The sequence below is a fragment of the Lepidochelys kempii genome, chromosome 7 (genome assembly GCF_965140265.1).
Source record: "Lepidochelys kempii isolate rLepKem1 chromosome 7, rLepKem1.hap2, whole genome shotgun sequence".
NCBI classification, from domain to species: domain Eukaryota; kingdom Metazoa; phylum Chordata; order Testudines; family Cheloniidae; genus Lepidochelys; species Lepidochelys kempii.
In genome coordinates, this window is record NC_133262.1 from 37,448,974 (window position 1) to 37,520,825 (window position 71,852).

Consider the following 71,852-nt stretch of genomic DNA (forward strand, 5'->3'; position numbering starts at 1 on the left):
ACGATCACTGACCTGCTGCTATCAAGGGTAGTGACTGGGAAATGTGCAGATCATAGTGGATAGCTTTGCTGCAATGGAATTCCCTAACAGTGGTGGGGCGATAGACGGAACGCATATCCCTATCTTGGGACCGGACCACCAAGGCAGCCAGTACATAAACTGAAAGGGGTACTTTTCAATGGTGCTGCAAGCACTGGTGGATCACAAGGGACATTTCACCAACATCAACGTGGGATGGCTGGGAAAGGTACATGACGCTCGCATCTTTAGGAACTCTGGTCTGTGGGAATGGCTGCAGCAAGGGACTTACTTTCCAGACCAGAAAATAATCGTTGGGGATGTTGAAATGCCTATAGTTATCCTTGAGGACCCAGCCTACCCCTTAATGCCATGGCTCATGAAGCCATACATAGGCACCCTGGACAGTAGTCAGGAGCTGTTCAACTATAGGCTGAGCAAGTGCAGAATGGTGGTAGAATGTGCATTTGGACGTTTAAAAGCACGCTGGCGCAGTTTACTGACTCAGATCTCAGCAAAACCAATATTCTCATCGTTATTACTACTTGCTGTGTGCTCCACAATATCTGTGAGAGTAAGGGGGAGATGTTTATAGTGGGGTGGGATGTGAGGCAAATCGCCTGACTGCTGATTACATGCTGCCAGACACCAGGGTGGTTAGAAGAGCACAGCAGGGCACGCTGCACATCAGAGAAGCTTTGAAAAACAGTTTCATGACTGACCAGGCTACAGTGTGAAAGTTCTGTTTGTTTCTCCTTGATGAAAATCCGCCTCCTTGGTTCACTGTACTTCCCTGTAAGCCAACCACCCTCCCCTCCCACCTTTGATCACCACTTGCAGAGGCAATAAAGTCATTGTTGTTTCAAATTCATGCATTCTTTATTAATTCATCACACAAATTGGGGGATAACTGCCAAGGTAACCCGGGAGGGGTGGGAGGAGGAGGGAAGCACCGGGTGGGGTGGTGGAGGAGGGAAGGATGGAAGGACAAGGCCACACTGCACTTCAAAACTTATTGAATGCCAGCTTTCTGTTGCTTGGGCAGTCCTCTGGCGTGGAGTAGTCGGGTGCCCAGAGGGCCCCCCCCACTGCATTCTTGGGCATCTGGGTAAGGAGGCTATGGAACTTGGGGAGGAGGGCGGTTGGTTACACAGGGGCTGCAGCGGCCATCTGTGCTCCTGCTGCCTTTCCGGCACCTCAACCATATGCTGGAGCATATCAGTTTGATCCTCCAGTAGCCCCAGCATTGCATCCTGCCTCCTCTCCTCGTGCTTATTTTATGCTTTCCTGGACTCTGACATGGTCTCCCTCCACACATTGTGCTGGGCTCTTTCAGTGTGGGAGGACTGCATGAGCTCAGAGAACATTTCATCATGAGTGCGTTTTTTTCGGCTTCTAATCTTTGATAGCCTCTGGGATGGAGATGATACATGGAGAGATGAAACATTTGCAGCTGTAGGAGGGGAAAAAAGGGAGATTAGTCTTTAAAAGGAGACATTTTCGAGAACAATGGGTAGACTCTTTCATGGTGAACCAAGCTGTTAACATTACATAGCATGTGTGCTTTCTTTACAAGGTCGCATTTTGCCTCTTATATCGAGGGCCTGCCAGTATGGTGTGAGAGATCACACACGCAGGGCCGGCAGGCAACAGAATTTGGCTTGCAGGTGGACATGGTAAGCTATAGTCTTTTGGTTTCTTTAACCTTCCTAACATGTGGGAATGGTTTCAAACAGCAGTGCCCTCATTTCACATACCAAGCACCCGTTGGGTTGGCCTTTTAAAATGGGTTGGCCATTTAAAAGGAGGGGCTGCGGTTTTCGGGTTAACGTGCAGCACAAACCCAACTAACCATCACCCTCTCCCCCCCCACACACCAAATTCTCTGGGATGATCGCTTCCCCCTTCCCCCCACCGCATGGCTAACAGCGGGGATGATTTCTGTTCAGCCTCAGACAAACAGCACAGCAGGAACAGACACCTCTGAATGTCCCCTTAATAAAATTCCCCTATTTCAACCAGGTGACCATAAATGATATCACTCTTCTGAGGATAACACAAAGAGATAAAGAACGGATGTTGCTTGAATGCCAGCAAACACTGGGACCATATGTTGCCATGCTTTGTTATGCAATGACTCCAGACTATGTGCTGCTGGCTTGCCATGGTAAAGTGTCCTAACATGGAGGACAGAATAAGGCTGCCCTCCTCAGAAACCTTTTGCAAAGGCTTTGGGAGTACATCCAGGAGAGCTTCACTGATGTCCCTGGAGGATTTCCGCTCCATCCCCATACACATTAACAGACTTTTCCAGTAACTGTACTGGCCGCGAATGCATCCCAAGTCTTCAGGGCAAATTAATCTTTAAACATGCTTGCTTTTAAACCGTGTAATACATTTACAAAGGTACACTCACCGGAGGTCCCTTCTCTACCTTCTAGGTCCAGGAGCCTGCCTTCCGTGGGTTGGGAGGGTACTAGATCCAGGGTGAAAAACAGTTCCTGGCTGTCGGGGAAAACAATTTCTCCGCTTGCTTGCTGTGCTTCAACCTCCTCCTCGTCCCCAAAATCCGCATCCCTGTTGCATGAGAGTCCATTGACGGAGTCCACGCACAGGACTTGGGTAGTTGTAGGGGCACCCCCTAGAATGGCATGCAGCTCATCATAGAAGCAGCATGTCTGGGGCTCTGACCCGGAGCAGCCATTTGCCTCTCTGGTAGGCTTGCCTGAGCTCCTTAAGTTTCACACGGCACTGCTGCGGGTCCCTGTTATAGCCTCTGTCCTTCATGCCCTTGGAGATTTTTTCAAATATTTTGGCATTTCGTCTTTTCGAACAGAGTTCTGATAGCATGGATTCGTCTTCCCATACAGCGACCAGATCCAGTACCTCCTGTTCGGTCCATGCTGGAGCTCTTTTGCAATTCTGAGACTCCATGTGCTGAAGAACTCTGCATGGTCACCTGTGCTGATCAGCTCGTCATGCTGGCCAAACAGGAAATGAAATTCAAAAGTTCGCGGGGCTTTTACTGTCTACCTGGCCAGTGCATCTGAGTTGAGAGTGCTGTCCAGAGCGGTCACAATGGAGCACTCTGGGATAGCTCCTGGAGGCCAATACTGTCTAATTGCATCCACAATACCCCAAATTGGGCTCAGCAAGGTCAATTTCAGTGCTAATCCACTCGTCGGGGCGGAGTACAGAAACTGGTTTTAAGAGCCCTTAAAGTCGGGAAAAATGGCTTCGTGTGTGGATGGGTGCAGGGTAAACCGAACTAACGCTGCTAAATCCAACCTAAACTCGTAGTGTAAACCAAGGCTCAGTCTACAAAGCCAGATGCTTAAAGGAACAAGTCCTATTAACAAATATGAATAATAAAAATGTAACAGTAAAACAAATTCTAGTTATGCAGGCTCCAAATTGATAAATAAAATGTTTTGCAATACAAAATAATTCTAACAATTACTCCAGGGTCCTTTCACTAGAATGCATGCACACACACACACAACTGTATATTTCCCAATCCTATATGGGTCATCAGCAAGTTTAAACTCACAGCCTTTACATCCACAACACAGACCTCTTCCATTTCAGCTATAGAAGTCAATGAGAGGGGTACAGGATGTGTTGGGAGAGAAAAATGCTGTTATTCTCAGTGTACCAGCCCACACATGAAGACAACACACATTGCCAGTGGCTCATGCAAATATTTGCAAGACATCAGTAAAACACTGGGTATCAAAATATTTGGTTTCTATTCTTGGCTCTAGGATAGGACTGTGGTCTACTACTACTAACAGCAGAGGGAAATGGTACGTTTGGGTCACCCGCAGGGACTGGACCAGAGCTTATAGATGGTTGTGAAGGGCACAGAAATATTAAAACAGCACTCTGCAGAAGATTTGAGGCTAGAACAAGTGACTTTGGATTGCACTTTTGTGCCCCTGCCTCCAGGAGCATTGTGTGTGGGAGTCTCTTCCTTTGCTTCCCAAAAATCATGCAACAGCAGGAGTTTCTGTTTTTTGTTTTTTTTTAAAAACACAATTATGAGACTGCCAAGAGGGGCCAACATCACATTCACTGCAATAAATTCATGAGTGCCAGCAACACTGCAATCAGGACTGAGATCCCCTCAGGCTGGGCACTGTACCAACTACGGTTGCCAGGTGTCCGGTTTTCGAACGGACTGGCCGGTCGAAAAGGGACCCTGGCAGCTCCGGTCAGCACTGCCAACCGGGCTGTTAAAAATCCAGTCAGCGGTGCTGCGGATCTAAGGCAGGCTAGTCCCTACCTGTCCTGGCAGTATGCTGCGCCCCAGAAGCAGCCAGCAGGTCTGACTCCTAGGCGGGGAGGCCATGGGGCTCTGTGTGCTGCCCCCTCCCTGAGCACTCCCATTGGCCAGGAACAAGTAGCACATGGAGCCTCCTGGCCCTCCTGCCTAAGAGTCGGACATGCTGGCCACTTCCAGGGTGCAGCACGGTGTGAGGACAGGTAGGGAGCCTGCCTTAGCCCCTCTGTGCTGCTGACCAGGAGCCACCCGAGGTAAGTCCATGCCCCAACCCCGCGCCCCAACCCCCTGCTCCAGCCCTGAGCCCTGCAAACCTGGAGCCCTGTTCTGCACCCTAAACTCCTCATCCCTGTCTCTAGCCCAGAGCCTGCACCTCCAGCAGGATCGCTCACCCCCCCACACACAAACCCCAAGCCCCTGTCCCAGTCTAGAACCCCCTCCAATACCCTGAACCCCTCATCCCTGGCCCCACCCCAGAGCCCACACCCCCTCTTGCACCTAACCCCCCCGCCTCAACCCACAGCCCCCTCCCACACTATGAATCCCTCAGTCCCACCCCCCAGCCTGGAGCCCCCTCCTGTACCCCAACCCCTCATCCCCAGCCCCACCCCAGAGCCTACAGCCCCAGCCAGAGCCCTCTCCCGTATTTCAGGCCCCACCGCATTTCTGGCCCCACCCCAGAGCCTGCACCCCCAGTTAGAGCCCTCAACCCCAGGCCCCAGCCCAGTGAAAGTGAGTGAGAGTGGGGGATAGTGAGCCACTGAGGGAGGGGAATGTAGCGAGCGAAGGGTGGGGCCTCAGGGAAGGGACGGAGCTAGGGTGTTCAGTTGTGTGCGATTAAAAAGTTGGCAACCCTAGTACAAACACACAGCACAGCATGGTCCCTGCTCCAGAAGAGTTTCTCTTCCTCCCTGCCATGGAGGAGGATGGGCGATTCCCACCACAGGAGATGTGGGGGGGCTCTGAATTCCTTCGTCTTATAGATTCAGTGCTCCCTGTGAGGCCGGATATGTATTCTGCCCCATCACCAACTCCCATCCTCTGCAGAGCAGAAGCATAATGTACTGGCCCAGTGTACAGGACTATGGTGCCCCCTAGTGATAAAACCACATAAAAAGAAAAGGAGTACTTGTGGCACCTTAGAGACTAACCAATTTATTTGAGCATAAGCTTTCGTGAGCATGCGATGAAGTGAGCTGTAGCTCACAAAAGCTTATGCTCTAATAAATTGGTTAGTCTCTAAGGTGCCACAAGTACTCCTTTTCTTTTTGCGAATACAGACTAACACGTCTGCTACTCTAAAACCACATAAGATAAGAACAGTGGTACTCGGGCATGCCATGGAACTACATACAGCCAGGACACGGAACCCTGCTCGGCACCTGCCTAAATTACTGGCTTTTGGCCAACAACAAGGGTGAAGAAGTGGCCAGTAAATGAGAATCCCTCCCACCCTCCCCTGCTTCTGCCAGCCAAATCAGTGACCTCCCTCCCTGTAACTCCCTCTTTCAGTGGGAGACACAGAGGGAGCTGCAGAAAGGAGGCCAGGGCAGGGAGTGGTGAATTGCTGGCAGGGGGAAGCAGCTGCACCACCCCAGGAGAACAGTCTGACTGCCATAAAAGGTACTGACTGGACAGGTACAGAGAGGCTGAGAAAGGAGTCATATGTGGAAGGAGAACTGAAGACGTGGGATGAAATGGGGACTCAAAGGACTGGAAGGAGGCAGTGGACTAAGATTGGTGTAGGATGTGAAAATGGGGGTGGTTGGGTTCCAGTGTATCTAAAGTGTACAATTTATGCATAGTTCATTGATAATTTCCATAGAGTTCTACATAAATTGAGTGTATTTTCCTTAAGCTTTTTGCTGCACCAGTATGGGCAGGCCTACTGATGACTGGAGTGTAAGGGTAGGTTTAGTGCCCTTGAATTTCTCCCACCTTAGTATTGGGCCAGGAATGTCAAGATACATCCCTGCTTCCAATAAAAAAACCCAAAGAACATGCATAAGTGCTAATGTCCTCTCCCCCACTAGACCCTGAATATTCACATTTTACCATACATGATTCGTAAGAAAACTCCAGGAAATCCAGAGTCAAAAGAAAGCAGAATACAGGCTAAAAAAAGTCAGAAATAATGGTTGTCTACATTTACATGGAACACAGAATCCACCAGTTAACTCATCCAATAAACAAGCCCCCATAAGTCCAAATCACACAATATTCTGAAAAGTATTACCCAATATTCAGACATGCTGAGCACCAGTGGCTCCCACTGACTTCGCTGCATGAGCTATGGGTGCTCCGTACATCTGGAAATACCAGGCCAGAAAAGAGTTTTCAGTTATTTTGACATGTTTGCTGAGTTTTATATAAAACATTTGGCAACCCAGGAACCAACTCATGATAACCCAGAACTCTAACAGGGACTAGAGAACTTATTTTTGCTTCATATCTAAAATTAGAACTAACACATAATAGAATCAAAGAAGTGTATGGCTTGAGAGAGCCATAGAAGAAGTCATCAAGTCAACCCCTTACACTATGGCAGGACCAAGTAAACCTAGACCACCCTGACAGGTATTTGTCCACCTGTTTTTAAAAGCTTCCAGTGATGGAGATTCCACAACTACCCAATGGAGTCTATTCCAGACTTTAACTACCCTTATAGTCAGAAAGGTTTTCCTAATATTTAACCTAGATTTCCCTTGTTGCAGATTAAGCCCCTTACTTCTTGACCCACCTTCAGTGGTTATGGAGAACATTTGACCACCATCCTCTTTATAGCAGCCCTTAACATAGTTGACAATTGCTCCCCTCAGCCTTCTCTTCTCAAAACAAAACATGTCCACCACCTCCCCCCCTTTTTTTTAAAAAAAAATCTTTCCTCAGGGGTCAGATTTTTCTAAATATTTTTTTCCAACCCCCTCTCCTTTGGACAGTCTCCAATTTGTCCACATCTTTCCTAAACTGCGATGCCCACAACTGGACACAGTAACTCCATCTGAGGCCTTACCAGTGATGAGTAGAACAGGATAATTTCCTCCTGCATCTTATAAAGGACACTCCTGTTAATGCACTCCAAAATGGTATTAGCCTTTTTTTGCAGCTGCATATTGTTGACTCATTCAATTTGTGATTCACTGTAACTCCCAGATCCTTTTCAGAAGTAATACCACCTAGCCAGCTATTCCCCATTTTGTAGTTAATGCATTTGATTTTTCCTTCCTAAGTGAAGTACCTGGAACTTGTCTTTATTCAGTTTCATCTTGGGGAATTCAGACCAATTCTCCAATTTATCAAAGTCGTTTTGAATTCTAATCCTGTCCTCCAAAATGCTTGCAACCCATTCCAGCTGGGTATCACCTGCAAATTTTATAAGCATACTCTCCACTCCAAGTCATTAATTAAAATATTGACTAGTAGCAGGACTGACCCATGTGGGACCCGAATAGATATGTCCTCTCTGTTTGACAGCAAACCACTGGTAACTACTTTTTTAGTACAGTCTTTCAGCCAGTTGTGCACCCACCTTATAGCAATTTCATCTAGACCACACTTCCCTAGTTTGCTTATGCAAATATCACGTGGGTCTATGTCAAAATCCTTACTAAAATCAAGATGTAATACCATACACCTGCCCCAAGCAGAAAATTACCCAGCAAGAAACAAACATGATGCCCTGACCACAGTATAGCTATTGCCCATCATCATCATTGTCCCTCAAATGAAGACACTCTCTCTCCCCCCATCATCAATATCCTTTTTTGGGGGGGAAGGCAGGTGGGGGATGCTCTCGGGCATGCTAGAACTATAATATTCTCTTTCTATGATGCTAGAAAGTGAGCCTCTCCCACTGTAATAGGGCAATGGTTCTCAACATTTTCCAGGACTCCCTTCCCATTTCACAATACAAAAAAGGCAGGCTAGTTATGATCCCCATGTTAAAGGTGTTGTATGGCTTGCCTACAGCATTTTGAAAACATATAGGAGTTATGTAAGAAAGAAGAATAGTTATAGCACTTCTAAGAACTGGAGAGAGCCTTTTCTGGGGAAAGGAGAATGGTGCATTTACAGGCATTCTGAACAAAACATATGGAGAAGGAAACAGTTGCAAGGGAGGATTCCTCTACAAACAAATTTGGAAAGAAAATGGTGACTTTGGAGAATGCATGTCTGGGTGGTGATGGAATTTTTCATTCTGCATTATTTCTAATGTAGGAGCCAGCCAAAGCAGAACTCATTACTCATTACCAAACAGAACTGCACAAAAATGGAGCAATCCATGTGAAAGTGATCCATGAAAAGTCAACTCTCCAGGCTCCTTTACCTGGATGTCCTTGTGCCACCTGGTAAGAGTTTGGCAGTTCCTCAAAACTGGCTGATGTCACAGTTTAACAAACAGTCATCTAGGTAAAATCCCAGCAGAGAGACAGGGCTTCCAAATGTACTACCCTTCCTTTAATTTAGGTAAATAGTAAAAAGTAAGTAATGTGGTCCACTGGATAAGCCACTTGTCTGAGAATTGGGAAACATACGTTCTATTCCCAACTCAGCTATTCATTTGTTGTATCACTTTGGGCATGCCTCGTTTCCCCATCAGTAAAATGAGGAACCATCACATTGTGCCACAGTTAATCCATGGAATCACTATCTTCTCTGTTACTTTTGTCATTCTTCCTCCTGTTTGTCATACTAACTTGTTGCATCTTGATTTAAATTAGACTGTAAGCTCTTAGGAATGGGGACCATATCTACCAGTGTGTTTGCACAATGACCTCCAGCCTTTAGTTACACAGCAGGGGTACGTGCACCTTTATCATTGTAACCTACATTCATTAACCCACAAAAGAGGCTAAGGGCTAAACACAGAATCTAGACAGAATTTTATATTCGGTCACAGGAGATTAAGCATTAACCAAGTCATTTATAAATTAACCAATTAAGACTCTTACTTTTCAACAATTCAATTTGTGCAGTTTCATGCATTAGACTCAAGAGCAAAGGGACAGGCGTTGCAGAGTTCTTCCAGCAATACGTTTGTAGCTACAAAATAGACACGGTCTCTCTACACCCTCATGAGTTCTCTCAACAGCTTCAGTAACATCTGGAGCAGTACTTACCCAGAATATCCCACAAACCGTTGGTACAGCTACAGGCATTGTGGGAGGATCAAACAACCGATGTTGTAGAACTCAGTCCCTTGCAGCTGGCCATAGCTGTCCTCTTCAACACTTCAATCTCTGCAACAGTCAAGTGTTTCCATAGAAAATGCATTCACTTCCCAATTAGCTTACTTACAAAAATCCATTTTAGAGTAAGCAATTCTTGGTCTCCTTTTGTAAATCACAATTCACTGTAAAACCCTTCTACCAGTTCTTCCTGACTCTCAGAAGATTTGCCATACCAGATCATAACAATGGTCCATTAAAACTGGGGTCCCTGCTCCAGTAGTGCCCTTTGCTGGATTCTCCAAAAATAGGCAAACCTCTTATAGTGCACAAAGATGTAGGAGAATCTCTTGATGCTTTACATATACTGTTTCATTACCCCATCTTAGCTTGGCATATCCACAAAATACTGGGCATAAAATTATAGTCTCATTTTTAGAATAATGTCCTCATCTTTGACTCTACAACCTGAATTCCATGAGTTGTCTACATGCTGTGCAAAGAATTTTTTCCTTTTTTAAATTTGCCCTTGAATTAGTGACCCATTCTCTTAATACAGAAAAGCATAAATAGGGACGGATTCATTTTCACCAAATCCTTCATACTCTTAAAAATACCTCTATCTTCTCTGTAAGAGTTTTCCTGAAAGGCTTGGACATTGAATTAAGCAGTCTTGACAAGTGGGGGATAGCAATTGGGAGGAGACTGTTCAAGCATGATGGAGATTAACAAAATGGTAAGCAGAGAAGGGGATAGTGAGATGAGAAAGAGGAGTGGTGGTTTGGAGTAGGGGAATCGAGGAAAGATGGCGAGGTTTGATAACAGAGTAATAGATGAGGGAATGATAAGGGATTGGGTAGAAACGTGAAGAGCAAAGGCAACAAGTGGTGATAGCAATAGTAAAGTTGACTGAGCAGCACAACTAGTCAGAATTTGAAGAGCCTGGAGACAGGAAAGAAAATTGACCATTTCAAGGAGGGCGTAGGAGGTAAGTGCGGATAGTTGGTCAGCGGTCAAGAACCAGTTAATAGCGAGTACTACTAAAGACTCTACACTATGGCCTGCAGCCATACTGCAAAGCACTCCACAGCATTCCCAGGCAGAGGTTATGGCAGAGCCAAAAGGAAAAAGCTGGAGTGACACTAAAAGGTTATTTGTGGGGTTTAGATTGAAAAATGTACAATAGCTCAGGTCATAAGCAGGGCCGGCTCCAGGCACCAGCTTTCTAAGTAGGTGCTTGGGGTGGCATTGAGCATGGGGCAGCAGTCTGTGTCCTGAAGCAGCAATTTGGCAGCAGCTCCTCCCACCGCGGTGGCTTTTGGGCGGTCTTCCGGGCACGGCGGCTATTCGGCAACGACTGCTTGGGGTGGCAAAACTGGTCATAAGACTAATGATATCAAACAGAAGTGGAGCAGTCAGGATAAGATTAATATGGTCATACTGCTAACGGATGGGAGGAAAGTGTTAATGCAGATGAAGGACGTCACACCAGTACCCAGCTGGCAAGCAGAACAGGAACAAACCAACCATGGTGCAGTAATCCTATTGTGGACTTCTAGCTCTCATCTTTTGATATAGTAATGAAGGTGAGAAAAGGTCAAAGATAAAGCTTCTTAGTGGAGACCCAGAAGTATGCTAAACAAATTTGTAAAGCAAAGTCTCTAGAAAGAGGGAAGCAAAAAATACGAGAACAATTTTAAGTTGTCATGGACTTTAAAGTCCAACTGAGTTAAGGAGGGATATAGAGTTTAAGGCATTCTACACACAGGAACAGGCAAAAGAATCTGAGCAGTGTAGGAGGACAAATAGTAAGTGTGCAAGATGGTAGGGTCTCTCAGAATGTCATTTGTCTCCTGAATCTGCATTTCAGAAAGGAAAATGTTACAGTAATTTTTTGTTCAACAAAAAATGGGACAGGCCTGACTTTTAATCTTATACTTTGTCATGTGAGATACAGCCACGAGGTAGAATGATTAGATAAAATTACATTAGTGTTGGTCAATTAAGAAGTCAGCAGATATCTTAATGAAAGTCATTCACCATGCATGCAGTACAATAACTATAGAACACAAGGCTAGGACCAGACTATTTGCAGGCTTTTGTGAGCCAAGACATAACCAGAAAGTGCCCTAGACCAGTGGTTTTCAAAATGCGGGTCGTGAGGCAGTACCGGGTCACAGAATGTAAGGCACTGGGTCGCAGCAGCTCTGGTCAGCACCCCCAGCCAGGCCGTTAAAAGTCCCAGCAGCAGTGCTACCCGGCTAAGGCAGGCCAATTTCTACCTGTTCTGACACCATGCTGTACCCCAGAAGTGGCCAGCAGCAGGTCTGGCTCCTAGGCAGGGGGAGCAGGGGGCACGCCACTGGACTCCATGTGCTGCCCCTGCACCAAGCACCAGCTCCACACTCCCATTGGCTGGAGGGGTGGGGGGAGCAGCGCATTCAGGAGAGAGCCGTGCAGAGCCAGGAACCAGACCTGCTGCTGCCGGCTTCCGGGGCGCAGCGTGGTCCACAGTGCCAGGACAGGCAGGAAGCATGCCTCTGAACCCCCGCTGCGCTGCTGATCAGGAGCCGCCCAAGGTAAGCCTGCGCCCCGACCCCACACCCCAATCCCCTGCCCCAGCCCTAAGCACCCCCCCAAACCCGGAGCCCCTTCCTGCACCCAAAACCCCTCATGACCGGCCCCAGCCCAGAACCTGCACCCCAGCCCAGAGCCCTGACCCCCTCCTGCAGCCCAGCCCTGAACTGCCACCAAACCCAGAGCCCCCTCCTCCACCCCAAACCCCTCATTCCCAGCCCCACCCCAGAGCCTGCATCCCCAGCCCAGACCCCCTCCTGCACCCCAACCCCCTGCCCCAGCCCAGAGCCCCTCCCACACCCTGAACCCCTCATTCCCAGCCCCACCCCACAGCCCTCACCCCCAAGCTCCTCATCCCCAGCTCCGTTGGGTAGCGGGCATCAACAATTTTCTTCAACTGGGTTGCCAGAAAAAAAGTTTGGAAACCACTGCCCTAGACCAGGGGAGAGCAATCAGAGCGCCCAGTTTTGGAACACTTTTGTCAACAGTTCCATTTGCTTCAGTGGAACTACTCACACGAATAAGGATTGTGGGATAGGCTCAGAACTACTGTGAATGATCAGAAATACACCTGGGGAGGTAGGTGAATTTGCTGAAGGTTTTGAATCCTAAGTGTAGGAGTATGAAGGCTACAGGATTGCAGGATCTTTCCAGATACAATCTGGAATAATTGTAACAGTAAAATTATTTTGGCAAATCCTTCTGGTCACTCTTCTCTCTTCCCAAGATACTAGGATTTGGAGACTGGGACTGACAAGGCTACAGTAAGCTGCCTGCTGATTTACTAAACTCCAAGCCCCATTAATGGCTTCTTACCACTGGGGAGAAGAAGCTGGCTCTTCTAGGACCCTTCTCATGTTTCCTTGGCTCGGGTTCAGGTACTTTAGTTGAGCCAATGTTGCTGGTTCATAAATATGGGTCCTACAGGACCTCTCTACTCAGCATGCCCTCTTAAAGGGCCTATTTCTAAGCAGTATCCCGAGACTGATTCTTGCTAGCTAAGGAGGCTCCAGGCCAGGAGCCCTGGGGAAACATTATTGGCATCTGTCTTGTGTAGGAAAGGAGACTTGCTCACAAAGCAGTCAGCAGCTCTTATCTGCAAACCTAAAGAAAAAGGTAAAGAGCAAAAGCTGACAGCATCATACCTTTCTTAGTTATCTGCTCAAGCATATTTAAACATTAATGTAGGCCAGAAAGTAACTGAATAGCAATTGACATTTTTATGACCCACTCCCCAGGAGTCAAACAGCTACTGGGGGAGGGTCACAACCACCCTGCCCTTCCCATATTGCTAAGTGGAAGATGGATCCCAGCATGGAAGGGGTTGATAACCACAGCTTAAGAGCTGCATGTAGCTATATCCTTCATATGGCATAAGGATCAAACAATGTGCAATGGTTGCACAAACCTACTTAGGAGGTTCATTCCTCCAGAAGGTCTGCAGCTTTTCAAAGACTCCTAAATTGTGTCTTAGCACACCATCTCATGGCTATCCTCAGTGGGATGTTAATACTAGATTTTTTGCATAAGCCTACTGAAATTGAACTCTTAAGAGAAAAAACTGGCAAAGGCCTGAAAGCACTGTGACTGTCTTTAAATGAAGTGAAAGGGCCATAGTATTATAACACAAGTACTTATGGTGCTCATGTCTCCCATTCATTAACCCTCTTCTACAAACAATTACCATGACTTTCCCATCAATGTTCTTTACAGAGAAAAGAGGGGGAATTAAATTAAATAAGCTTGCTAAACAAACTGGTTGAGTCAAATCTTGGTCATGAGCCTACAGTCAGTCAAATTAACCCAATTAGGCAAGACATTAATGCAACAGTCAGCCTAAAATTATGTTCTATAATTACATACTATATCTGTTTTTCCACATTAAAACTAAATAAGCTTTCAGTTGCTAAGTGGAAACAACCCTTTTCGGCAGCTGGTATTCTTCTCATGACCCATTTTCAAATTTCTTCTGAAAAACCATCTTTTCCAGCTACCTCTTATTTGCTCTCATTTTACCTTAGCATACTGTAATTCCATGTGTATGGGGATAAAAATCATTGCATACAGCAATTTTCATAAAGTAGTTGAGTCATGTTGCTAAAACACACGGAAGCCCGTTACATAAACCACGTTATAGTGTAACAAACACTACTCTGAAAATATCTGAAGTCCTTATAGGCTTTGCTGACCCTACTCAATGCAGTTTTACCCCAGAGCATAGCATAGGGCATCGCACTGGGTCTTGGTGGTAGGTTTTTGTGGAAGTGGATAAAATGTTTTTTAAAAACTTCAAGTGTTCATGTTGCCTTTACTGTCACTTAGCACAAGATGGTGTTGAAAAGCTGCAGCCCCTGTTTGAAGAGCTCCATTTTCAGAGGATCCAGAGGACAGCATTGAGCAATTGCTCAGCTGCTCTAAGGGCTCTCTCAAGCAGTAGGTTTCTGGCAATCATCCCGTTCAACACATGAGATGCTACCAGAGAAGTTAGTGAAGTGGTACAGGCTGAGGGGCTTTCAATATGCAGGTCACACCCATCTTTACGTTTGTTTCAATGGACCTGTATGGTAACAGCTAATGGCCCTTACCACAGTGGCTGACCAAAATCAGAGCTCAGATTAGGGTAAAATGGCAAAAACTCAGCCCCAAAACAACTGATCTTATGCTGGCTAGCTAGGAAAAAGACTCAGTAAATTGTGGTAGTATTATCAACTCCTTTGATTGAGGGAGATGTGTATTTGTTACTCAGGTTTCCAATTTAGGTGTTGTCAGAGTCTCTGCTTCTACTCAGATTCTCTACTCTTCTTGTAGGTCTAGAAATAGCAGTAGTGGCCTTGAGTGCTTTTATTTTTTTTAAATATCTGTACTAGGCAAGATACAGACCTCATCACAGTAATCCATACCTTTGCCACCTTCAGACTGGATTACTGCAATGCAATACACAGGGGCTACATTTTAAGACTGCCTGGGAACTTTAGCTAGCACAGAATCTGCCTGTTTGTTGAATGCTACATTTCTCACAGACTATGCTCTGTGAACAGGAGTGACTTCCAGTTAGTCTCCATTCATGCCTGTACACTATAAGATGTTCAGGTTTCATAAGTTATTAAAACTACATAGCTTCGGTACCTCAGAGATTGCCTCATCATGTGCTACAGCACCCAAGAGCAGCTGGTGATGTGAGAGTTAACAGCCCTCTGGCTAAGGGATCTTATGACTTCCCTTCTCTAGTTATAGTAAGGAGAAAACACATTATTTTGAGTCAGATGGAAAACAATATAGAAAAAAATTAGTTTGTATAAAATGCTTTACTAAAAAGATCTGAGTAACTTATTACAAAGGTGAAAAAGTAATTACAATAATTGCTGAAATATCCAGCACTCTAGTAATCCATCCAGAAACAGTTATGAATCATAGCAGGAAAAGAAGTTTAGACTACAAGAAAACTGCACCACTTGGGCAGATAATTGAGAGGTTACTTCTTCAGAGTTTGAGTTATTTTTCCGAAATTTATGAAATAATCATGGAAACGGTCTTCAAACTCCATCTCAGACTAACAGGTTATAGGCTATCCTAATAGTTTAGAATTAGCAGACCTGCACCTAGAGGTCACCATAGGACGGCAGAATTAACAGTCAGAATGTGGAGGAATGAAAAGTATTTGCCAGCCATGTCACTCCTAGGGCATCTCCTCTGGCTTCAGAAGGAAACTCTTTGGTTTGCTTTTCCATTCAAGAGTGGTCGCTATGGAAGTGACCACTAGAGAAAAGGGAAAACAGGGAAGTAGGGGAAATAAATGGAAGCTAGAAAAAAAAAATAGTACTGAAAACATGAAGGAGGCCAACTTATTTTTGTTGGTCATTTTTTGAGACTGAGGGACAACAAATACATTCCTTAGGGTGGAGACAGATGAGAGGACAAACCTATATGGAGTAGACTACCTAAAACACTGGAATTTTTTAGGAAAATATGCAGGAGGATCATCTTTTATTCTTAGCATTAGCAAAGACTAACAGTTGCTGATGAGTCTATATTTAGGGGATCAAAGTAACTGCTGTCAGGATGGATTGTAAAAAAATTTTTAAAAAAATCATGCTACTAAGTGGTGAGACACTACAACCCTAGGAGTCTTTTAGCGTCTTCACTTTGTGCCATGAGAGTTTCACTGGCGTACTTCTGGAGGAGCTCCATCTTCTTTCTACGGACAAGAGCTTCCTCAATCTGCAAATACAAAACATAAAATCATTCAACCTTCAGTTCAATCACTAAAACCCAGAGATTCTAGATCAGGCAGAAAAGAAAACAGCCTGTGAAGGCTGGAAGAAGTTGACCTTTTATCAGAAAGCGGTACTGCACAGGACAGAAGCAGCAATAGTATTCATATTGCTCCCAACGTTCAGCTAAAAAATAATGCCGGTCAGCAAAGCCTATCACTGAAATGGAAGTAACTGATGACTTTACAGCTTTGCTACTGCACATTAGTATTTAAAAAGCTTCTGTGGACTGACTCATCTTCCATTATATTGAATATGACAATCTGCTCATAACTCTGATTGGATAAAATAATTCAAGTGAGTCATTTTCCCATTACAGGGCTTTGCAATGAGATTTGGATGCACAAACATGACAGCTCTAAAAGTAGGCCAAATCCATACCACAATAGGTTAATTTGTACTGTTTACTTTTCATTTCAAAGTTTATTGCTGTTTTTTAAATAAAAGAAACTGCCTGCATATGTTGCAGTCTTAATAAAATCACCACTAGGTTTCTGACAATTACAGGATTAAACATCTTCACTTGAACTCTATATCTATGCTCAAACACATACAACAGTTTTTTAAAGAGATAGCCCTTAGCCACAAAGTCTGGATCTGAACTTCCAAACACATGAGAAAGTTCAGATCCTGGGTTTTGGTCTAAACCAAGCTCTAGTATTTCAAAAGTTTTGTGCAGAAATTCCAATTGCATGTAAAAAATATGGATTTTTCATTTAAAAGGTTGCCAAGGAGAAAATGATCAACAAGTTCTACATTTGTCCTAAGGATATAAATCAGCAGATGCAATTCCACTTGTACAATCAGTGTTGTCATTTACTTTTCCCCATCTCTCTAATTGTTCCCTCTGAAAGTCAAATATCACCACAAGGAGTACAAAATAAGAAGTGGAATTGCACCTACACTGATTTATATCTTTAGGATAAGGCCTTATTATTGATCATACCTTTTTCAGGAACCTTTACATCAGAAGAGGTACAAAGCTTAGTTAATGTAAAACTGGCATTTCTATACAAACATCACAAGATAATTAAAATACACTCCTCATTCCTTTTGAAATCCACATAATTCTTATTCACAAGTACACTGCAAAATCAATGTTATTCCTATTAAAAACTATTACATATTTGTCTGAATGAGACTGTACCTAGTACATGACATTTAAAAAGTTCATTCGTTCAGAGAATGAACACCATTATAAATTATATCCACACTGATTTTGATTAAAAATAACTTCCTCTTCAGCTCTAGCTCTAGGCTGCAATAGGCAAACATTAAAATAAGAAATGGATGATTTAGTCATTAGAAACAGATTATTATATTCCAATGAGTAACACTTGCATATAAAAGGGTCTGGTCCATTAACACTTGCATATATTTACCCAAGAGACAACTTTTTTGCTTTACAACTGGAATCCCCCTATAATTCCCCTTGCCTACATCATTGAACAGTAGTTCAGCATCAGATACCCTGTTCTGACTGTTCCTCACAGGGCTGTGCTCACTAAATCAACAGTACTGCTATTCAGACTGCAGCATTTCTCTCTCCTATAATTTTGCCATCTCATTTTAGCATAGATTAACACTGTGCTTATCAACCATTTCATATGGATATATTACTGTTGTCCTCTCTTTCCTCTGAGGCTCTGGTGCCAAGCATTAGGGGGTATCTAGTGCTAGGTAAACATAAACTAGGTGAGAAGTGTCAAGAGTTGTTTCAGGTAAATTGATAAATTAAGCTAAGTATGTACCCTAAAACAATTTCAAAAGTGAACAGAAAAAGAGTGACTGATTTCAGGCTCATCTAACCAGGGCCATTTTTAAGAATGATCACTTGATTCCCTAAACAAACAAAAATAGAGGCATTAAAAGTTAACAAGAAAAAAAGCCAGATGCTAAAACTCCAAACTCAAAAACTTAGGAAGTTATTGGTAGCAAACCAGGATTATCTTTCGAGTAACCCATCATAAAGTATATTCTTATTTGCACACTACTTTACAAAATGTTTGAGACTCTCAGAGGAAAACATTCAAAACTACAAACATTATGTCCGATAATGCTCCTGGAAGGTAAACATCCCCATTTCAAAAGATGGGTAAATGGAGGTGAAGAGCTTTAATGATTTCCATAATGAGCCAATATTCAGGAAGAGAACCCAGGAGTTCTGCCCCTTAACCAGTAGGGAACTCCTTCTATAGGATGCGTGCCATTAATTAGGTCCTGCATTGTAACAACCTGCGAATGTCCATTTGTGCCTTTGTCTCCCAGTTATTTCTTACCTCTTGTTGTGATGGCACTGGAACATGGGCAATAAATTTCTGCTGGCCTTCTTCGCCTTCTTTTTCTTTGCTGCTTTCCTCATCAGACTACAAAATGAAAGAAGTTTAAACAAGCTTATTTTGCAGTTTCCATCAACAGGTTACTACAGCTAAACCTCACTGATCTGCAGTAGTAGAGGCAATCCCAAGGCAAATTATTGAAACTTGAGAACCACAAAGCGCTAAGGGCATGACCACTGTGGGAGACACTGCACTCCACGTAGCAATAGGGAAATATCACACCACCTTTACCCTGCTATTTAAAGTCCTAAAACAGAGTTGCTTACTTTCCTATGTACCAGGTGCCACCCCTTGTGCTGCTGATGTATGGAGCCATGTTCTTACTTTTCCCACATTTCTCCACATGGATGTGGAGCCATGTTCTTACTTTTCCCACATTTCTCAGCTGGGGCAGTGCAGAGAAACTAGTTAACTCAGGCAGGGGATTGGGGCCTTTACAGAGACAGCCATGCCATTTTTCCGTTGAGTGGTTGCTCAAGAGCTGTCACCTCACTCCGCACCGCTGGGCTCAATGTAGCCATGGGAGTTAACACAGATATAGACAGAGCAAGGTGGTGGGGGAACAGCAAGGCAAACTTTGTCAGCTAGACTAGTTCCTATGACAGGCCCAGCAGAGCTGCATGCAAGCGATCAGAACATGCTTCTGCAATGCTGCTGACCTCCCAGGAATAGGAGACAGAAGTAGCCCTATCTCAAGGTCTCAGTGAGTGTGGGATAGGGTTAGGAGTGACATGCACTCCCCCCACTGCCTTGCAGGAAGCGTGATGTCACAGCAGTACCCCTGCTCATTAACACCTGCAGAACCTTGCTAATCTGTGTTTCACAGAAGAGAAAAGCTGGAGGATAGTTTTGTAGTACATCAAAGTGTGAATAAGTGAAGTTCTACTGTACACAAAACAACTTAAGTTCAACTACAGACACTAAATATTCTACATATTGTATGTACACTGTCGTATCTGTACTGATAAGTAAAAACCTTTTGAGAGATTCAGAATCTCAAATGCCATCTATGCCATCCCCCACAAATAAAAACTCAAAATTAGTCTTCTTACTTGGTTTTCATTCCAATCACAGGAAAAAGCCTTCCCAACCTGCTGACTTTGGTCACACTCTAAGCATGCATTAGAATCAAAAGCCCCATTCTAGTGTTAATTTGTATCAACCAAAAACTCACGCATAGGGCCCTACCAAATTCACAGCCATGAAAAACGCACCACAGACTGTGAAATCTGGTCTTGTGTGTGCTTTTACCCTGTACTATACAGATTTCACAGGGGAGACCAGCATTTCTCAAATTGGGGGTCTTGACCCAAAAGGGAGCTGCAGGGGGATCATAAGGTTATTTTAGGCAGGTTGCGGTATTGCCACCCTTATTTCTGCACTGCCTTCAGAGCTGGGCATCCGGAGAGTGGCAGCTGTTGGCCAGGTGCCCAGCTCTGAAGGCAGCGCCCCGCCAGCAGCAGTGCAGAAGTAAGAGTGGCAATACCATACCATGCCACCCTTATTTCTGCACTGCCTTCAGAACTAGGTGGCTGAAGAGTGGCAGCTGCTGACTGAGGGCCCAGCTTTGCAGGAAACAGAGCAGAAGTAAGGGTGGCAATACCATACCATGCCACCCTTACTTCTGCGCTGCTGCTGGCAGTGGCTCTCCAGCTGCCCAGCCCTGAAGGCTGTGCCACCGCCGGTAGCAGCGCAAAAGTAAGGGGAGCAGTACCACAACCCGCCTACAATAACCGTGCGACACCCCTCCACCCCCAACTCCTTTTGGGTCAGAACCTCTACAATTACAACACACTGAAATTTCAGATTGAAATAGCTGAAATCATGAAAATTATGATTTTAAAAGTCTTATGACAGTGAAATTGACCGAAATGGACCATGAATTTGGTAGGGCCCGACTCATGCAAACAGTACAGAGGGTAGCAAAATTCTCCTCAGAACAAAGCAGCCATTCTGGTTCCAAGTAATTAATGCTGAAGACATCCAAAGGATACTCATGCTATCCAGCCTATTAATTGCTATCAAGACTTCAGTCTCTTATTCACTGTGGTACCTCATCATCAACGGCATATATGTTTATTTCCTCCTCTTCCTCCTCCTTGTCACCTCCTGCAAGTCGTGCCTCTCTCTCTACTTTCCATTTTTCCACTGCTTCTGCTATGACTGGGTAGAAAAACAAAGTGGAGATACTACATAACTAGGTTTAAAAGCAATGTCAGACAAAAAGTCAGTTCTAGAGCTGATGCTAATTCTTCTGAGTTCTTGTATACAGACTTTTATCATGCACTTGTAACAATGCTCCTGGTTAGATCCACAGGGATTGAACCTGGGACCTCCATCTAAAAACCATGAGCTTCTACTGATTGAGCAAAAGGACTAGGTCCATTAGTTCAAAGGCAGAGGAAGACCCAAAACAAGGAAAGGTAGTTATCTACCAAAGGGAGACAAAGTCACACTTAGTGTGAACTGCACTGTAACCAGGCTGAACCTTGAACGTGACCAAGTTGTTAGACTGGTTACAGAACATGGTTAATGGCCCAGACTCCACACTATAATTGTGTTGGAACCAGATCCAGGGAACACTGTTCTAAATGGATTCAATACCACAGCTATATTTGTAGTGCAAGCAGGCACACGAAAACAGGCTGCTTGATGGCAGTTAACGTACCATAAGGCTGTCAAATACAAAATTTCTCGAGTAATTACTACATGGTTAAACCACGTTCTGCTCGACTCATTTTTATTTTCTCCATTTTATAATCCATGCCAAATGAAATGTACTTCTATTTAAGGTAACTGGACTTGGTTGTAGGGACCTTATGTTGTGGATAACTACTGTTGGGCTACTATACCTGGGGTACTGCAAATGCTAATACACCCTTAACCATAACAGTAGCTGTGCTACTTCAAGTTATAAGTAGTGTGAACGTTGCTCCACTCCTCTTTTCTTCATGCCTTTACCTGATTTTGCAGCCTTCACGTTAGGGTCCACATCTATCTCAAATGAGCCTGCAAATATCCTGCAAGGACTACCAACGTATGCAATGACAGCCCATCTCAACCATTCAAGGTTAGTCAGTCTCCTAGCAAAGAAGACAGCAATGTCTCTAAAAAGCCCACAGAGATTTGCTAATAGCTTTCTTATCATGCAGTTAGAGTTACAATACCCAGAAAGCAGCAATTTTTCATCTTTGACAGCAACTAGGGAATTACTAGCCCTTCTTTACTCATGTAAAGAAACAAAACTACAGGAGAAAACAAACTGACCAGTGTCATATAGCTGTGCTGCTACGTGATAGCATAAGTGATGAAAAAGAAAGCTACTGCTAATTAGGAAAGTTCAAGTAGTGTTTAACCTTTTAATTCTATATCTCACATGAGCAGACCATAAAAGAGCCTGGATGATGTCTCACATAACTGGTGACCTTTATTTTTCTATTAAAAACATCTTAAAGATGTCATGTGCTACTACTTTGGGGCAGTCCTTCATATACTGGGAGGAAAAAAAAAAATATCTGAAGCACCCATCCCAACAATTCTAGGAGCTTACACAAGCTTTTGAAACACACACACGTTAAAAATCCAAAATATTATTTTCCCGAACTCCAATGAATTGCCCACCAAAATAACAACCTTCTTCATGAGACCTCATAACCCTGAACCCCCACCCAATCAAAAGAAGCTAGAGAAAACATATACTCCTTACAGCATGCTCCAGAGGCCAACAAATTCCACCTTACACGAACCAATTAAATTCCCTGCTTCCCCGCATTCAAACCAAGGGGCTTGAGCATCTCCATTTATTACAGATGGCACAGTGTCATTTGGGGAGAAAGTTTCTTAAGCAGTCACGTGAATCCAGTACACTACCCCTTCTGTCTGTAACCAAATGATGCCAAGATAAAACACTAGACGTTTTTAATGTTTGCACCAGCCCCTATATATGCTCAGATCTTATTTTCACTCTAATGCTTCACTCCTTTCTGCGTATTTGAGCTCCCAGCCCTTCCCTGTTCCCACCTTTTGCTACCTTCCACCCACTTTAGGCTCCATCCCACAACACTCCAACTGTTGCTACTCTCATATCCCTGCTACTCTCATATCCATTCCTTCCACTGTGCTTTCCCACTATTCTTTCCACAAAGGATCCAATCCCATTCCTGCCAAATGCTTCTATCCCAGTCAATGGCAGCCCAGTCCCACACTATTACTGCTGCCTTTACCAACCCTCCTTGTGCGCCAAGCACCCTCCTACTCTCACCAGTCCAACCATTGCTAGATCATCACCCACTCCCTTAGATCGGCTTGATCTATTCTTACCTACTTCTGTCCCTGCACATTCCATCCAGGAGGAAGCCAAATTATGCTCCAACCCTAGGTATGCAGCAAGACCCCGATTTGAGGCACTACCATTAGATCCTGTAGTAACTAGGATGCTAGGCAGCACCCTGCAGTCCTTAGAGGCTCTCTTTTAACATGTTTCAGAGTAGCAGCCGTATTAGTCTATATTCGCAAAAAGAAAAGGAGTACTTGTGGCACCTTAGAGACTAACAAATTTATTTGAGCATAAGCTTTCGTGACAAAAGCTTATGCTCAAATAAATTTGTTAGTCTCTAAGGTGCCACAAGTACTCCTTTTCTTTTAACATGGTTTCCTATATACCTCTCCCTACTGCACAGCTTTCAGCATTCCTGTGCTACTGAAATTGCAGGTAGTGAAAGGGGACCTGGCTTTGCAGCTCAATTCAAGTGCTGTGTATTGTGCAACACATGGGGCCTGCTCAAACATGTTACAACTGAATGTTTGCTCCTTCTAGCTGCAGCAGAACAGATGCAAGTTGATGACTACACAGCCTGGATTAGCATTTATGGTCAGATCAGGTCACAGAGTAGCTATCCGAAAAGAACAGCTCTGCAGGAAAAACAAGCCTGCAGTTAGAAATGAGGGGGGGAAGCCATGAAAGAAAAGGCTGTTATAAGGGACTTGAAAAAAGGTTGAGTGCATAACCTGTGGCTCTGACATCATTTGACTCAGCTGAAGTATATAATACAGGTTTGTCTCTATGTATTCAAAAGAGACTGAAGTAAACCAGAAAGGGACGAAGTCAATGGAATAATATCAAGTCTACAACGACACAGATATTCATTTCAAGAAGGTATAACCTGGGACTTTTACTGGCTATGCAGATGAGCTAACTCAAGTCAACCTAATGTTTTCTCCATAAATATTGAGGTCATAGTGGGAAGAAAAACCAGGTGAAAGGCAGTATTTCATAACTATTTATAGAGCTTCCCCCTGTAATCAATTACAGCAGCTCAGCTATTTCCTCTGTGGCTCATCTAATTTGCTTTAGGCTCATTCCTTCCATAATATAAGAATTACAATGATTAGTTTCCCCTGTATCCTTGTGATTACAGACATAACAGTTTAGCATATGCTTAGGCTAACTGGAGTCAGGTGGTCAATCACACACATGGTTTCTACTCCTTTATGCAGCAAGCCATTTAGGATCAATAAATAACTTAACCAGTCTTACCAATGCACATTTCTAAATGCTAAGTTTAGGTTACATTCCAATGGACTTTTTTTTGTAAGATGTTCTACTGAATTCATGTATGCCCCACCATAGTAATACTAGCAATCAGGGCTAGTATAGCCCTTTTCCAGTGGACCTTAAAGTTCTACACAAAAGCAGGGAAACTGGTATCTTCATTTTACAGACAGGGAACACGGGTACAGAGAGGCTAACGTGCCCAAAGCCTGTGTTAGTGGCAGTACCTGGTATAGTATCTAGATATCCAGGCTCTCCAGCACCCACTGGCTCCAGTGGAAAGGTGTAAGCCAGCTGGCTTCCAAAAAAAATTAGTCCTTGCAGCTGTATACTTTTGTTTGGAAGCAGATGGAGGAATGAGAGAAATTGCATCCCCTCTTTAAATGAAAATATGCTAGTTTTCCTGAGTTGGATTTTTATATAACTTACTCAAAGGTTGCTGAATAAAGTTTTACACTGAAATTTCAGCAAGAGACAGCCAGAAAGTGTGACAGGAAGATGCCTACCCTTTTATTTTAAATGGAAGCACAGTAGTTAAATGGGACAACAAAAATATTCCTATCAAAGAGCTTTCAGTACACTAAGTTAAACTATCAAAGGTAGGAGTACTGCTTATTCACTGTAGGTAGAACTACGTACAATGAAGATCTACAAACCACCGAAGAAAAGGCAGTGAAGCACCATTTTAAAAAGTAAAGGCAAAAAACAAAAAAAAACCCACCAACCCTTCTGCGCTAAGTAACATGCAACTTGGAGATGGTTACATGTAACAAGCTCGGGACACCAGAAACAGCCTTAAATGAAGCTGCACCCAGTTTATATAGGACTTTTTGATTTCACATACCTTTCTTTTCATGTTCCTGTTCCAATGGCTCCAAGACGCCATCATCTTCATCCCTGTAGCCATAATACTCCGCATCAATAGCCTTCATAAGCTCAGCTCGAGTCTTCCTTGGAGGAGGGAGAGCTGAAGGAACAAGAGACCATCACACTCTCAACGACCCGAAAAAAAGATGATTCTACCAATCCATGAGGGCTGGTCCTGTCCTCATGGATCACATCAACCCTGTACCATTTGTCTAACGAGGCAGATCTGACCATCATCCTAACCCCTCACGTTCCCATCAGCTTCCACTTTCTGGCAATTTTCTTTTAATTGATGCCAGCTTCATGCTGCCAACCAGTGCTCCTAGAAAGTAGTTTCTTTGAGTTCTACAAACCCTACTTCAGCCGTGGATGACAATATCTAAAAGTGGATAGGGAAATCCCATATGGCCCTCTGTGGCTATGTCTACACTGCAATGAAACTGCAGCTGGCCCATGTCGGCTGACTCAGACGCACAGGCTCAGGCTGTGAGGCTATACAATTGCAGCGTACAGGCTCAGGCTGCGGCTGGAGAGCAGGCTCTGGGACCCTGCATGGGGGAGGATCCCAGAGCCTGTGTTCCAGCCCAAGCTCAAACTTCTACACTATAGCTCTGCAGCTTAAATGCTGCAAGCCCAAGTCAGCTGAGACAGGCCGGCTGTGGGTGTTTTATTGCAGTGTAGACATACCCCGGGGGATTCTGGAGCAAGGCTTCCTGAGGAAAAAGTGTAAAATGGTTCCATTTGGGCTTTTAGGCCCAAGTGCCTCTTGACCAAATTATGCAATATTTATGCAGAAGATTGGCTAGGACCAGCCAAAGGGTCAATAGGTCCACTAGACACACATTACAGAGATATCCATTGATCACCTGCCTCTTAAAAAAAAAAAAAAATGACTGAGATAGAAGATTAGATAGGCCATTAATCAGAAACTATATGTAGACTGCTATACTGTTACTGATCAATGGCTTACCTAGTTCACAAGCTAGATTAAATCCAACTCATACAAATAAAGAAAAAATTTTCCATAGGATATTTACCTTTTCCTTTTACTACAAAGTTAGTTCACATTCTTAAGCATTATAGTGAATACAAGAAGCACCTTTTCATGAGATTTAGTCAATATGAAATCTGGAGTGGAGAGCTGAACACAGGTAGAGTCATTTTAACAGGACAGCATCAAATAATTTTAACCAAAGGTTAGTTTTATGAGCTTACAGGCATGCCATCCTGCCTTAGAAAAGTGTGTGGTCTCTACTTCATACTAGATACAGGAGTTGGAGCATGACTGTAAAATAAGGAAGGGAAGAGAAGACAATTTCCCCTTTTGCAAAAAGAAAAGGAGTACTTGTGGCACCTTAGAGACTAACCAATTTATTTGAGCATAAGCTTTCGTGAGCTACAGCTCACTTCATCGGATGCAGTGAGCTGTAGCTCACGAAAGCTTATGCTCAAGCTCACTGCATCCGATGAAGTGAGCTGTAGCTCACGAAAGCTTATGCTCAAATAAATTGGTTAGTCTCTAAGGTGCCACAAGTACTCCTTTTCTTTTTGCGAATACAGACTAACACAGCTGTTACTCTGAAATTTCCCCTTTTATCATCCTGCCCTTGTTTGGAACAGTCACTGAATGAATATAAAATATTTGAGCTTCGGGAGTGCAGAAAAACAATTTTATCTAATTCCAATCAAGTTAATCATGGCTGTGAAAGAATAGGTATGTAAATAAATGGGTTTCTTCTCAGTCAAGGAAAGAGCTTTTAATGGAGGACTTAAGTTATACTATGGTAAATGTCTGACTAGACCAGAGGTGGGCAAACTACGGCTCGCCGGCCACATCCAGCCCACAGGACCGTCCTGCCCGGCCCTTGAGCTCCTGGCCCAGGATGCTAGCCCCCAGCCCCTCCCCCCCCACAACCATGCTGCCATGCAGGCAGCGCAGCTTGCACCCGCCCACCCCCCAGGCTTTCCAGTAAGCCTGTCCTGCTGCTCTGAGCGGCATGGAAAGGGGGGGAGGGGGAGGCAGGAGGATGGGGCAGAGGTTCGGGTGGAGGGAGGGCGGTCAGGAGACAGAGCAGGGGGGGCTGGATAGGGGGTGGGGTTCTGCGCGGGCGGTCAGGGGTGGAGGGGGAGTTGGATGGGTCCGGGGTTCTGAGGGGGGCAGTCAGGGGACTGGGGGGGTGGTCAGGGGACAAGGAGTAGGGCGGGTTGGAGGGGTCAGGAGTTCTGAGGGGGGCAGTCAGGGGGTGGGAAGTGGGAGAGGGTAGGGGCCAGGCTGTTTGCAGAGGCTCAGACTTCCCTACCCAGCCCTCCATACCGTTTTGCAACCCCAATCTGGCCCTTGGACCAAAAAGTTTGCCCACCCCTGGACTAGACTGATCACTAGCCTAATATGTATGCCCACCTCCTTTTCCCTAGGATTCACCCTACATTCCAGATGACACATTTTGTATGACAGAGATGCTAGAGATCACTGATGTTATCCTGGCTGAAAAAGCCACAATTCTGAAGTGGGGGAAACTTCGCATCTGTGATAGTCACCCATCAATACAGAAACAACAAATAATTCTGAAAAGCAGCTAAAGTTACTTACGTTCCTTTTCAAAGAGCTCTCTGACACCCGGTAAATCTTTAGCAGCTCCAAAATATTTGTAACCCCTGTTTCCTGGAACTTCCTTGCCTTCATGATCTAGCATTTTAGGACCAACTCTCTTTAAAAATAAAGTACATAAAAATCATTGCTCCTGTCCATGGTCATTTTTCTTTCCCCATGTTAATTAGCATTACCCATTCTCTGGCTTACTAGGCTAAAAAACTGTTCTCTAGGTATGTTAGATGATTCAGGAGTAGCAGCCCACTCAGACAATCTTTTTATTTTTCAAAAGAGAAAATGTCCTCTCTTTTATTGAGTGCCAAGCAGTTAGAAGGACTGCGCAAAACATGGAGTACTCTGACCCACGACAGACCCACCTTGTCATCTCACGTGCTGGATTTTACAGTAGAGGGACAAGAGGGGATTAAAATGCCATACACAGAAGTTTACGATCCGACTCCCTATGTGATCCTTACCAGTCCAACTTTTAACAGAAGGGCCTGATAAATCAGCACAAATTATTAGGACTTTCAAGTGATTAAAAAAATTAATCGCAATTAACTGCACTGTTAAACAATAATAGAATATTATTTATGTTAATATTTTTGGATGTTTTCTATATTTCCAAATATACTGATTTCAATTACAACACAATACAAAGTGTACAGTGCTCCCTTTATATTTATTTTTGATTTTTTTTATTTTTTATTTTTTTTTTTTACAGTGCACAAACATTTGCACTGTAAAAAAAACTAATAGTATTTTTAATTAACCTAATGCAAGTACTGTAATACAATCTCTTTATCATGAAAGTTGAACTTACAAACATAGAATTATGTACAAAAAAATAATTGCATTCAAAAACAAATCAAGGTAAAACTTTAGAGCCTACAAGTCCACTCAGTCCTATTTCTTGTTCAGCCACTTGCTCAGACAAACAAGTTTCTTTACATTTGCAGGAGATAATGCTGCTCGCTTCTTGTTTACAATGTCACCTGAAAGTGAGAACAGGTGTTCGCATGGCACTGTTGTAGCCAGCATTGCCAGATATTTAGCGACAGATGCACTAAAGTTTCGTTTGTCCCTTCATACTTCAACACCATTCCAGAGGATATGCATCCATGCTGATGGCGGTTCTGCTCGATAATGATCCAAAGCACTGCAGACTGACGCATGTTCGTTTTCATCATTTCAGTCAGATGCCACCTGCAGAAGGTTGATTTTTGTTTTTGGTGGGTCAGGTTCTGTAGTTTCTGCATTAGTTTTTGTCTTTTAAGACTTTTGGAAGCATGTTCCACACCTTGACCCTCTCAGATTTTGGAAGGCACTTAAACCTTGGTTTGAGTGCTGTAGCTATCTTTAGAAATCTCACATTGGTACCTTCTTTGTGTTTTGTCAAATCTGCTGTGAAAGTGTTCTTAAAACAAGTAATGTGTGCTGGATCATCATCAGAGACTGCTATAACATGAAATATGTGGTAGAATACGGGTAAAACAGAGCAAGAAACATACAATTCTCACCCAAGGAGTTCAGTCACTAATTTAATTAACACATTTTTTTAAAACGAGCATCAGCAGCATAGAAGCATGTCCTCTGGAAGGTGGCCGAAGCATGAATGGGCATACGAATATTTAGCAAATCTGGCACGTAAATACCTTGCAATGCCAGCTACAAAAGTGCCATGTGAATGCCTGTTCTCACTTTCTGGTGACATTGTAAATAAGAAATGGGCAGCATTATCTCCTGTAAATGTAAACAAATTTGTATCTCTTAGCGATTGGCTGAACCAGAAGTAGGACTGAGTGGGCCCTGTAGGCTGTAAAGTTTTACATGGTTTTGTTTTTTAGTTCAGTTATGTAACAAAAAAACCCTACATTTGTAAGTTGCACTTTCACAATAAAGAGAATGCACTACAGTACTTGTATGAGGTGAATTGAAAAATACTATTTCTTTTTTTTTTACAGTGTAAATATTTGTAATCAAAAATATAAAGTGAGCACTGTTCACTTTGTATTCTGTGTTGTAACTGAAATCAATATATTTAAAAAGGTAGAAAAACATCCAAAATATTTAATAAATTTCAACTGGTATTCTATTGTTAAACAGAACTAAACTGCTATTAATTTTTTTAATAGCATGAGTTAACTGCGATTAATTGACAGCCCTACAAATTACATTTTGATCTTTCATCATGAGATGTTTTGTGTCAGAGACCTGTATGTCAAAAGTCAAGTATTTAATTATTTCATGATCAGTCAGAGGATTTACTCTCTGATCACCTTTACACACTGACTGACATGTAATATAGGACAGTGGAGCCACAGAAAGTGGCAGATAGAGTTTGTGTATCTCTTCGGATTCTGAACAAAAAATACTAATAGCCTAATCTTAACAAGACCCTAAGGCTGAAAGAAAGCCATCAAATAGTCATTTTCAGAACCTGGAGAGGGAGAGAAAGATAGGACATCACTATTTGATCTAACATGCCATTCAGCGTGTTTAGAGGTTGAACAAGATGTGTTAATCATTGAAATACCAGCCACTAGGAAAAAAATAACCAAACGTGTTTAATACATCTCTGTTGTATACACTATGAAATGCTGGACATCCAATATTCAGTAGATTAAAGTTTCTAGTCTTGGGTTGATGGCCTTTCACTTTGCTAGCCATTCACAGTTAACTGCAGAGATGTTGTTTACCAACACAGTTGTTTTATACTTACTGCATAATCAGGACCTCCCAGCTCCTTTATCCGGACCTCCCAGTGCCCCTTCTCTCTTAGAAGTTTGTTAATTTCATCATTCAAGTCTCGAATTCTGAATTCACCTAAACCAGCTTCAAGATAAAACAAATGAAGAAGTTCTTACAGGCACTGTATACTAACCACTTCGGAAAGACTCATTTCTCTCTGTTCCCCTATGGGGAATACTCTCCAAACTCTTGTTGGAGGCCCAGCACTTTTCTTGCTTTAACCAGAGTTCTTGCCTCTGAACAAGCAGTTTGAGGGCTCGAAAGACTTAACTTGAGCACACTGCCCCTCCTTGGGGAGAAGGAGTTGGACTAGGTACTGACCCTCCTATAGGAAACTCATTTTTATCCACTCTGCCAGGAAGCAATATCTTAAATGGGGATGAAAAGTGACGGCTCACTGGTCCATGACCAGTACTTAGAGTACATTATTCCTAAAAGCACTGGCCTATCCATTTTTAGTCCTGGCATGTCATGAAATGTATAATGCCTGGGTGTCATTTAACTTAATTTTCTTCAATATTTGTAGTTGAATACTGACACTTAAACGTCAATCATTTCACAAAACTAAATTCATGAAACCTTAAGACAAGCTTCAACAGCACAGTTAGGTGGATAAAATATTAGACTTTTCTCCCCTATTTAATTGGACTATTGTAGCTCCTCATAAAAGCAGACACAAGAACTGTTCATAACAGCATTTGACATAGCCTCTCAGGTTTCTTAGTGCAGATAATCTCCGTGGCAATAAAGATTTTTAATTTGTGAATTTTTAAAAAAGTAAATATTTACCAACAAATACTGAAAAAAGTGTAAGAGTTAAGCAAACCAACACAACACTTTAAAAATGAGGTCTAGCCATAGATAGCCTTAAAAGCATCCACTAAAAGCAGGCCAGAATTGATGCGAAGGAAGGAGGTAAGATGGCAAATAGAATGATGCAGTTTTAACATCAAACCCATTATTGCTAGAAACAATTGCTATGCTCCACTGAAGAGGTGGAGTTCCTTCTAGCCCCAGTGTCAGATATCGAGCATTAAAATAGTCACCAGGACCACTGTCCAGCAGTGCTATTTTGAGACTGATCCACAACTTAAAAACAGCAGCCAATATGATTTTATAGCCAGGTAAATTAAAGCAGAGAGTTAACTGACATTGGTACCAAAGTTTCACACAAATCAACTGCAATTAAAAGATGCTCACCATTTTGAATCTGTGCCACTTTCTTGGAAATTTCTCCAATAATCTATTTAAATAAAAACAATTACGAAGAAATTAGTTTTTCTTGATGAATCAGAAGTCAAGGTAGTTTCAACTGTTAAACCATTCTACATGCTTAAGAGAACTTATATTTGAAATATCAATAAGATGTTAATAAAAGTTTAATTTGGGCACAAACACTATTTAGAATGACTATCTAAAGAACTATCCATACTAGGAAATGCATCATCCATGACTCCTTTTTGTACAGACATTTGCACCTTTGTGCTAACAATAACCTGCAGTCTATCCTTTAACTTTCTGGTTATTATGGTTAAAATATGACACGCTCTATTTTAGCTCAGGCCTCAGTCAATCCCTAATTTAACTGTTTACACATGAGTAAGGAGAACAATTCTAGCAGCAAAAAAATTAGATTTAGTTCAGTGTTCAGTACAATTATCTCATTAATTTTGACTGTATAAATATTTTGCTAAAATTATGCATATTTTGATTATTTATCAGTCCATCCTCTACAGAATTAGAAAAGCCTGACGTTCACTGCCTAGATATGCGATGCATACCTGACGTCTCCATTTCTCAGCTTTCGGCAACTCATTACATTCTGATGCAAGAAAAGGTCTTCGCTCCTGTTTGGGAGAAAGACATGTACATTGTAAAGCTTCAAACCACCTAATATTGAAGCTTCACATGTTTCCAAAACAACTGATATTTCATGCTCTGAGTGTAACATGGCCTAGTTGTTCCTGGATTAGTCCCAGGCAAATCAGCCACTCGTGCCTCCTTACTTGAGTTTCCTGTGTTCCCATCCCATCTTTAAAGATTTAATATAACAGCCCTGATTAAATAAATTCCATTTAACCACTGAACACAGCCACCAATTCAAGCCCAGCATGTACAAGTAGAGCCTGTCGTCTTTCCATTCAAATCCTTTTCCCTCCATTCTCCAAACCCTATTCTCTCCATTCTTCATCACCAGCAATGCTCTAGTCAGTGTGACTCAAGCGTAGCATCACTTTTGACTCCTCTGCCCACACCTAGTCCATTCCATTGCTTCTCTACATCTATAAAATTTATCCCTTCCTTTCTATTGCTGTTGCTAATATTCCAGTCCATGTCCTAGTTTTCTGCATTAACAACGACAGCTTCCAACTCCATGGCCTCTTACCCTTCCAGTTCATTCAAAAAACTGCTACAAAAATCATTTTCCTTTCCTGCCACTAGCCACTTCACTACCTTTGTTTGCATCCTTCCATTAACATCTGTTATTCCATACATACATTCATAGTATTCCTCACCTTCAAGTCTCCCTACTTACATATTTGCCCCTACAGCTCCTCTTACTCCCACTTCTTACACTCCTTCCAGGCCTTACTTTCACATAATTTATGTCTCCCCTTATGTTTGGAACAGACTCCCAATTAGTGTGTGTCCCCCAACCCCCAAAACACATCATCCCTTCCTCTAGGAAACTCCTGAAAAGCCACCTGTTCAAAGTTTATCTGCAATAGCCATGGTTTCCTACTGCATTACTCTATATCAGGGGTTCTCAAACTTCATTGCACCACAACCCTCTTCTGACAACAAAAATTACTACAGGACCCAGGGGTGGGGGCCATAGTCAAAGCACTACTGCCCTAGGCCAGAGAGCCAAAGCCGAAGCTCAAGTGGTTCAGCCCCAGGCCGGGGACCTGTAACCTTAGCCCCAACACCCAGGGCTGATGCCCTCAGGCTTGGGCTTTGGCCCTGGGCCCCAGCAAGTCTAAGACAGCCCTGACGACCCCATTAAAATGGGGTCGCGACTCACAGTTTGAGAACCACTGCTCTATCTTGTCCTCCTCGGAGTTTATAAATGTATCAGTACTCGGGGAAAAGATGCAAAATTGTAACTCAGAACAAAGCCCTTTAGTAGGTTGTGTGTTTCCTTCTGAAAAAACACTTACTCCAAACAAGAAACTTGTCCTCATTTTGAGAAATAAACATTGATCCAAATCCTTCCATTGACCTGATCTTGCAATTCACCTGAAGAGAGTGGACTCCTGCACCCACACAGAGCTCCAGTGGAGTCAATGCATGGCTGCACCTGGGGAGTCAGTTAAGAATCAGGGCCTAAGATAATGGGTCCTTTTTTAGTTTCAGAATCCAACCTTTTGACCAGTGTTTTACGCAAAGCCACTGACCAACAATTTTTCAAGTCATGTGCCAATCTAACTTGATTTGAGGGTTAAAAGTTTCTCCTACCATGCATGGTTAAATTTAAGCATAGATGTGATAGAAGACACCACATGGCTGAATAATGGCACAGCATGCTGTGTCATGTGCAAGCCCGGAGTTTGGATTAGCCCTTGAAGTGGAATGCTTAGGGGTCGCTACTTTGGTAGTACAATACTAGGGAAGTGAAAAGATTATAAAAGGGCTTTTCTAGCTCTCCTGAGCTAACTGGGAAAGAAGCCAAACAAAGCCCATGATCAAAACTAATGTCAATGAATGTACACTCAGTTAGCAGAAGGAAATCTCTATCACTACATTTTTAGAATTGCCTTCTGAATGACCTTGCTGGTATCTCTGTTATTCTTCCAATATCAAGGTATATTGCTTCTACTGTGAAATGCCAACTTGGCTTTGGCCATATGGACTATCTACAGTATTAGAAGTTGATTTAAGCATGGTCCACTGTATGCCTCTCCAGAACAGTTTTTCAGACCTTCCGCAGCAATAACTGTTACTTGTGGGTTTTGTTGCCATACTGCTTTCCAGAGCTTCTCCTAATTTAAGCCCCTTTCCTGGTGGCCACCTTAGCCCTTGTGCAGCAATTACATGGGTCACATTCCTTCTGCTCGCAGTTGTTGAAGCAGCACTGCATGTCGCTTTGCATTATGTGCTGATAGGTGAGGACTAATTTCTTGGTTATTCATTTAAAAACCAACATAGAAGACCTATTTTTCTCCAGCCTACCTTAACTTTTCCTTCCTCAAGCTGAGCTTGGCGAAATCTCGCCAAGGCTGTCCTGAAAGGAAGAAAGGAAATTAGTTTACTTTTAAAACCTCTTCATTCTAACAGCAGTGATTTTCTAAACCAAGGTTTTCAAAGGACTTAACTGGTTAAGTTCTGCATGGATACACCTATATTATATATAGGCTTTCAAAAAATAAAATGATAACTACTGTTTCCATTAAGAACATTCCAACATTGAAGAAGCCACCAGTCACCAGTGCAGTCACCCAGCCATGAATTTTGTGTTAGTATTAGAAGTACCAACAGCCTGCTGGGGAGGCAGAGGGAGACTACTACATCAAGCTTGTTCATTTTAAAGAAACATTTCAATAATATTTCTCAACAGCTCAGGAAGAGTCTCCGTACGTTCTGTGGCTGATTAATATACATAGCTTGTTTGTTTTTAAAAATAGGTATGTCTAAAAATTTCTTTAAGTATCTCTCCCACCACTACTACCAAGGGATTCTGCAAAAACCCATCCCTCCACTGTCCCCCATAACCAAAGTTATAGCACCCCTGACTCTAGCCAAGATGACTGCAGGTTACTTCAGATTGGTTCTCCTCTAGTGAGCTAAAGAGGACACAGTTGCTTGAGACAGAAGAAACAGCTCCTAAGGGTATGGGCATAAACATGATAATGCTGCAGTCCTCCCATCGTGGCAGCGAAGGACTGAACTAAGCCTTGGTTGCATGGCAGTGTAACTTCAGGCTACTCCTATGTTAGTTTCCTGTAAATTAAAAACCCAAGAACAAAACACTTTCCTCGCTTTGCAATGAGCTAAGTAACTCTCACAGGACAAAGTACTTTGTGCAACACTAACAGGCCATGCAAAGAATAAAGGGTGCTGCTCATCAAACTGACATACCACATTGATTCATAATATATTAGCATCTAAATTAGCACACATCTCCAATGGGGGGTTGCAATTCTGTAATCAATTCACATTTACAATGCTGAAGACAATTTGACAGAAAAAGAGGCACAAGTGCCATGATAATGCAAGCAGATACTTCAAACCATTCACCTCCTGAATGTTCACCTCTGCCCAGCCAAAAAGACAACACAGCTGTTCCAGTAAGGACCACTAAAAGTGCTACCACACCTGCATCTGACATCTAACTTTAGTAACACTTCTAGAACCCAGAGGCTAAACAGTAACACTGGTTTATGATTTTTCATCTTGTAATGTCCATAACTGCCATAAAAAACAGCTGATTAAGTAGGGGGGAAGTATTACAAAAGTCCTGATACTTTGAGTATCATCACAAATTATACTTTACAGGTATGTTTAACATGGAATATTACTGTGTATTAACCAAGGTTCCTTGAATTTAAGTCAGTGTGGATGAAATACCAATGCCTTTCAAGCATGGAGCAGATCATCAGTCCTGTTCATACATCAAAATACACATATGAAAGATGCATTTGCATATCTATATACACACACACACTACTACTCTGAAATAAAAACAAGTACTTCATTTAGACGGTAAGACATGCGGACAGAACTTAATAGCTAAAGAACGCATCTAAGTGTTCAGTTACCAAGGTGATGAGCAACATATACCAATAGGCAGTGCACTGTGACAGACACTTTGAATGACAAACATAACCAAGTTCACAGCTGTACTTACATAGCCTTTTCTGCATTTCGAGCCTAAAAAAAAAAAAGACAGAGAAACAGATTAACAGGTTAACTAATACTTAAAAGTTCAGCCTCAGTCTAGCACAAAAATGACTAGCACTAGTAAATGCTTGCAAATAATAAAAATAAGAACGAAGTGCCCACCTTTGTTCAAAATCTCCCCAGTCCCCCATCCCAGGCCTTAAATCTTATGTATACTATTTTTGCACCTAGGATGGACCAAGACCTCACTGTGCACTGTACAAACTCAGAAAACACAGTCCCTCTCCAAAAGATGTTATAATCTAAATACAACACCAGAGAACAGATGGCCAGACTGGCAAAGGAGCACAGGGAAATAATGTGACGCTGCTTCAAGGAGAGGGTGAACAAACTGGATTTCCCAGGGAGGCCCACGCATGTGTCCTGGGAGCTGTTGGCAAAGGGCACACAATGAACACAGTGGGACCCCGAGAAAATGCACAGAGCCTGTATGAACTCCACGCTGCCAGGGAAGAACGTTTGTACAGCGCCTAGCACAAGGATCTGGGGCCCAGGGTCCAAGGCTCCACCACAACACAAATCACAGCAGCAGCCCCCTTGCGAGCCGGAGCTAGTCACTGTGCGAACGCCATGGCCCCAGACGCAGCTGAGAGGAACGTGGGCGCGCGGGTCCCGGCACAACACAGCCGGGGAAGCGGGGCGGAGCCGCCTCTAGAGAAGGCCCAGGCTGGCCGGTGGAGGGGGCCGCGGGGAGCCGGGCGGGGGCGGCCTGTATGCAGAGGGGGCGTGGGGATCCCAAGGGTGCAGGGAAGAGGTCCCAGCAGGGCGCGCGGCGCGGACGCAGCCCGTCACTCACCATGATCCCCGCTGCCTCACGGGCCCCGCAAGTGGCACCTTCTTCTCCGGCCGCCTCCCACGCGCGGACAACAGGAAGCGCCGCCTCGGTGGAGCAGGGCGGAGGTCAGCGGTCAACGTCAGCCGCCAATGCCCCGGAAGAAGATTGAGGAGGCGGCAGAAGCAGGAAGTTGCTACGGAACGTAAGGTGAGCCAAACCGGAAACGGAACTTCCCCTCCAGCCTAGTCCCAGCCGCTCGCTGGACCGTGACGCAGCGACACTTCCGGCTTTGCACCCCGTGCTCGTACTTTGGCGCTTGCCTGAGCTGTCTTCGCGCAAGAGCAGTGTGTGGTTCTCTGTGGAGCATGCGCAGTGAAGCGCTCACCTCCCTTGCGACCTGCTTGAAGGCGCAGGCGCAGTAAATCTGCTGAGTGGGGTGGGCTCTATGGTGTGTTGAGGCTTTTCCCACGCAGGCAAAGGGTTAGACGGCGTCAGTCTGCAGCGCAGCCACCTGCTACCTTTCCCCAGCACTAAGGCCCAGGTCCTCAGAGGGATTTAGGTGCCTAATGCGGCTCTGGATCTAAATCCTGCCCTAGGCACAGGCAATTAAAAATATTATTTGTAAACCTTCTCTCCCCTGCACATTAACTTTGTTATCCAACCTTCTCAATAGTAGAGGAGTGCAAAACCCTTCGCACCAGTACAGTTCCTCAAAATCTAATGAGTACTTGCGGCACCTTAGAGCCATATGGTTCCCAGGTGGGTCATCAGCAGTGCTGGAAGCTTTAGATCCACAGCGCAGACCTCTCTGCCACTCGGGCTAAGTAATGATACCAGCCATAAAAGGGGAGATGAGGCACATTTTGACAGTGGGTGTAGCTCACGAAAGCTTATGCTCAAATAAATTTGTTAGTCTCTAAGGTGCCACAATTTTCTTTTTGCAGATACAGACTAACATGGCTGCTACTCTGAAACCTGTCATAATCTAATAAATACTTCAAGAGTTCTATTTTTTAAAATGACTATGAAACTAGTATTGTGGGTTTCTGCGTTCATTGACTGTCGGATTCCATAGCACATTTCCTTTATTTGCATGTAAACAGACCTTCGTTAATTGCCAGCCCCATGAACTCTGGTGGTCAAATAGGGTTCTATTCATCTTGCACATCTTCTTCCGTAATACTTGTCTGTAGGCCAAATTATGCCCTCATCTATAAAACCTCTATTATTATTATGCACCCACGTTAATTTACTATTACAGTAGTGCCCAGAGGCCCCAACCAAGATTGGTGTCCCACTGTATATTGGAGATTATGCCCAGTGACACCGCTGCAAATCTATTTAAAAGTAATGTCAGTGTGAGAATGATGGATGGAAATAATCTGGTTTGACGGTCAGAGCTTAGAGTGAGTTTGCAGGGACGGCAGTAAAAAAAAACCCCAAGATATCTTAATTCTTGCAAACCGAGCAAATGTAAATTAGTAAGAAATTAATATGGAGCCATAAGAACGGCCCTATTGGATCAGAACAATTGTCCATCTATCCTGGTATCCTGTCTTCTGACAGTGGCCAATACCAAATGCCTCTGAGGGAATGAACAGTACACGTCAAGTGATCCATCCCCTGTGATCCGCTCCCAGCACCTGGCAATCAGAGGCCTAGGAACACCCAGTGTGGGGGTTGCATCCCTGACCATCTTAGCTAATAGCCATTGATGGAACTATCCCCCATGAACTTATCTAATTCTTTTTTTAACAAAGTTATACTGACTATTATTAGCATACTTCAGTAGTGTCCAACCTGTGGTGCTCAAGGATGACAATATTAAGAAAATGCATTGTGCAGGAGGTCAGACTAGATGATCGTAATGGTCCCTTCTGACCTTAGTTTCTATGAATCTATGAAAATGTGCATTTGATATGAATGAAAATACATTTCCTGATCTGCCCCTGCAGTTTTTTAATGAACGTGTTTGAGAGTTAGCCCCATGGTCACCAGGAGGAAATAGGAATCTCACCTGCCATTGAGCCCCCAAAAGCAAAACAGGAGTTTGCCCAGAGGAGCACTTAGCAGAGGTTGGCTCCTTTCCCTTTCCCACATTGGTGCCATAGGGCACCCCAGGAGAAGTGAATAAACAAGAGAAGCTAGAAGAACCAACAGTCACTTCTATCTCCTTGATTCTCTTCCCCAGACCAGCTTAGAACAAGTAACCTGCGGGCTGCTCCAGCCAATCCCCTGTCTACCCTCAACATGCCTGCTACACCAATGGCTGCAGAGAGGGCACTGGGACAGCTGCCTATGATGGCTTTTTGCCACAGGTGACTCCACAGGAATTCTGGGGGAAATCCCAAGCAGGGGACTTGTGTGTGGTTTCTGCTCCCTTTCTGCCTGAAGGTGCAAAGGGAGCAGAGCAGGACACAGAACCTGCCCCCAGATATTGAGTGCAATCCCATTCCCTTTTTGTAATAAAGTGGTTGTCCCTCAAGCTGAAAGGTTTTGACAGCACCAGTATACCGCACCTATATCCATGACCTATAAAACAGCCATCCCTCCTTCCTAATAAACTCCTCCAATATCAAACCCTGGAGCTGCCACAGCCATTTTAAACTTTTATTTTTCACAGTGGTTGAGCTCCCTGCAGATGCAGACATCTGAAGCCTAGCAAATGCCTACAGTTAGGCTAAATATACCCTGCTAAGTAAACCATGTTGAGAATGATTTAAGATGTTCATAGGTAAAAGTCTGCAGTGCATGGAGTTAATATTCCCAGATGCTGGGACAAACCCAGTATCCAGATTTTAAGATGTCAGGGCAGATCCTCTGCTAAATCAGCAAAACTCCATTGACTTCAGCTAAAAATCGGTGGAGACCTGTGCCAACTTACACCAGCTGAAGATCTGGTCCATAATTTAGCTGAACTTTGATACCTGGTTTTAGACCAGCGGTTCTCAAACTGTGGGTCTCGACCCTGTTTTAATGGGGTCATCAGAATGGAAGGTAGACTTGCTGGGGCCCATGGCCAAAGCCCAAGCCACACAGCTAAAGCTGAAGCCCCAGGGCTTCAGCCCTGGGCAGTGAGGCTCAGGTTACAGGTCATCCGTCCAGGTCAGTGGGGCTCAGACTTTGACTTTGGCCCCTCCATCTGGGGCGGCGGGGCTCAGGCGAACTCAGGCTTTGGTCCTCCCTTGTGGGGTCCCGTAGTCATTTTTGTTGTCAGAATGGGATCATAGTACAATGAAATTTGAGAACCACTGTTTTAGACAGATAATTACCTTCCATGGAGTCAGGAAACTAAGGGTATGTCTACACTACGGAATTAGGTAGAATTTATAGAAGTCGATTTTTTAGAAATCGGTTTTATATATTCGAGTGTGTGTGTCCCCACAGAAAATGCTCTAAGTGCATTAAGTGCATTAACTCGGTGGAGTGCTTCCACAGTACCGAGGCAAGCGTCGACTTCTGGAGTGTTGCACTGTGGGTAGCTATCCCACAGTTCCCGCAGTCTCCGCTGCCCATTGGAATTCTGGGTTGAGATCCCAATGCCTGATGGGGCTAAAATATTGTCACGGGTGGTTCTGGATACATATCGTCAGGCCCCCGTTCCCTCCCTCCCTCCCTCCGTGAAAGCAAGGGCAGACAATCGTTTCGCGCCTTTTTTCCTGAGTTACCTGTGCAGACGCCATACCACGGCAAGCATGGAGCCCGCTCAGGTAACCGTCACCATATGTCTCCTGGGTGCTGGCAGACGCGGTACTGCATTGCTACACAGTAGCAGCAACCCATTGCCTTCTGGCAGCAGACGGTGCAATATGACTGGTAGCCATCATCTTCATGTCCGAGGTGCTACTGGCCACATCGGCCAGGATCGCCTGGGCAGACATGGGTGCAGGGACTAAATTTGGAGTGACTTGACCAGGTCATTCTCTTTAGTCCTGCAGTCAGTCCTTTTGAACCATCTTATGGTGAGCGGGCAGGCGATACGGATTGCTAGCAGTCGTACTGTACCATTTTCTGCCGGACAGGCAAGAGGTGAGGATGGATAGCAGTCATATTGCACCATCTTCTGCCGGGCAGGAAAGAGATGAGGATGGCTAGCAGTCGTATTGCACCATCTTCTGCCGAGCAGCCATGAGATGTGGATGGCATATAGTCCTTCTGCACCGTCTGCTGACAGCCAAAGATGTAAAAGATAGATGGAGTGGATCAAAACAAGAAATAGACCAGATTTGTTTTGTACTCATTTGCTTCCCCCCCTCCCCTGTCTAGGGGACTCATTCCTCTAGGTCACACTGCAGTCACTCACAGAGAAGGTGCAGCGATGTAAATCTAGCCATGTATCAATCAGAGGCCAGACTAACCTCCTTGTTCCAATAAGAACAATAACTTAGGTGCACCTTTTCTTATTGGAACCCTCCGTGAAGTCCTGCCTGAAATATTCCTGGATGTAAAGCCACCCCCTTTGTTGATTTTAACTCCCTGAGGCCAACCCTGTAAGCCGTGTCCTCAGTCGCCCCTCCCTGTGTCAGAGCAACGGCAAACAGTCGTGCATCTGAGTTGAGAGTGCTGTCCAGAGCAGTCACAATGGAGCACTCTGATGGGGCTAAAACATTGTCGCGGGTGGTTCTGGGTACATATCATCAGGCCCCTGTTCCCTCCCTCCCTCCGTGAAAGCAAGGGCAGAAAATCGTTTCGCGCCTTTTTTCCTGAGTTACCTGTGCAGACGCCATACCACGGCAAGCATGGAGCCCGCTCAGGTAACCGTCACCCTATGTCTCCTGGGTGCTGGCAGATGTGGTACTGCATTGCTACATAGCAGCATCAACCCCTTGCCTTGTGGCAACAGACAGTACAGTACGACTGGTAGCTGTCATCATCATGTCCGAGGTGCTCCTGGCCACGTCGGCCAGGAGCACCTGGGCAGACATGGGCGCAGGGACTAAATTTGGAGTGACTTGACCAGATCATTCTCTTTAGTCCTGCAATCAGTCCTATTGAACCGTCTTATGGTGAGCAGGCAGGCGATACGGATTGCTAGCAGTCGTACTGTACCATCTTCTGCCGGGCAGCCATGAGATGTGGATGGCATGCAGTCCTTCTGCACCGTCTGCTGACAGCCAAAGATGTAAAAGATAGATGGAATGGATCAAAACAAGAAATAGACCAGATTTGTTTTATACTCATTTGCTTCCCCCCCTCCCCCGTCTAGGGGACTCATTCCTCTAGGTCACACTGCAGTCACTCACAGAGAAGGTGCAGCGATGTAAATCTAGCCATGTATCAATCAGAGGCCAGGCTAACCTCCTTGTTCCAAAAAGAACAATAACTTAGGTGAACCATTTCTTTTTGGAACCCTCCGTGAAGTCCTGCCTGAAATACTCCTTGATGTAAAGCCACCCCCTTTGTTGATTTTAGCTCCCTGAAGCCAACCCTGTAAGCCGTGTCGTCAGTCGCCCCTCCCTCCGTCAGAGCAACGGCAGACAATTGTTCCACGCCTTTTTTCTGTGCGGACACCATACCAAGGCAAGCATGGAGGCCGCTCAGCTCACTTTGGCAATTAGGAGCACATTAAACACCACACGCATTATCCAGCAGTATATGCAGCACCAGAACCTGGCAAAGCGATACCGGGTGAGGAGGTGACGTCAGCGCGGTCACGTGAGTGATCAGGACATGGACACAGATTTCTCTGAAAGCATGGGCCCTGCCAATACATGCACCATGGTGCTAATGGGGCAGGTTCATGCTGTGGAACGCCAATTCTGGGCTCGGGAAACAAGCACAGACTAGTGGGACCGCATAGTGTTGCAGGTCTGGGACGATTCCCAGTGGCTGCGAAACTTTCGCATGCATAAGGGCACTTTCATGGAACTTTGTGACTTGCTTTCCCCTGCCCTGAGGTGCAAGAATACCAAGATGAGAGTAGCCCTCACAGTTGAGAAGTGAGTGGCGATATCCCTGTGGAAGCTTGCAACGCCAGACAGCTACCGGTCAGTTGGGAATCAATTTGGAGTGGGCAAATCTACTGTGGGGGCTGCTGTGATGCAAGTAGCCCACGCAATCAAAGATCTGCTGATATCAAGGGTAGTGACCCTGGGAAATGTGCAGGTCATAGTGGATGGCTTTGCTGCAATGGGATTCCCTAACTGTGGTGGGGCCATAGACAGAACCCATATCCCTATCTTGGCACCGGAGCACCAAGCCGGCGAGTACATAAACCGCAAGGGGTACTTTTCAATAGTGCTGCAAGCCCTGGTGGATCACAAGGGACGTTTCACCAACATCAACGTGGGATGGCTGGGAAAGGTACCTGACGCTTGCATCTTCAGGAACTCTGGTCTGTTTCAAAAGCTGCAGGAAGGGACTTTCTTCCCAGACCAAAATAACCGTTGGGGAGATTGAAATGCCTATAGTTATTCTTGGGGAGTAAGGGGGAGACGTTTATGGCAGGGTGGGAGGTTGAGGCAAATCGCTTGGCTGCTGGTTACGCGCTTGGCTGCTGGTTACGCGCAGCCAGACACCAGGGTGGGTAGAAGAGCACAGGAGGGCGCGGTACGCATCAGAGAAGCTTTGAAAACCAGTTTCATGACTGGCCAGGCTACAGTGTGAAAGTTCTGTTTGTTTCTCCTTGATGAAACCCCCCGCCCCTTGGTTCACTCTACTTCCCTGCAAGATAACCACCCTCCCCTCCTCCCTTTAATCATTGCTTGCAGAGGCAATAAAGTCATTGTTGCTTCACATTCATGCATTCTTTATTCATTCATCACACAAATAGGGGAATGACTACCAAGGTAGCCCAGGAGGGGTGGTGGAGGAGGGAAGGAAAATGCCACACAGCACTTTAAAAGTTTACAACTTTAAAATTTATTGAATGCCGGCCTTCTTTTTTTTGGGCAATCCTCTGTGGTGGAGTGGCTGGTTGGCCGGTGGCCCCCCACTGCGTTCTTGGGTGTCTGGGTGTGGAGGCTATGGAACTTGGGGAGGAGGGCGGTTGGTTACACAGGGGCTGTAGTGGCAGTCTGTGCTCCAGCTGCCTTTGCTGCAGCTCAACCATACACTGGAGCATACTGGTTTGGTCCTCCAGCAGCCTCAGCATTGAATCCTGCCTCCTCTCATCATGCTGCCACCACATTTGAGCTTCAGCCCTGTCTTCAGCCCGCCACTTACTCTCTTCAGCCCGCCACCTCTCCTCCCGGTCATTTTGTGCTTTCCTGCACTCTGACATTATTTGCCTCCACGCATTTGTCTGTGCTCTGTCAGTGTGGGAGGACAGCATGAGCTCAGAGAACATTTCATAACGAGTGCGTTTTTTTTTCTTTCTAAGCTTCACTAGCCTCTGGGAAGGAGAAGATCCTGTGATCATTGAAACACATGCAGCTGGTGGAGAAAAAAAAAGGGATACATTTTATAAAACAGTGGCTACAGTCTTTCAGGGTAAACCTTGCTGTTAACATTACATACATAGCACATGTGCTTTCGTTATAAGGTCGCATTTTGCCTCCCCCCACCGCGTGGCTACCCCCTCAACCCTCCTCCCTCCCCGTGGCTAACAGCGGGGAACATTTCTGTTCAGCCGCAGGCAAACAGCTCAGCAGGAACAGGCTCCTCTGAATGTCCCCTGAAGAAAAGCACCCTATTTCAACCAGGAGATCATGAATGATATCTCACTCTCCTGAGGATAACACAGAGAGGTAAAGACTGGATGTTGTTTGAACACTAGCAAACATACACTGCAATGCTTTGTTGTACAGTGATTCCCGAGTATGTGTTACTGGCCTGGAGTGGTAAAGTGTCCTACCATGAAGGATGCAATAAGGCTGCCCTCCCCAGAAACCTTTTGCAAAGGCTTTGGGAGTACATCCAGGAGAGCCGCGAATGCCAGGGCAAAGTAATCCTTTCACATGCTTGCTTTTAAACCATGTATAGTATTTTAAAAGGTACACTCACCGGAGGTCCCTTCTCCGCCTGCCGGGTCCAGGAGGCAGCCTTGGGTGGGTTCGGGGGGTACTGGCTCCAGGTCCAGGGTGAGAAACAGTTCCTGGCTGTCGGGAAAACCGGTTTCTCCGCTTGCTTGCTGTGAGCTATCTACAACCTCATCATCATCATCATCATCATCTTCTTCGTCCCCAAAACCTGCTTCCATGTTGCCTCCATCTCCATTGAAGGAGTCAAACAACACGGCTGGGGTAGTGGTGGCTGAACCCCCTAAAATGGCATGCAGCTCATCATAGAAGCAGCATGTTTGGGGCTCTGACCCGGAGCGGCCGTTCGCCCCTCTGGTTTTCTGGTAGGCTTGCCTCAGCTCCTTAAGTTTCACGCGGCACTGCTTCGGATCCCTGTTATGGCCTCTGTCCTTCATGCCCTGGGAGATTTTGACAAAGGTTTTGGCATTTCGAAAACTGGAACGGAGTTCTGATAGCACGGATTCCTCTCCCCATACAGCGATCAGATGCCGTACCTCCCGTTCAGTCCATGCTGGAGCTCTTTTGCGATTCTGGGACTCCATCATGGTCACCTCTGCTGATAAGCTCTGCATGGTCACCTGCAGCTTGCCACGCTGGCCAAACAGGAAATGAGATTCAAAGTTCGCAGTTCTTTTCCTGTCTACCTGGCCAGTGCATCTGAGTTGAGAGTGCTGTCCAGAGCGGTCACAATGGAGCACTCTGGGATAGCTCCCGGAGGCCAATAGTACCCCACAGTACCCCAAATTCGACCCGGCAAGGACGATTTAAGCACTAATCCACTTGTCAGGGGTGGAGTACGGAAATTGATTTTAAGAGCCCTTTAAGTCGAAATAAAGGGCTTCATCGTGTGGACGGGTGCAGGTTTACATCGATTTAACGCTGCTAAATTCGACCTAAAGTCCTCGTGTAGACCAGGGCTAAGACAAAGCTAATAGGGGGGTACTCAGAGTCTATGGTGGTGAGGACCACATACACACCTAGATAGATGGCTATATGTGTGGCGGGGTACTGTAACAATGCATTTGCATTTTTGTACTTAAATGTAATAATAACAATGAATTTCCCCTGGCTCTCAGATGCTCGTGTTTTTTCAGACTACAATTAGATTTCAAGCTCTTCAAACACAATCTTCAAAGCAAGGATTGTGTCTTCTTGTGTTTGTATATCACCTAGCACAAAGGGGGCCCAATCCTGACTGGAGACTTAGGTACTACCACAATACAAATAAAATAATAAATAATAATAATAATAATATAATTATTACACTGATGTTATTACACTGGTATTGTACACTGACAACCTTAACATTTTTTGCTCTAGGAATACTATTTTACACTTAAGCTTTCTTTGGAAGAGGTTTCCAAAGTGTTAAGTGTGGCTTGTACACAGTTCTGTACTGCTTCTGAATTCTGTTGTGAGTGTAACCCAAAACACATGCCCAGACACGTCAACATGCTAAATGAAGCACCTGAGTCAGCAGCAGTGGAAGCAAATTTTGAAAACAGTACCTAAGTGTACTAAGCATTGCAGGAATGGAAGAGAACACTCAGTTGAATCATGATTTATATACTTGTGCCACTGATGGATATTTGCTGTCACTACACTAAAAGCAACAATACACAATGCTGTAATAAACCCCCTGACATGCCGATCTCACGACTGGTTATATTTTCTTTCAGCATTATATCTAAGGCTCCAGTTCAGCAAAGTATGTGCTTATCCTTAAGCACATGCTTAAGTCCGTCCTTATTCAGCAAAGATACATCAGAGAGTCGGCACTGAACCAATTTCCCAGCATGGTGTCAGAGGCAATCTGTTGCTGAAGGTGCTGTCTTCAGATGAGATGGAAATCTGAGGTTCTGACCGTCTGTGGTCTTTACAGGTTCCTTAGTACTTTTTGAAACAGTTTAGCTTCTAGCAGAATTCCACCATAAGTGATGACATTGTGCTACTACCTCCATGTCTAATGAATTCAGCACAGGCTGAAAGAGGGACATTGTAGATTTTATCCTTCACTGGGTGACCTTGGACATGTCAGGTAACATTTCTGGGGGAAATTCTCAAAAGGTACAAATGGCAGGTAGGTGCCAAATTCTCACTGAAAGTCAATAGGAGTTAGGCAGCCTACCTGTCATCTGTGCTTTGAAAATCTCTCTCTCCCCATTTGTAAAGTAGAGATAATACTAGCTCATCTTTGCAAAGTGCTTTGATTAAAGGTGTTATAGGAGTTGTGACAAAGTTCCTCCCCTACCTTGGTGGGTCTTGCGCTTATTGGCAGATTTGCTCATCTTGGAGCTTCACAGCAGCCCTCAGCTTGGCTGTTTTTCTGAACCCAAGGTCCAGGTCGACGACTCCTGTGTCTGACCAGGACTTGGGAGGATTTGGGGGAACGCAGGCCTGCCCTCTACTCTGGGTTCCAGCCCAGGGCCCTGTGGAATGTAGCTGTCTAGAGTGCCTCCTGGAACAGCTGTGCGACAGCTACAACTCCCTGGGCTACTTTCCCATGGCCTCCTCCCAACACCTTCTTTATCCTCACCATAGGATCTTCCTGCTGGCGTCTGATAATGCTTGTACACCTCAGTCCTCCAACAGTCCGCGTTCTCACTCTCAGCTCCTAGTGCCTCTTGCTCCCAGCTCCTCACACGCACACCACAAACTGAAGTGAGCGCCTTTTTAAAACTCCAGGTGCCCTGATTAGCCTGCCTTAATTGGTTCCAGCAGCTTCATGATTGGCTGCAGGTGTTCTAATCAGCCTGTCTGTCTTAATTGTCTCCAGAAGGTTCCTGATTATTCTGGAACCTTCCCTGTTACCTTACCCAGGGAAAAGAGACCTACTTAGCCTGGGGCTAATATATCTGCCTTCTATTACTCTCCTGTAGCCATCTGGCCCGACCCTGTCACAGAGTGCAAAGTATTATCATCCTGTACAAAAAATCCCAACAGTTCTACTTTAAAAGAAAAAAATGCTTACTTACCTGTATAGTAACTGCTGTTCTTCGAAATCTGTTGTGCACATGTAAACGCCACTGCAGGTATATTGTGAGCCCAATGCACTCAAGTCGGAGACTTTTACCAGCAGAACCAAGGGATGGCACATTCACTCCTACTCTCCTTGTGCACTCATCCGAGGACATAAAAGGGGCATATCTACCACCTGCCTCTCCGTTCCTTCACACTTCTGTGTATCTAATGTCCGAAGTAGTGGGGAAGGTGGGAGGGTTGGGAATGTACACATGCACAACACATCTGGAAGAACAACAGACTGTAGAGGTAAGTAACTGTTTTTTCTCCTTCCAGTGATTATGCACATATACATCCCACTGCAAGTGACTCATCAGCAGTTCCCTTACAGGTAGAGGGAATTTGGATCATCTGAACAAATTGTTACCCCAATTTGCAGAAGTTTGCATCATTACAAGAGGCTTGAGTGGTGGCATAATGTCTGGAAAAAGTACATACAGATGACTACATGCTGTTTTGCACATATCTGATATTGGTATATTGCTCAGAAAGGCTGATGAAGCAGACTGAGCCCTGGTGGAGTGAGCTGTATCCTCAGGAGAGGAGAGACTTTAGCAAGTTTGTAGCAGAGCTTCATGCAGTCAGAAATCCAATGTGAGAGATGCTGAGTGGACACTGATAGACCCTTAATGCTCTCAGTGTAGGCAAGAAGAAAGCCTGGGAGAGGCTGTGAAGGTCCTAGTACAGTCCAGGTGGAATGCTAAAGCTCTGTGAATGTCTGATGTGTGAAGTTTTTCTTCAGCTTTAGAAGAATGGGGCTTTGGGGAAAACACCAGGAAATGAACGGTTTGGTTCAAATGCAGAGGTGACAGTACCTTTGACACAAACTTAGGGTGTGGCTTAATGGAAACCTTGTCTTTATGGAACACCATGAAAGGGGGGTCAGCCAGAGGAGCCTGAAGTTCTGAAACCCTCCTTGAGGAAGTGAATGCCACTGGAAACACCATCTTGTTAGACAATAGAAATAGGGAGATTGTTGCCCTAGATTCAAAGGGGGGATCCCATTAGTCTGGAGAGGGCTAGGCTGAGATCCCATGAAAGGAGAATAAATGTTGAGTAGAAATCTGGAAAGCGGAGGGTGAGAGAAAATGGAAAAGCCCTCTAGTCAGCATTGTGCAGATATGGAAGACAGATGGACTGGCAGGCCAGATGATTTCAAGTGCAAAAGATAGTCCAATACATGTCTAACTCCTGTATGATGGGGCAATAAGTTTTGAAATTGTGCCCAAGTTGAAAACAGCTTCCACTTTTCTGCGTACATGGTTCTAGTGGATTCTTTTCTTCTTACCAAGATGGTCTGCACATATTAGGAGCATGATGTCTCATAAATACTCAACCAAAGCTCATTCATGAGGTGGAGAGTTTGGAGGTTGGGATGCAATTGCCCTGGTTCTGAGACAGGAGATCCTCAACTAGAATTAAAATTATCTGTGGCCAGACAGAGAGTTGATGTAGGTCCATGAACCAATATTCCATTGGCCAAGCTGCTGTCACTAATATTCATCATCCTTTGTCTGTTTTCATTGTCCTGGCTACCCTTGGAATGAAAGGAACTGGAGCGATGCATATATGAGATGACTGGATCAAGGGAGAAGAAAGGCAACTGTGATGGAACAAAATCTCCTACATTTGTTGTTCAGATTGGTTGTGAACAAATCTATTACCGGGCAGTCCCACTAGTGGAAAATCTGGAGGAGAATGTCCTTGCTCATTAATCACTCATACAGGTGTATGAAATCCCTGCTGAGGGCATCTGCACTTGTTTTTCTTATTTCTGGAAGGTGGAATGTCTTCAGGGAGATTGTTTCTTATGCATAGATTCCACAGGTCGATAGCTTCCTGGCATTCCTGAGACAACCTTACACCTCCCCTGCATGTTCAGATAAAACATAGCAGCGTGTATAACCTGGTGCTTGATGATGGACATAAATGTCTCACAGGCCTAGTGAATAGCTTCACACTCCAACATACTTTTATAGAGCAAAACTTACTGGGGCAACCAAAGAGCTTGAGTCTGAAGTTGACCGAGGTAGGCACCCCAGCCTTTGGCAGATGCAGCCGTTACCAGAGTTCTAGTAGGTTCTGGGGACAGAATGGAACTCCTTTGCATGTGTTCCACAAATCCAACCACAAATCCAGAGACTGAAGCACTCATGCAGGTATGCAAATCCACAAGTCCAGAGAATGCCTGGTAGGACACTATACCAATTGGAGCCAGGCCTGCAGACAGTGAAGGTGAAGTCTGGCATGTGGAGTTATGTATGTGCATGAGACCTTGGGACCCAGGAGCTGTAGGCAGGAATGCACTGTTGTTGTTGGATTGGACATGGGGCTTCTGGACAGAAATCCTTCCATCAGAAGGAAAACCATGGCAGGTGAGGCATCAAGGTCCACCCTGATAAAGCGTATGCGTTGTGTTTGTTGTAACTCTCATTTCTCCAAATTTAGCATCCAGCCCAGATAATAACTGCCTGATCATATATATGCTGTTTTGGACTTGGTTGCTTGATGTTCTGTGAATTCATCAATCGTCCAGGTAAGGAAATATTTGAATGCGTAAACGGGTGCAGGGGGACCACTACGCCTGCCATGCAGTTCTTTAGGACCCGTAACCCTGCTATGAAGTCTATAAGATGATCTAAAACAGTGGCTTTCAATCATTCCTGACAACTGTACCCCTTTCAGGAGTCTGATTTATCTTGCATACCCCAAAGTTTCATCTCACTTAAAAACTATTTGCTTACAAAATCAGACATAAAAATACAAAAGTATCATTATTACTGAAAAATAGCTGACTTTCTTTTTTTTTACCATATAATGATAAAATAAATCAATTGGAATATAAATATCGTACTTACATTTCAGTGTATAGTATATAGAACAACATAAATATGTCATTGTCTGTATGAAATTTTAATTTGTACTGACTTCGCTAGTCCTTTTTATGTTGCCTTGTAAAATTAGGCAAATACCTAGACGAGTTGATGTACCCTCTGGAAGACCTCTGCATACCCCCAGGGGCACACATACTCCTAGTTGAGAACAACTGATCTAAAAGATCTTGAAGGTGATATCATAGAATAATATGACTGGAAAGGAGTTTGCAATTACATGTCTTAGATTGGGGTGGGCAAACTATGTCCTGCAGGCCGGATCTGGCCTGTCAGGGCTTTGGATCTGGCCCACGGGATTGCCAGCCCCATGGTGCAGTGGGGCTAAGGCAGGCTCCCTGCCTGCCCTGGCCCCACACCACTCCCAGAAGTGGCCGGCACCACATCCCTGCAGCCCCTGGAGGAGGGGAGGGCAGAGGGCTCTGCGCGCTGCCCTCGCCTGCAGGCACCACCCCCCTGCAGCTCCCATTGGCTGGGACCGGGAAACTGCAGCCAATGGGAGCTGTGGGGTAGGTACCCACAGGCGAGGGCAGTGCACGGAGCCCTCTGCCCCTCCACCTTTCCCCAGGGATGTGGTGCCAGCAGCTTCTAGGAGCAGCGTGGGGCCAGGGCAGGCAGGGAGCCTGCCTTAGCCCCGCTGCGTACTGCTGCCACCCCAGAGCCGCTCAAGGTAAGCAGCACCGGGCTGGAGCCCATACCCCTCCTGCACCCCAACCCCCTGCCCTGAGCCCCCTCCCACACTCCACACCCTTCCCTGCACCCCAACCCCTTACTCTGAGCCCCTTCCTGCACATACACCCTGCATTCCCTCCTGCACCTCAACCCCCTGCCACAGCCCTACATTGATGACTCTGCATGCAATTTCCTCACCCAGATGTGGCCCTTGGGCCAAAAAGTTTGCCTACCCCTGTCCTAGATAGATTGCCAGCAGCTTTCCTGCTAAACAGTTGGATTTACAGCTATTGTATTGTCCTCCCAAAACTAAGAGACTTCATATCTGAATCTCATTTACAGTTATGATGGCAGAGCTTTAAAATGGGGTGACAGTGGACTTAGCAAAAATGCATAAATTCTTCATCTGGTGCTGTTGGTAACAAGATGATCTGGAACCAATTTATGGAACATAATTCATTTCAGACCATTACTGGAATGATTTACATCCTGGAGTCTTCTTGGATATATAACTGAAATGGAGTTGTCTGGCTTCATGCATTTTAAAACATTTATCATCTAAATCAGAGACCAAAATGCAAATTCTAACTTCCAGGGACATCATTTTGAGGTCAATATACCAATGATTGAATTACACTGTGATCTACATCTTTTTTTATTTAGCTCTCACAGATAAAATGGAAAATATTCTTCATGTTAATATTTAGTAACCTTTTTGCTTTTTTAATGCTGAATACTCTGGATGCCAGACAACCTAAAGCTATATATACAGTATTGTATCAGTCTCTACAGTTGTGTGGCCTTGCCATTTTATTAGGTATGGTTTGTTATAAAACTGGAAAAATATTTTTCTGCTGTCTAAGTATTCTCTCTCAGCTCTTTTTCTCTTTGCTGAAAGACTTTGGCAACATCTTTGGAAGAAATGAATAATGAGGTCACAGTAGGGGAAGATGCAGCTGCAACTCATATTTGATCCTCCAAGTAATTTTCCAAATACCCCAAAAAGCAAGCGAGGACCTGATAGGCCAAATGAGGAGGAAGCAAAATTCCCTCCTCCTCCTCCTCCCCCTAAACCAGGGTGTCTTTATACATCATAAAGAAGCAGTAAAAGGCACTATTTTGTTTATCTTTGCATTGTACATTTAAACTGTGATCCTATATTCCTAATCAATCTTACCCAGTCTGTAGTTTCTCATATTATCTACAGACACACACACATCAGCATCTAAACTCTACGTAATGGTTTGTGAACCATCCAACCCCCACACAGCAGACCCTCCTACTGCCCAACCTCCTGCTATAGTCCACGGATCAAAACATTCTGCATCTTACCCTCCACATAGGGTCCACAGATTTCACTACGTGCTGAAGACTCCAATCCATCCCTTGTATATAGCTTAGAAACCACATTGGGGTAGATTCAGATGCAATGAGGAGAGGCCTTTGAATACCTGGTTATGACTCCCTGATCTCACATCCTCCAACCCCAGAGCAAGTGAGACTTGCACAGAAGCACCTCAGAACTCCACTCCACCATAACCCCTTTCCCTTCTACTCTGTAGCTAGATGAGAGGAGGCAGCTGGCACAGAAGGCAGAGGAGCTGCCACTGCAGCAGACTGGAGAATCCAGCCCACTGTATCTAGCTCACCCATCATACACATACAAGCCAGATATGCTCCATGAACTCTGTGACCAAAGAACTTGCAAATTCTAACTCCCAGGGACATCATTTTGAGGTCAATATACCAATGGTTAGATTACACTGTGATCTACATAAGTCTTTTTTTTTTTAAGCTCTTTCAGATAAAATGGAAAATATTCTTCATGGGGGGGGGATAGCTCAGTGGTTTGAGCATTGGCCTGCTAAACCCAGGGTTGTGAGTTCAATCCTTGAGAGGGCCATTTAGGGATCTGGGGCAAAAATTGGGGATTGGCCCTGCTTTGAGCAGGGGCTTGGACTAGATGATCTCCTGAGGTCCCTTCCAACCCTGATATTCTATTATTCTAATATTTAGTAGTAGCTTGGAATGCAAGCTTTTTTATGCTGAATACTTTTATGGTGTAGAATTGTGCCTCAGAATCTAAGCCTTTTATTTTTTCCTGAAGGAAAACCTTCCAAACATGAACAAAGTGCAAGCCAATGCAGTTGTCACCTGAGTTTACCGACACCTTGACACAATATCTGAGAGGGATATGAAATTCCCTCATTCCTCTAAATGGGGTGTATTAAAGCTGAAACATACATGATGAAATTTTAAATGTTATCATCGTTGACTATTTCACTTCTGATCATTCTATCAGAGGCGTCCAGTTACAGTACTGTCCTTATCCTTCAGTGGCAAATATTGAGGTTGGGACAGTGGAGCAGCTGAATGTGAGGTTGGGGGAAGTAGTTCTAGCCACTCTCCTTCCTCTCCTATCCCCAAAAAAACACTGAAGCCACAAGAGGGAGAGAAATAATAATCACCACATGTGGTCTCTTGCTGCAAGACTCCTTGGTTTCTGTGGCACTAGTGCAGCAGACTAGAAATTCTGCAGCAGACAGCAAATTCAAAACAGGAGGATTTACTGAATTAAATATGAAAACAATGATACAATCAACTTTGCAAAACTTCGGAAAAGCCTCATGCAAAAGTACCACATTCACTGAAACTAAGACCTTATTACTTCTATATGGAAAAGAGACATCGTTCTCCTAATGCATGTACAGAATCTATTACATTAGAAATTTACAGTCTATGATGTGAAGAGCTTCTAAAGCTATTATACTACTTTGGCGGCAAATAACACTGAGACAGTTCTATGTTTATGGAACCTTAATTGCAAAATCCTTGACTTGGAAATATTTTTTATGAACTACAAAATTCCAGTGAGATTTTCTGTAATTCCAGCCTTGACTCGCTCTTCCTAAAGTTTTTGGTCTAGAAATACATTTTGTTTACTTACTGGGATTTTTTTGTTTTGTTTTTGTTTTGTTTCTTCTTAAATAAAACCAAATTTCTTAGGTGTCTATTTCTTTCTTACACTGTTTACAGTGCTGATTTTCTTTTAAAATAATTTTCAGAAAAGAAAGTCGTATTAGTTTTCAGAACAGCTGGGCGACACCTAACTTTGAGAGGTCCAAAGATCAGCAGCAGCAACCTCTCTCTTCAAGCCAAGACACTCCTGTTCAGTCCAAGGGGAGCAGATTAGATTATTCCCCCATTACTACAATGGAATTTATTAGATTTTTGAGCACAGTGCGGTGATTTCTTGGGGAGGTGTTATTGAGGCTCCACCAAGTATGACTGCAAAACTTCGAAGTTCCTTAAGTCATAGCTATTGGTTTGGCAAAGCTATCAGAACCTACAAGTGTTGCCTAGGGAACTCACAAGGCCTGTAGGACAGCCCGGCCCTTACAGTCTTCACTGGCCTCATCTTGTAAGAAATATGAGGTGTCAATGGTCAAAATGAAGTTTACCACGTGCCAATCTTGTAAATTCCATAGCAGTAGGCTTATAGTTGCAGAACTGCACACTTTATAAGATACAGATGGTATCTGTGGATCACGTAAGACCTAGTAAATCCTGCTGACCTTCAGAGATTGGTAGCAGCAGCTTTCTAAGTTTCTTTAACAGAAGCTATTGCATTTTCAGTCCTAGAACATTTGCGTCCAAAGGCTCTAAATTCATTGATGCAGACCATTTGTTTTTTGAAGCTTTATTCTGCAAGGTGTGCTATGATTAGTCCTCTTATGCTATGAATGAGAAGACATTCACTTCAAGTGGCAATTTTTTGCCACCATCTTTTCAACTATACCACAATTTATTAATCATGTTCAAGTGGTTTGTTTTAAGCATCTGGCTTCCCAAAAGGGGCTCTTACCTGATCATCCTTTTTGGGGGGATGGCTGCACTGGTGCTAGTGCAGATGAGATGGGCTCTTTCTCAATGTGCAGCTCAGAGATGCAGTATCCATTAGGAAAAGAATTTTTCAGCATCCAAATAAGAACAAAAGGGCATATACATATACACAAGAGGAAAAAGGGCAAGTTATGACAGCTTCCTGGTGGCCTCCCTTTGCTGTAGAACCTTTATTTGTAATTTTCTTGTGTAGTATATATAAGTCTATGGCTGGATTGCCTAGAAAAATCCACCACTGTTTGGGAAGCGCACACTCAGATGGGTTTCCTTGTGGCTGAAGCAGTTTCACATCAGGTTTATTTCCCTGGAATATGAAGCACTCAAAAATAGACAGATGGTAGCTTTACTGCCTTGATTAGGGTTTTCAACTTGCTCCACCTTGATGACTTAAAGTCATTACAGCAGCTTTGCCTAACCTGCAAACAAACAATGTGCTGATTCTAGCAAAACTGTAGCTTAACAAGAGCTATTTAGGAATTTCCTGACCTCTAGAACATTTGTGTTGAGAAATGCCTCTGACAAAAGACTATTTTCTTTGAACCAGATGAAGTCTCATTAAGCTCCCCAAACGAGGAGATTGGAGTCTCTCATTACATGAAGCCTTTCACAGATAATGTGGCATCCCCTTCATTGTTTTCCAGTGTTTACCTAAGCAACACATCTGGATCTGATTTGATACTATCACTTCCAATTTGAAAAGTTAACTGGATGGCTCTTTCCTGAAGAGAAACCCGGCAGTCTGCTCCTTCAGTGAAGCTGAGCCAATGGCACTACTTTGATAGGAGACAATTCATCCTAATAGGCAGGTGGTTTAAAACCCAAAAATGAGCAGATGAGCTGATTGCATGCTGTGTTACTGTACTATAAAAGTACATTGAATAAGCTCTTATGAAAGTTCGTAATGTTCTGAACTTGATCATTAGGAAGTGTATACAGGCTGTGGTTATGAATTTATGTGTATAGAAAACTGTGCTCATGACCAATACTATGTCTTCAACTACACCTCCCAAGCCATGAAAACCAGTTGCAAATAACCACCCACTGTACAGTTCAAGAAAAGACAATAATGGACCACTACATTTAATGGGAAGACAGTGAGACATCTGGGCTATCAAGAGGGAATTGACCCACTCTAAATAACTGAGTCACTATGGAGAGAGATTAAGGGAGGCGGGGGGGGGGAAGAAGGGAAGGGAAAAAAACTTTTTACAACCAGGCTTGGGCTTGAGGGCTTTTATTCAGAAATTGAGGGACAGAGATTAGGCAGGAGGCTGGCTGAACATTGGATTCCCTCATACAACTAGCAGGGGGACAGGGGGAAACTAAAGATAAGTTAATTAGTAGAGGAATGCCCAATAGGCAAGTATAAAACCTGAGGTTACACCTTTGTTTATCCTCTGTGTAACCTGTGAAATATTAAGGGAAAGCAAATATCAATTTCAAGTTGTTTTTTCTCAGTAACAGCTCTCTAGCATGCAAGCTGTTTGGAGTGTGTATGGTTAATAAAAGTTGGCAGCTCAGAAGGCTGGTTTCACACCTTTAAACCTTTGAGGAGGGGTGATAAACCCCAGCTGAACAGTCTGAGAGGTCTTAAGAATTTGGGAAGGACAAGTCTGGGGAGTCTTGGGACTGGAAGGGCTGGTAGCATCTCCCTACAAAGGGCAACTAGACCAGTGGAAGCCAGGCTGAGACATTAGGGGCAGGCTACTGTGTCAGGCAATTGAACCACAGCAACCCTGTATAAAAACCCACCAGATTACACTGCTTATGGGTCTGTATACTCTTTTAGAGGTCACAGGGGCATTTACCTTCTTGATCAGTCCCAAGGGAAAGACATCAGCTTTGAGCTGGTCCCAAGCCCAGCTGCCCAAGATAAGTACCCTAAATTAGCTATTTGTCTAGCTACATGATCACAGTAATCCCTACCAAACAGGCAGCAGCCAGTACCACCATCATTTTCTTGAAGGGTTTTAGGGCTGTGGCCAAACTTGAAGGCTAGAGCTTTCTTCTACACATTTTTCAGATTTTCATAAATCTATAAAGTGGGAAATAGGGATGAAATACAATATAGGCACTTTTCAAAAGGTCAAATAAGTTTCCTAAAGGTGTCAGCTGCTGCTGTCAACTTGAAGGATTCTCTTTTAAGCAGCTAGAGAGACAGTGCAACCTTTTTTAAGTTCCACAGCAATGACACTCCTGTCCCAGTTTGTTCAAGAGGGGGAAGAATACACCAGAGAATCTGAGGAGGAGGAGAAACAGCCTACTCTTCAAGAAATTCTGTACAGCTGAGTTGAAAACTGCCTTTTCCCACCCCCAGGGAATTGGTCTGTGGGAGACCAAATGGGAAATACCCTCGAGGACAACATGGAATCAGAGTGAGTGCTGTTAAGTATGACCACGCTTCTTGGCGGAGAGTATCCTCACTCTTGTATTTAGGTAAGGAGCAAGAATATGAACAGAGCTTAAATCAGTTGCTTTAAAACAGCTTAGTGACCTAGCTGAGGGACCAGCTGTTGCTATTTCAAAGACCTATTCTAACCAATAAGTTAATCTTAGAGGATTTAGGTATCATGGTTTCTTGATGAGTTGTGGGAAAGTACTGCTATCTTGCAGTAAAGACCATGTAATGGGGTCTTAGTCTGTGATGAGGGCTCCTATGTGCTATGGTAATACAAAGATGTGACCTTGCCTCATGCTATAACAGCCCAACTCCCAAAACCTTAAATGCCATTAAGACTAGTTTTTTCTGTTCCAGTGAGGAGCCAGATAAAGGGTGCAAGCTTGAGTTTCTAGTTGTTACTTTATGTACAAAGGGTGAAAAACCAAACAGAAAATCTTTCCAATATTAGAAATTAAGCTCCAGTCTGTTAAAAAAGACAGACTTGATAACTATTGAAATGGTAATACTGACCCATGAGAGAGGTTGAGTGAGTTAAGAATTTTTAAGATATAAACTGTTGCTCTAGTCTATTTAGAAAAAAGCAGGTTAAAAATCATTTAGATTCAACATCCTCCCCCATTCAATCAAGATGAATGCTCAAAGGCATTGTATAAACGAACAGTTTACACAAGGGGGAGCAAGACTATGATCTGCATGTCTGGCTGCTGCCATATAAACATCCAAGAATGTAACTTCACCTTTAAGATGAATAAAAAGCAATTAACTGCTCAGACAATAGGCACTATCTATAAATTAGAAGACACTCAGATTGCTATAAACTAATTAGGAACTCAGCTGCTGCTTCAACTGAAGCCATTGGATTGCATGCCCAAAATGGAACATTGCGAAGTGAAAAAAATAAGTACACAAGAGCAGAAAGGATTATTTGCAGACTTGATTTAGTGATAACCATATTAAAGCTACCATAGAAATTTGGGTACTATCACAGGCTATTTAAGTGCCAGTTTTTAGTATTAGACTGTAATCAGCATGCCCTGAATTTTTGAAAGTGCTCCCCTCTCTGCAAAGGACCTTTGGTGGATTTTCACTTTGTTTGCCAATTTGCAGCTTTTAGTTTCTTATTGCTTGTAAGATGACACATTTACTGTTCCAATTGCATTTTAGCATGAAAATAAATACCACATTAAATACCACCCCCTGGCAACTTCTGAGGGGGGAGCTCCACAGCACTCACCTGTAAAATCACTAAGTAGACATAGTAAAGCTGGCATTAAAGAAATAACTTTGTCAGGCTTGTAATACAAAACAAAAACATTCTGTAATATCTCAGTTGAAGTAATGATTTTAATGAGTTATTCTGGCTAACGTCTAATGGAAAAAATGAAGCATATTTGTATAAAGTTTCTTCACTTAAAATGGAAAGTATGTATTTCCTGTGAGATTAGAATTAAGAAACTAGATTTCAGTAAATTTGAGTTACTTTGATTACAATCATCAGATATCAAGGCCTTGTCTACACTGAAGTTTTGTTGGCAAAAACCACGGCAATGTGACTTTCTGGGGGCAAAAATGCCATTTTGGTGACAAAATACAACCACCCCAATGAGAGGTAAGTCTTTTTCCTTTAAATTTTTCAGAGTAACAGCCGTGTTAGTCTTTATTCGCAAAAAGAAAAGGAGCACTTGTGGCACCTTAGAGACTCAAATAAATTGGTTAGTCTCTAAGGTGCCACAAGTACTCCTTTTCTTTAAATTTTTGTCAACCAAGTGCCAGCGTAGACACCACACTTAATTTTAAATTGCTTTAATTGGCCTCCAAGTGTCCCACAATGCCCAGGGTGACAGCTCTGGTCAGCAGTTTGAACTCCCCTGCCCTGCAGCCAGGTAAACAACCAACCATTTGCCCCTCCTCCTTAGAAGCCCCAGGAATTTTTGAAATTCCGTTTCCTGTTCTCTCAGGGTGGAGAGGTCTCATTGCATCTTCCCAGGTGACCACAGAAAACACTGACCTGGCTTGGACCATTGTGAAACTGCTGTATCTACTCAGATAAACAAAGCACCCAAGATGGAGCAAAAATGACGTTCCAAGAGATACTGCACTGCTCCAATGCAGAGAAAAGGAAATGGAAGAAGTGCTGGGAAGCCGAAAGGCAGGATAGACCGGAAATAGCAGGAATTTAAGGACTCTATTGAGCAGATGATTAAAGTAATGGAGGAGCAAATACAGATGCTGAAGTCCTTAATAATACTGCAGATGGAACAGATCTGTGCCTGCCTTCCCCTGCAGCACGTTCAGAACTCTTTTCCATGCCCTCCCAAACTCTGCTTCTTGTCCTTTCCATGACTTCTGTTCCCCCTGCCCCCAGACTACTTTCATAATGATAGCGGGACCTACACACAACTCCGAAAGTCTGCCCTTCCCTGGTATCTCCTTTCCTATCATCTTTGTGTGTGCTGTTCCTTGTGCAATAAAAGCAAAGTTTCTGAATTGTAACTCACCTTTATTTGGTTCCTGCAAATTGAGATAGCAGGCACCACCAATACACACACAGGCAGTTTATTCGTGTGCTTGCTGGAATGTAAGGCCCCAAAACATCACCATTACTTCTTAAGAAAGCTACGTGTAATATGACATTGCAGCACCAATTAGAGATTTACATTACTGGTTCTTATTTTCAAAGTGTTGCCTCAAAGCCTCCCAGATTCAAAATTCCCCCCCTCTGGGCTCCTGCTAGCCCTGGTATCTGGCTGCTCAAAAATCAGCTGCCAAGCAGTCTACCTCAACGCTCTACTCCTCAGCGAGTCTTTCACCCTTAGCTTCACAAAGATTATGCAATGTTCAACATGTGGCTATGACCATGGGAATTCTCCTCATTAAGGTTTAACCTGCCAAAAAGGCATCACCAGCATGGCTTTAATCTGCCAAAAGCCCATTCCACTGTCATCCAGCACCTACTCAGCCTGTTGAACCACTCCTTACTGCTGTCCAGGTTTCCCCATGTAAGGTTTCATGAGCCACAGCTGTAGGAGGTATGCCAGGTCTCCCAGGTTCACTATGGGCATTTCAACATCCCCAACTGTAATCTTCTAGTTTGGAAAGCAACTCCCACTTGTAGCTTTCTATACAGGCTGGTGTTCTGAAGATGTGTGCGCATCATACACCTTCCTGGACCACCCTATGTGGATGTCAGTGACCCACTCATGGGTGTTTCATAAGTGCCTGCAACATCATGGAGAAGTAACCGTTCTTCTAGAAGTACTCTGTTGCAAGGTGGTCTGGTGCCAAAACTGGAATGTGTGCCATTTATCACCCCTCCACAGTTCAGAAATGGGTTTTCCTAACTATCTCATACACATTTCCCAGAGTCGCATCCTTTGTAGCAGGATGCAATTAACTGCCTTGCACATTCTCATTAATGCAGCCCCAACAGTTGGCTTCCCGACTCCAAATTGATTCACGAGTGATCATTAGCAGTCTAGTGACCAGCTTCCACACTTCTCTACTGAGAGCAGCTCTTATTCTGGTGTCCTTGCACTGCAGTACTGGGACAAGCTCTGCACACAGTTCCAGGAAGGTGGCTTTCTGCATCCAGAAGTTCTGTAGCCACTGCTTGTCATCCCACACCTACCAACTACACAAACCCACCATTGAATGCTTGTTTCACAAATCCAAAAGTGACCGTCTACCCTATGCAGCTGTTTTGTGAATGCCAAAAGCAATCCCACAGCATGTCAGGCAACTGGAAGTCTTCAGTTAGGAACGTCACGATTAACTGCACTGCCATGTCTTCATGACAGTTAAACATAGGAGAGCAGTGCAGGATCCATCTCTTCTCACAAAGATGCTGAGGTGCACAGCAAGGTTGACAGCCACTGAAAAAAATGCCACAAAAGAAAGCCAGAAGCCTATGGAGTGCTGGGACAGAAAGTAACGCATCATGGGACACTGATCTCCGTCCCAAGATGTGCTGTGATCTGGTCTGTCTTCCCACAACATCTAGTAACAAAAGGTATCAAGCTAGACTGGCATAGATACCCACAGTGCATTGCTCACCCTCTAGGCTAGTGCCCCAACTGTGGATGTGCTCTGCTGACAGAGGAAGTGAGTGGGAACATGCTCAAACCATTATAAAAATGGAATGTCATCACCACCACTTTTGTCAATAAAATTTTGTAGCGTAGACAAGGCCTAACAGTTCTACCTTTGTCATAAGCTTCTGTCATCTAAATGACAACCTAAAACTACATCTTAATGCACTGCCCTATATTCTGTGGGCACTTGATAGGTCAAAATACTAATTCTTTCTAAACATCTAGTAAGGACATGCTTGCCTTTGAAGAATTAGGCTGTCTGATACCAATATGGTTTATCAGGCTATTGACAGGAGTTAATATTATTACAGCATGATACATAAAGCTGGTCTCTTCACTGCCAGTTTATTCTGCCCAGTCATTAGGATTGTAAAAGACACATATGAACTGATGGTTTAATGGGTAGCCAGTGCAAAGGTTGCAGAGCATAGTGTAAGTAGGAACCAATGGTTTGCAAGTGTCACTGTATGCAAAGAAATTCAGGCCTGTAAATAGTGCTGTATTTTGTTATTTTATGTTATGGGACTCAACTTTATACCAGATAAATTTCATACAAAAGAAAAGTCCAAACTGTAAGCTTTTCAACACCTCCACATTCCCCTCTTTAATATGGTGTTTTGCACTATGTACATGAACAAAAGCTAAACAAAAAGGAACTTTAGCCAAACTCCCCTTCCTCCTCCAGCTTTATTGATAGTTTAAAATTACATTTCTGTGTTCTAGGACTTCAATTGCTTTTACCATTTTACTTTAAAAACTGATTACAAGCAAATGAAACTCAGTTGGTTTAAGTGATATAGTATACAAAAATAACATCTTGATTTCTGTGAAAATGCATTTCTTTGCAACTCCTGAATAGCTCCAAATTGTGTATGTTGTAACTGATGTTCTGGGTTTTAGATTTAGTTTGAAATACTTACTCAAAAGCTTCCCATTACCTTCTGTATTGCTAACATTAACATTCATTGACTGAATTATTGTTACTTTGTTTAATTATTCCTGATTTCCCTCTCTCTCTCTCTCGGCCACTAACAGGCACGTGCATCTGTTTGTTTTGTTTACTCCCACTCAGCTATATGCTCTAGGTAGGGCCTGATAAAGACATGACTTGATGTTATTAACAGCTACTGAGGTCAGACAATCCAAGGCCATCATTGTAATAAAATTAAAGTTAGTTACTTGTGGAAGTTCAGACACTTCCAGGATTTATTCTTCCTCCTGCAAAGGATCACTCTCATGGAACATGGAGAGCGTTTGCTGGTCTGACTCAACTCTTCCCACTCAATCCCTATTCACCAGTGGCATGGAAAGGGGGTTCTTTAACAAAGCATTATACATAACACCTCTACCAAACTAAACATAAACATTTTTGTAGTTAAATGCAGAAAGTTGATTTTTCCACCCCTTTCCTCCTTTTACACGGCAAGTAAAGCTCACTGGCCTGGGAGTAGCCTCTATCTGCCAACCTTTGGCCAGTGAAGAGGATTCAGAGAAAAATAATACAACCATCAATCAGAAAAAGGAGGGGCGATAAAGGAAATAATTAAGCTGTAGCTTCAATTGTGCATTCCCGTGCAAGGTGCCCTGACTCGCCACAGCGATAACAGTTGACTTCGCTTGTCTTGCTGCAGTTGATGGCTACATGCCCAGTTTCACCACACCTGAAGGAGAGAAATATTAATAGGTTATTGATCAACTAAAAGTGGATTTGTTAGCCTCCTCAAAAGCCAGAACAGGAACTACTTCAACACTGCCGTCAACAGTACAACCTGATGTACCACTAATGAACTCTGCATTTGAGGCTTCTGCTGTATAACTGTTCTAATCAGTTGGAACTACACCCTTCGATATTAGGCAAGCTCAATTCTATGCCAGAGAAATGTGTGCCATTTCTAATATCCTGACTGACCTCACTGAATGTGTTGCACTGCTATACATGCTGAATCCTGTTTAAGTCAAAAGCAACAAGTTGTATCAGACATTAGTCTAAACATTACAGGTGGTGAGTCAAAGTTGGTTTCTTTAGAAAGATCACAAGAAAATAGGCATATACCCAAAACGGATATACAAAGTTAGCTTGTATAAACTTCAAATTAGATTAAGGGTAAGATATCTTACAGCTATTTAAGGTATACTTTTATAGCTTTAGTGCTATAAAAAAAACTTTTAAGTGCTTACCTATAGCACTTAACTTTGGTGCAGTCTTTTTGAATGTGTCCAAATTCCCCACAAGAATAGCATTTCTGCTCATCTGCATGGTCACAGTCACGAGCCAGATGGCCAGGTTTGCCACAGTTGTAGCAGCACTGCTCTCGCTCTCTCTTTGGCTCCTTGCAGTCCTTAGCAATATGGCCACCTCTGCCGCAGTTATAGCAGGCTTCCACAATAAGAAAACAAGCCAAACAAGACTATAAAACCTTGATAAAGTTACAACACAACATGCATTTAACAGAAATAAACGATCAGTTTATTTTTAAATGAACTGACAAACGTGTCCCCCCCCCCCCTTCTACAACATTGAGTAAATAAAATATAGAAAAATTTAGTAATATTTACCATCCTCCTGAAGATCACAGTCCTTGGCAAGATGGCCAGACTCACCACAGCGGTAACAGATGTCTGGGAGAGATGAAGACATGAACTGGAAGCCTATTTTAGATAGGGAACATGAAAAGCATTTTTATTTAGGGATCAAAATATACATCAAACAACTTGACAGTGTAAACATAAGGGTTAGGACATTAGCAAAGTGACAATTTGCAGTTTACAATCCTTCCCACAGCAACTTCACTATTCTTAAAGATTTAGTAGCAGAGGGTTGCAGTAAGTCCTCATTAAGACTTAGCAAATATACTTTGGTGTACTGTAAGTACGAAAGATTACCAAATTAAAATTGGAACTACACTTGACAAAATAAGGTTACCAAAATAGATTTAGTGTACTATGCTTGATCTGTGTTTGCTCAGTCACTAAAGCAATACTTGCAAAGATGTCATTAGTATCACATTTGCAATTAGTGAGATTTTACTGTTTGTTCAGATACGTGTAAATTAGAAACCTCTTGCGGAGGTAAATCCACCTCTGCCACGGCTCCGCATCCCACGGCCACGGCCAATTCCAGTAGGGCATTCCCGAGCCCAATGACCAGTACGTCCACACTTGAAGCACTCGTTGCTGCTCATCACTGCGGTTTGATTTCCTACACATAAAAACATTTTAAATTTACAGCAGATATTTATGGGTTTTTTTAAAAGTGAGCCTATTGAAAATTAAATTTGAAGTTGACAGCTTCAGTGAATGTCTAAACTTAACAAATATTTTGTACATACAAAAAAACTTGACTTTTCAACTAGGTCAGTGATTTGACTCTTATTTTAAAGTCAGTGGCTAAGCACTGGGCACCAGTTTGTGGAGGTGTTTAATCAGTTTGACACTGCAGAAACCTCTTCTGCAATTGCAGAAAGAATATTTTCTTTGTTTCAGTTTATTTAGTTCACTCAAAGTTAAGCCAACTGGGAGCTGTATGAGCAGGAATGCTCATTTTCTTCCTGCGATTATATATCAAGACTAGGTGTGAGGATGAGATCTACTAGTTCTAAAATCTATTTTAATTCCAAAGCATGATTTGATGACAAGATTGTATCAGGACTTAAAAAAATTAAAATGCTTCTTGTGCATTTAATTAAGTTTCCATCCAAACAGAGCGTGACACAACTAAAAAAAATGCATTCTTTGCCATTTTCTATCAATCACTGTAAGAGATTGAAAACAGAATCTGAAGTGTGTATAGGTATAATGTATCCTCATTACACTAAATAGGAGGCTTGTTTGCTATAGGTAATATTTAGTTTCAAATCAATGTTTTAATAGCTACCAAAGAACGAGAAATCAACCTTGTAGAAAAGTGAACCAATTAAAACCAACCCACCCACGTTTAAGTAGCTATTTGAGAATCTTCCAGAACACAATAGGTGTTTAAGGACACCATCAATTAAGTTTTGACAAATTTAGATCTTAAGATTTTGTAAAGGTTTTTTGGCATTTTTTAGTTTAGTAAATAAAACAGTTTCACTTTCACATCTCATGCACTACAGTGCTGCATGATGTGATTGCAAACACGGTTGGGGAATTTTAAGTAACTCCTCAGAATTTAAAAATTCCTGGAAACACTTAGTCTGAAATTTGTAGAAGCTTGCTTAGGCCAAAAGTAAATTTTGAACCCTGTTTGAGTGTCCTTTAACTGTGGCACATTAATATCTAGGGCTGATAAGCTATGTAGAATAACTTTGCTTACACATGAATAACTTTCGCAGTAAAACAGCATATTTTCAGCTATGTTGAAGTTTTATACTGGGAAAATTTCCCTCAGTCACTGAAAGTTACATCTTTAGTAGCACCTGAACTACAGACAATTCAACACAAAGTCACACACACAAAGGCTCAAACAATGATCAACTAAATACACACAGCATAAGTCACTCCAGCTTTTATGAAGTCTGCTTGATTAGTATAACAGAAACTCAACAGAAAAGCTCAGTTGCTATCCACCTGTTTGTTATAAAATAGGCTTGCATGTAATGGCCAACATTAGCTATGCAGTTTCAAATGTTTAACTTCTAAATTATGTACTGTTTATTTCTGAAGACTCATCATTAGACTATTCAGGTATTAAATTCTTCAAATACTCAACCATAATGTAAGACTGCGCTTAACAGGAAATAAAGTACAAAAACTGAAAATTTAAACTTTGTTATGAAGATTAAACTTGCTGTAGAACTAGATAGAGATTAGAAAATTTCAAACTAGAAATTGCCATTTCTACTTATATTTAGCTGACCTTTGCATTAACTTAGTTTTTGCATAACTAAAGTTATACTGCTGATCTGACCAAGGAGAGAGACATGGATACAAAGGAAATTCTGCTGTTAACAAAAGTCACTGATTGCTACAATCATGCTAAGTAGTACAACAGCTGGATTTGTGCACTTGTTAACACTGTTACCTAGGTTTCTTTGACATTTTGTTGAGCAGCATCATGCTGCATGGGAAGATTAATGTAAACTGGTACAGTAGTGTATGCAAGACAGACACTAAGAACTACCACCCAACCAGCTGACCAGAAGTATTCTGTACTGAAACATCCAGAGGCCCCAATTTTAATCACTATGCAGACATATTATTAAGTCTCGAATTTAAAAAAAGGGGAGTACAACAAAAGTTAACATGCAAAAATTGGTGCAATAAAAAAGCAGAAAAAGGAGGGGAAAAGGATTGATAAGGGTCTTCTGCTTACAGTATTGCAACTTTGTGACAAGTAAAAAGGAAAGCTGAGAAAATCCTTATGGGCCACTTTTGTTAAGTATTAGCATGGCATCAATACTGATCAACTACTTGATATGAATTTTTTTTATTCCACCTGCTTTTATGTGGCAGGCGATTGAAACTTAGATACTGTGTAGTTGTTCCTATAGTCTTGAGGACCTCTATTTTTTCCCCTGTATCTTTCTGGTAAGGGGGGAGGGGTGCAAACGCAAAAGTTTGAGTACCACTGATTTAGACGCTGTTCTGTATGTTCAAAGGTACCTCTGATTGCAGCATCTACAGCTTATGTTAACCTACCTTGACAGTCACTTTAAACTACTGTATTTCTCTGCACCAAAATTCTAATGTCCACATGTAAGTTTGGGTCACTTTCAGGGCCTCCACTGTGATGCTGACACTTAGAACAATCTATAGCCTGTAACTAGAGACTTGATGAAGATGACAAGTGTATTATAAGACATAATAAAAAGAATGTTTCCACCTTTTAGGAGAAACTGCTTCAGAATTCAGAGAACTACACTGCTAGAAACAGAGGACTGAGTTCTAAAAATATATGCGAACAAGCCATCTAGGGACAGTAGTTCAAATATGGCTTATTGCTGTCCCTTGAAAAAGTATGCGCCATATCTGAACAAATGTAATGCTGCAGAGTTAATGATTTTATTCATTTTAAATTACAATACATAGCCAGGTTTTCCTTCATGGCTGTTTGCAGGTTGGACAGCATGAGTGTTTGTTCATCTATAGCAATCAGTTCTTTGTAAAGAGGCAGACTTTCAGAATCATGTAAATTGGTCAATTTTTCCTGTTAGTCATTAGCATTACTTTTATTTAGAGCCACCCAAGAGTCTCAGTTAAAGATGACCTGCAATGAAAAACCGTGTGGGGTTTTTTGTATGATGCATCATGGCCTGAATATTGTTTAATAATAATAAACCTTAATATTCCAGGGAAGACCTGAATCTTAAGGGACTCAAACACCAGAAGTCAGCACTTCAAGCAACTGCAAGCTAAGCAAGAAGTGGGGAGAAAGGATTTTTAGTTACTCTTTAAACCTTTGACATTTACCCCAACAAAACTGACATTAAGAGGTTTCAAATATAATAGACATCCTTTTCTCCTTCAGAGAAGGCAGTTTGTTATGCACACTTGACATGACCTTCTCAACACAAGCCCCTTTGCCAAAGAACAAAAAAAAAATAAATAAATACCTTCTCATTTTTTCATTAGGTCTTCATGCATCACAGTGCAGCTGACAAAAAAATCCACACAGGAATGCCTTCTGCAAGTCACCTTAAGGTTACAGCCACATCTTTACTATAAACCTTATTTTCATGTTCATTATACTCAACTAAAAAAACCTTTCAGGATGCACTAAAATTTTGGAAGATTTAAACATGAACAAGTTTTATTAATATCCTATTCAGAGGAGCTTGATTTTTACCCCATGAGTACATGAACAAGTACAACCGGTGTTGGGGAGTAAGGGGGGGGGGAGAGGAGGAGAGAAGATTAAGCCAGGACAGCCAAGGACTTGAAGAACCTTGGAAGCTCAAACAGCACAAATAAGATATTATGAACTAGAGATACCCAATTTAACTCAAAGGCTTTAAGGACAAGGTCAGCTAGGGAAATATGGGTATACAGTATTTAAGTTTCTGCAGCACAGGAGAGCGGGAGGAAGGCAAGGACCCTGCAGAACACTTGAACTCCATAAGCAGTATGCTAGAGCTCTTTCAAAAAAGAGAACAACAAAAAAAAACAAACAAACAAACAAACAGTCTTAACTCTGATACATTGTATGTCCAAGGCCACCTCTATACTACCTGCCAGATGGACGGGTAGTGATCCGTCTATGGGGATTGATTTATCGCGTCTACACTAGACGCGATAAATAGATCCCCTATCACTCTGCTTTTGACTCCAGAACTCCACCAGGGTGAGAGGCAGAAGCGGAGTCAACAGAGGAGCAGCAACTGTTGATCCTGCACCGCAAGGGTGCGAAGTAATTCTAAGTTGATCTAAGCTATTGTCGTAGCTGAAGTTGCATATCTTAGATCGACCCCTCCCCCCCAGTGTAGACTAGGCCCAAGTGTCAGTGTGATTTTTACACTAGATTTATCAACTGTAAAGAGCTGAAAACCTTCATTTCCAGATCTTTGAATGTGGGTATATTTAAGCTTTCATATCACAATATAGTACTGCAGTACCTTGCATCTTGTATATCAGAAACTCTAGAACTCTGTTTATATCAAAGGTTAGATTTTTTTTTATTATATAAAAGTTGCAGTCAGAGATTAGCAACAAGTACTTTCAGTGTTGTGTTACTGTTTGTCATAGTTCCACTCTTCTGTAAAGAGACTTTCCAAACTAAAGTTTTAAAGTGGTCTTCCTTGTAGCACTATGGCCAAAAAGTTTTTCCTTTAGAATACCCAGAAGTCAAATTAAGTTACAGAAAGAAGCTACTGAGAACCCACTGGAAAGCAAGCAAGAGTAATGAGACTAAAAAATGTTGTAATTTAATGGGTCTGAAGAGCTATAACACTCCATTGTTTTTCCTTACAAACCGTTAGTCCAGCATATCTATTGTTTGTTAGAAGTCAAGTTTCCTAAACCACTGTTTTGGTCATAAAACCGACTGCACCTGCACTCACCTTTTAAATAAACTAATGCTTCTGCCATAAGCAGAGAGTTAGACCAAAAAAGAAATGCAAATAGCTCATAATGGAAAGCTTAAGGACTGGGGGAGAAGAGGAAGAGTAGATACAATAGCTTGAAAAATACATTCTAAGTTTTTATGTCCGAGTAAAATGGAGCTAGAAGGTATTTTCTTGAACAACTGAAAAAGCAACTAATGTTTTAGTACTTTCAGTTCATTCTGAGTTATAAATCTAATCCTTGATTATGGAATTTGACCTGCACCATTGCCTTCACTGGATATTTACAACAGCAAATGCATAAAGGCAAAAAAAACCCCAAACAAACAAGAGCAAAGAGCAAGTAAGTGAAGACAAGCCACCTTGCTGAATTACTTGTGAGCAGAGCAGCAGTTTCAAGGAGTTAAGACACAGGTCTGTCCAGGGGAGGGAAAAATCCAGACTCCATGCACAGGGGGAAGGGAAAAAAAACACCACACTTTACCCCATGCTGTCCTGCTTCCCCCAGCTTCATCTCATAGGGGCTTTCATCCCTGCCAGTTTGCTTTATTCTAGCAAGCACCCAAACAGTTTCCTAGATTACACACACACACAAAAAAGCTAACGTCAATCAGCCTTAATCCAAGGGCAAGAGCCAACACAATGCCCTGCCCTTTCCCCCCCTCCTATGTGTACTGCAATACAAGCCTTAATGACCCATGGAGCTAACTTCACTTACACTACGTAGATAGTACAGAATGAACAAAAACAATGAGTCTGGTGGCACCTAACAGAACTGTTGAGAGGTCCACAGAGAGATGTTAGCACTACCTTGGAATCCAGAAGTGCCCACAGTTAACTCTGTTGGCAAGTACAACCCTCCTCTTGCCAACAATGGGGCCAATTATCTTCACCATACTTACTAAATATTTCCCCTCAACTTATTAGTATTACCAGCATCTTATACTAGAAGCTGAAGCTTTAACCAGGCACTCACTGCAGCAGCCAGGAGACAGCAACACCCAGGTACAATGAAAGATGTAGACCAAAATACTGATCAAAGTCCAAGTCTATTATTCCCAAACAAAAGCAGTACACACAGTAGAGATTTAAAATGCTGTGGAATTCCAAGGGCAAACCAGCAGGCAAAAGTACCGTTCCCAAAGCCATCTTCAGTATCAGAAGTCCTTGTGGCATCTTAGAGACTAACAAATTTATTTGGGCATAAGCTTTTGTGGGCTAAAACCCACTTCATCAGATGCTTTTGCTGATACAGACTAACACAGCTACCTCTCTGAAACCAGTATCAGAAGTGACTCACCAAACAGTAATCTACGCAAGCAGGGTCCAGACACAAGTTCACACTAACAAAAGTAGTGACAAACTTGAGAATCAGGAACAATACTTGACATTATATTGTTAGATCCATACACCACAACCCAATCAAGGGACAAAGGTGATCAGATACCAGCCAACCTACTCTGCAGTTACTTTTCCTCCCATGAGCTTCCAGAAAGGAGGGTAGGGACAATATGATTCCTGGCAAAATAGGTCAGCATTAATAGGGTAGTCAATACACAAACCACAGGCCAAATCTGGACCACCAGATGCTTTTAAACAGACCCTGACATCTTTTTGTGTACTTATTACTATCATTATTGGGGTTTTTTTTTTTTATTATTATTTTCTGTGGAGTCTAGACCGTGACAAAAATAATTTGTCTACTCCTGTTCTAGAGTATGGCCTATTATACACCATGTATTTGAGCAAAGGTGCCTTCCACAAAGAACTATTTACTTCCTCCAAAAGAATTAATTCTTTAATACCAGTCAGGCTGACATACTGTCACTGTAACCCTAATGGG

General features: G+C 43.3%; 3 protein-coding genes and 1 long non-coding RNA gene across 7 annotated transcripts in view; all 4 read right to left on the reverse strand.

The window, feature by feature from the left end:
- Positions 1-590: 590 nt before the first annotated feature.
- On the reverse strand, positions 591-12,046 carry LOC140914445 (uncharacterized). The gene is made up of 3 exons (XR_012159866.1): positions 6,537-12,046; positions 2,435-2,999; positions 591-1,471 (listed from the first exon to the last, which is right to left on the reverse strand). It is a non-coding gene; the product is annotated as an uncharacterized lncRNA (long non-coding RNA).
- Positions 12,047-15,335: 3,289 nt separating this feature from the next.
- Positions 15,336-37,239, reverse strand: ISY1 (ISY1 splicing factor homolog). The gene is made up of 11 exons (XM_073352229.1): positions 37,112-37,239; positions 36,263-36,285; positions 34,588-34,639; positions 32,196-32,261; positions 31,615-31,657; positions 30,386-30,498; positions 27,664-27,781; positions 25,051-25,173; positions 20,709-20,818; positions 18,596-18,682; positions 15,336-16,263 (listed from the first exon to the last, which is right to left on the reverse strand). The coding sequence occupies exons 1-11, from the start codon at positions 37,112-37,114 to the stop codon at positions 16,156-16,158; spliced, it is 846 nt and encodes a 281-aa protein (XP_073208330.1). The 5' UTR covers positions 37,115-37,239; the 3' UTR covers positions 15,336-16,155.
- A 6,606-nt stretch (positions 37,240-43,845) lies between these two features.
- Positions 43,846-45,267, reverse strand: LOC140915276 (uncharacterized). The gene is made up of 2 exons (XM_073354861.1): positions 45,035-45,267; positions 43,846-44,464 (listed from the first exon to the last, which is right to left on the reverse strand). The coding sequence occupies exons 1-2, from the start codon at positions 45,228-45,230 to the stop codon at positions 43,929-43,931; spliced, it is 732 nt and encodes a 243-aa protein (XP_073210962.1). The 5' UTR covers positions 45,231-45,267; the 3' UTR covers positions 43,846-43,928.
- A 17,336-nt stretch (positions 45,268-62,603) lies between these two features.
- CNBP (CCHC-type zinc finger nucleic acid binding protein) overlaps positions 62,604-71,852 on the reverse strand; it is an 11,337-nt gene continuing 2,088 nt past the window's right edge. Inside the window, exons 2-5 of one of the 4 annotated variants that reach the window (XM_073352265.1) lie at positions 65,089-65,229; positions 64,587-64,679; positions 64,209-64,407; positions 62,604-63,691 (exon numbers count right to left, since the gene is read on the reverse strand). In XM_073352265.1, coding sequence (XP_073208366.1) covers positions 63,574-63,691; positions 64,209-64,407; positions 64,587-64,679; positions 65,089-65,212 — 534 coding nt within the window. In that variant the 5' untranslated portion in view covers positions 65,213-65,229 and the 3' untranslated portion in view covers positions 62,604-63,573. Of the gene's footprint in view, positions 63,692-64,208; positions 64,411-64,586; positions 64,680-65,088; positions 65,230-71,852 lie in introns of all 4 variants that reach the window. The other 3 variants (XM_073352263.1, XM_073352267.1, XM_073352266.1) reach the window with 3 other exon arrangements.

Coding starts and splice junctions, on each gene's coding strand:
- LOC140915276 (XM_073354861.1), bottom strand. CDS start 45,230: ATGGAAGCAGGTTTTGGGGACGAAGAAGATGATGATGATGATGATGAT. Junction 44,465..45,034: donor AGGCGGAGAAGGGACCTCCG/GTGAGTGTACCT, acceptor TTTCTCCACCAG/CTGCATGTGTTTCAATGATC.
- ISY1 (XM_073352229.1), bottom strand. Junction 20,819..25,050: donor ACAGGAACATGAAAAGAAAG/GTATGTGAAATC, acceptor TTTTCTACCCAG/TCATAGCAGAAGCAGTGGAA. Junction 16,264..18,595: donor CAGTGCCATCACAACAAGAG/GTAAGAAATAAC, acceptor TTGTATTTGCAG/ATTGAGGAAGCTCTTGTCCG.